Consider the following 72,089-nt stretch of genomic DNA (forward strand, 5'->3'; position numbering starts at 1 on the left):
ACCTATGAGAAAATTTTAAATTTCCAGACCCAGGCCCCACAGCGGCATCAGTAAACCATATATTGCCTGAATGACACAGCCTGGAGTTGGCTGATGCACGAGTACACACCAGGTATTCACAATCCCCCCCCGAAAAACAACACAATTTTAGAAATTTTTGTAAAATATTTTGGATAGCGGCTGCTACCTATGAGAAAATTTGAAAATACCAGACCCAGGCCCAGCAGCGTCATCATTTTTTGGGGGAAAATTAAAACAAACTGTGAGTGTCCCGGACCCCATTGTGTGGGTGCGAAGGACCAAATCCAACAAGCCCCCACAGCAACATCAGTAAAGCATATATTGCCTGAATGACACAGCCTGGAGTTGGCTGATTCACGAGTCCACAGCAGGGCTTCACAATTCCCCCCAAAAAACACAACAATTTTAGAAATTTTTGAAAAAGATTTTGGATAGCAGGTGCTACCTATGAGAAAATTTGAAATTCCCAGACCCCACAGAGGCATCAGTAACCCATATATTGCCTGAATGACACAGCCTGGAGTTGGCTGATGCATGAGGAGACCATTGAAATGTCTGATTCTTTTATTTGAAATTTAAATCAAACTTTGAGTGTCCCGGACCCCAGCGTGTGGGTACGAAGGACCAAATCTCACAAGCCCCCACAGCGGCATCAGTAAACCATATATTGCCTGAATGACACAGCCTGGAGTTGGCTGATGCACGAGTACACAGCAGGGCTTCACAATTCCCCCCCAAAAAACAACAATTTTAGAAATTTTTGAAAAACATTTTGGATAGTGGGAGCTACCTATGAGAAAATTTGAAATTCCAAGACCCAGGCCATGCAGCGCCATCATTTTTTGATTTGAAATTTAAAACAACCTTTGAGTTTCACGGACCCCAGCGTGTGGGTACGAAGGACCAAATCCAACAAGCCCCCACAGAGCTCATCTGGCCATGAGATGTAGGCGCAACATCTCCATTGACCTGACCCGCCATTGTTTCCAAGACTTTTCGCCAAGGCAAACCATGTGAAGAACAATGTGACACCGCCGTGACCTGCACACATGGTATGCTGAAGGGCCACTGAGACTTGTCCGGGCAGTGGAGGCTTAAGACACAGTGGAGGATGTGGAGGCGGAGTAGCACACTGTCTACAGGACCAACGGGCTGACAGAGTGTAGCAGGAAGCAGCATTGAGTACACACCAGGATCCCAAAGAAAAAACAACCATTTAAAAAAAAAAGTAAGAATATTTAGCGGGTGCTATCTATATATTGCATGAATGACACACCCTGGAGTTGGCTGATGCATGAGTACGCACCAAAGCTTCACAATCCCTAATAAAAAAGACAAACATTTTTGATGAAAAATTTTAACCAAAATTTAGGACAGTGAGTGCTCTCTATATATTACCAGAATGACGCAGCCCGGAGTTGGCTGCAGCATGAAGAGACCATTGAAATGTGTGATTTTTTAAATTTAAATAAAAATTTGTGTCCCGGACCCCGCCGTGTGGGTACAAAGGACCTAATCTCACAAGCACCCACAGGGCTCATGTTGCCATAGGATGTAGGCGCAACGTCTCCATAGCCCTGACAGGACATTTTTGGTTTTTGTACCTTTGTTTAAGAACAAGCGCATATCCAAGAGTCCAGAAGACTTTATAATGCAGGACGGTGGACCACCAAAAGACATTCTTTTATAAAATAATTTTTTATGAAATAAAGAAGCAGAGTTCATCCCTCTCCGTATTTTTTTTTGAAAATTTTACTTAAAAAATCACACGCAACAAGCGTTCAATGGTGTAATGGTTATTATTCTGGAAAATTCAAGTTTATTACTGTGATAATTATCAGACAATTTTAAGAAAACACTACCCAAGAATGTTTAATAACCCCATACATTGCACCATAAATGTTGAAATTTAAATTAAGCATGTATGTATGTATTCCAAAAATACTAAAATTAAAGGCCGAAACCCAGAAACATCATGAAGTCATGTAGTTCCAGAAAGACACAGGAGCAGTCAGGAGTAGGCATCAGCAGTGCCCAAGAGGCTTCCCCTTACGATCAATTGCGAGATCTAGCAGATGTCCTGGGCTGCACGCGCAAAACACTGAACGGACCAGCGTGTGTCTATCTTTCACCGACAGGTGCGGGTAACCCGCTGAACACCGTTCGCGATAGGGATCAGGGATTGAAATTATTTGCCAGGAAAGAAGAATCACAACTAAGTGGGGGTCATAAGTTCGGGTTCATTAAGTCCCTGCCCTTTGTACACACCGCATGCCTCTACTGCCGATTGGATGGTTTAGTGAGGTCCTCGGATTGGTCCCTGTGGGGTAGGAGAATGCCCTGGCAGAGCGCCGAGAATTTAAAGATCATTGTTGAAATTTGCATTCAGCATGTACTAGTTACTGCTAAACTTCCAAAAATTAAAGGCCCAAGGCCTTAAGCGTCAGTGAGGCAAGTAGTTCCTGAAAGACACAGGATGAGTCAGGAGCAGTCATTTGCAGTACCCAAGAGGGTTTCATAACCCCTTACATTTAAAGATCAATGTTGAAATTTGCATTAACCATGTACTTAGCTACTGCTAAACATCCAAAAATTGAAGGCCCAAGGCCTGAGGCATCAGGGAGGCAAGTAGTTCCTGAAAGACACAGAATGAGTCAGGAGCAGTCAGGAGCAGTACCCAAGAGGGTTTCATAACCAACCCCTTACATTTAAAAATCAATGTTGAAATTTGCATTAAGCATGTATTTAGCTACTGCTAAACATCCAAAAATTGAGGCATAAGGGAGGCAAGTAGTTCCTGAAAGACACAAAATGAGTCAGGAACAGTCATTCACAGTACCCAAGAGGGTTTCATATCCCCTACATTTAAAGATCAATATTGAAATTTGCATTAAGCATGTATTTAGCTACTGCTAAAAATCCCCAAATTTAAGGCCCAAGGCCAGAAGTGTCAGTGAGGCAAGTAGTTCCCGAAAGACACAGGATGAGTCAGGAGCAGGCATTCGCAGTACCCAAGAGGGTTTCATAACCCTTACATTGAAAGATCAATGTTGACATTTGCATTAAGCATGTATTTAGCTACTGCCAAACTTCCAAAAAATAAAGGCCCAAGGCCAGAAGCATCAGTGAGGCAAGTAGTTCCTGAAAGACACAGGATGAGCCAGGAGCAGGCAATGGCAGTACCAAAGAGGGTTTCATAACCCTAACTGATAACCCAAGAGGGTTTCATAACCAACCATAATTGGGAAATGTTGGTGTAGCAGCATGGTCAATCTACTCTGGCATTGGTGGCTGGAAATCCTGGCTGATCCCTCCCTGATTCACCTTGACAAACGTCAGTCTCTCCACATTTTTAGTGGACAGACAAGTTCGCCTTGGGGTGACTATAGCCCCGGCCGCACTGAACACTCGCTCTGATGGCACACTACTGGCCGGGCAGGACAGCTTTTCCAGGGCAAACTCTGCTAGTTGCGGCCATAAATCAAGTTTGGCTGCCCAGAAGTCCAGCGGATCTTCAATGGTTGTTGGCATGGTCATGTCAAGGTATGCCACCACCTGCTGGTTCAGGTCCTGCTCCATGTCTACCTGCTGCTGATGAGTTGCTTCACTATGCGGGTGAAGAAAGCTACTCATCAACGACTGTAGACTCAGGCTGCTGCTGATTGAGCCGGTACTGCTCCTGCCACCCCTCCCCTCCCCAGCAGCCATGGCAGTGAAAGGTGAGAGCAGAGGGCCCCCCCGAGTGGATGGACCATGTGGCCGATAGGCATCGGCCAACTGACTTCGTAGAATCTCTCTGTAGTAGGTCAGTTTGTCCTCCCTCTCAGTGGGTGTAAAAAAGGCCCCCATTCTGGGATGGTAGCAAGGGTCTAATAAGGTGGAGATCCAGAAGTCATCCCTCTGATGAATTTTGACAATTCGGGGGTCACTACACAAGCAACTGAGCATGCATCGTGCCATTTGCTCCAGGGACTACCCGCCTCCATCTCCACTGCATACTGCCACGGTGTGTCTGGGTCCTCTGTCTCGCCTTCCTCATAACCCTCCAGCTCCTCTGGCTTCTCCTGCTCCTCCTCTCCTGTCCAATGACTAGAAACACCGGCCATCTCATCCAACCTAAACTGTGCTCGCTCTGCCCCTCATCATCCTCCTCCTCCAGTTCAGCCCCCACAGGGCTGATGAAGCCTTGAGATGTAGGCGCAACGTCTTCATTGCCGTGACCAGCCATGGTTTCAATAATTTGTTGTAGGAAATGTAGGAGTGAAATTACGTCGTTCATGGCGTAATCCAAGCGACTTACAAATAATGTGGCTTCCTCAAAGGGCCTCAGCAAACGGCAGGTGTCACGTATGAGCTGCCACTGGTTCACATTGAGGTTACACAGGGGAGTACTCCTATCTGCTTGGATCATCAAGAAATTGGTGATGGCTTTTCTTTGTTCGTATAGTCTGTCCAACATATGGAGGGTGGAATTCCAACATGTGGCAACATCACAAATAAGACTATGTTGTGGGATAACGTACTGACACTGCAACTCAAGGAATGTGTGCTTGGCGGTGTACGAGTGGCTGAAGTGCATGCACAGTTTCCTTGCCATTTTCAGAATGTTTTGCAAATGGGGGAAGACTTAACCCCTTAAGGACGCAGGACGTAAATGTACGTCCTGGTGCGGTGGTACTTAACGCACCAGGACGTACATTTACGTCCTAAGCATAACCGCGGGCATCGGAGCGATGCCCGTGTCATGCGCGGCTGATCCCGGCTGCTAATCGCATCCAGGGACCTGCCGGCAATGGCCGACGCCCGCGATCTCGCGGGTGTCCGCCATTAACCCCTCAGGTGCCGGGATCAATACAGATCCCGGCATCTGCGGCAGTGCACGATTTGAATGAATGATCGGATCGCCCGCAGCGCTGCTGCGGGGATCCGATCATTCATAACGCCGCACGGAGGTCCCCTCACCTTCCTCCGTGCGGCTCCCGGCGTCTCCTGCTCTGGTCTGTGATCGAGCAGACCAGAGCAGGAGATGACCGATAATACTGATCTGTTCTATGTCCTATACATAGAACAGATCAGTATTAGCAATCATGGTATTGCTATGAATAATCCCCTATGGGGACTATTCAAGTGTAAAAAAAAAGTAAAAAAATGTAAAAGTAAAAAAAAGTGAAAAATCCCCTCCCCCAATGAAAAAGTAAAACGTCCGTTTTTTCCTATTTTACCCCCAAAAACCGCAAAAAATTTTTTTATAGACATATTTGGTATCGCCGCGTGCGTAAATGTCCGAACTATTAAAATAAGATGTTAATGATCCCGTACGGTTAACGGCGTGAACGAAAAAAAAAAAGTCCAAAATTCCTACTTTTTTAATACATTTTATTAAAAAAAAAAAATATAAAAAATGTATTAAAAGTTTTTTATATGCAAATGTGGTATCAAAAAAAAGTACAGATCATGGCGCAAAAAATGAGCCCCCATACCGCCGCATATACGGAAAAATAAAAAAGTTATAGGTCATCAAAATAAAGGGATTATAAACATACTAATTTGGTTAAAAAGTTTGTGATTTTTTTTAAGCGCAACAATAATATAAAAGTATGTAATAATGGGTATCATTTTAATCGTATTGACCCTCAGAATAAATAACACACGTCATTTTTACCATAAATTGTACGGCGTGAAAACGAAACCTTCCAAAATTAGCAAAATTGCGTTTTTCGTTTTAATTTCCCCACAAAAATAGTGTTTTTTGGTTGCGCCATACATTTTATGATATAATGAGTTATGTCATTACAAAAGACAACTGGTCGCGCAAAAAACAAGCCCTCATACTAGTCTGTGGATGAAAATATAAAAGAGTTATGATTTTTAGAAGGCGAGGAGGAAAAAATGAAAACGTAAAAATTAAGTCCTTAAGGCCAAAATGGGCTGAGTCCTTAAGGGGTTAAAGAAGTGCTTAACAACCAGATTCAACACGTGTGCCATGCAGGGCGCATGTTTCACACTTCCTTGTCGCAGCGCAGACACAATGGTCTTCCCATTGCCGGTCACCATGGTTCCCATTTCCAGATTTCGTGGAGTAAGCCATACTCGGATTTCTTTACGAATGAACTTTAGCAGTTCCTCCCCCGCGTGACTCCGTCCGCCAAGGCAAACCATGTGAAGAACAGCTTGACACCGCTGTGCCCTACACACATGGTAGGATGAATGGCCACCGAGATTTGGACGTGCAGTGGAGGCCGAGGACACGGCGGAGGATGAGGAGGCGGCGTCGCACACTGTAACAGGACCAATTGCCTGGGAGCAAGAGCGCGGAGGAGCAAGCGGTGTGACCTGTCCAAGTTGCTGTTGTGGCTGTGCAGGAACCACATTTACCCAGTGGGCCGTAAAAGACAAGTATTGTCCCTGCCCGTAGGTACAGCTCCACACGTTGGCGCTGCCGTGCACTTTTGAACACACCGACAGGCTCAAGGACTGGCCCACCTTCTCTTGTACAAACTTATGCAGGGCTGGTATTGCCTTCTTCACAAAGAAATGACGGCTTGGGACTCTCCACCTCGGCTCGGCACAAGCCATCAATTCTCTGAAAGGTGCAGAGTCCACCACTTGAAAAGGGAGGGACTGCAACACCAGCAACTTGGACAGGAGCACATTCAACTTCTGCACCGTTGGATAAGTGGCCGCATACTGTTGTCTCTTGGACATGGCTTCGCCGATGGATTGTTGGCGGAATGGCTGACTAAAAGCGGGAGAAGCAGGAGCGACAGAAGGATGGTTTGACACACAGCTTGCTTCGGTTGAGGTGGTGGAGCCGTGGCTGGATGAAGGAGGGAGCGGATGGCCACTGGGTGATGCAGCAGGCTGGACCACTACATCGGAGCCACGGTTCTCCCAGGCCGCTTTATGGTGGCGAAGCATGTGTTGACGCAGGGCCGTGATGCCGACATTGGGACCCTGGCCACGCTTCACCTTCTGCCGACAGATCTTGCATGTGGCTACGTGAACCTCCTCCGGATGCCTTATGAAAAACTTCCACACCGCTGAGTAGCTGATTTTCCCACCCGCAGTCTGCACTAATTGACTGCTACTGGCGCCGCCTCCAGGAACCCCTGTTCCACTACCTCCCCGAAAGGTAGGCTGTCGCGAAACAGATGGTCTCCCCCTGGGCACGTTTGGCTCCTGAATTTTCACTCCTGCCACCACGCTGACTTCCAACCGTGCTACCGCCTTTCTGCCTCAAGGGCAACCTGCAACTCTCTTCTCCTGATGATGATGAAGCCCCTTCTGCACCCGGCTCCCAATTGCGATCGGCTTCATCATCATCAAAAGATGTGTGCACGTCACTGATGTCCTCCTCAGGTTCCCCAACAGTGTCTGCTTCAGGACCCTGAACACTTGCAACACCGCCTCCCACGTCACTCTCCGCATCACTACTTGGTCACCTAGCGGAGCAAGCGGCGCATGTCTCCTCCCCTTCTTGGCTGTCCAGTAGCTGCTGACTGTCCTCTATTAGATCGTCCTCAGTAAATAGTGGAGCTGAACCCACAGCACAAGATACTTCTTTAGGAGAGGGAACAGCATAGGACAAAGGCAATGGGAGGACAGGGACTGCTCCCGGGCCATGCCAACTGAGAGTTGTGTCTGAGGAACCCACCGACTGTTGACTGGGGGTGTCGGATGTCACTTGTGATTATGTTGATGAGCGTGTTAACCAATCGACGATGGCAGATGGGTTGCTGGTGGAGACATGACCGCTGACTGATAACGGGAGCTCAGGCCTCTCGCTGCAACTCCTGCTGCCACTCGCCCCAAGTCTGCTGCTAACCCTTCCTTAAGTATTTAGGCCTCTGCCACTCCTCTGTGCACGTCCTGGCACTTCTCTGCCTGACATACTTAGTGCGTTTATGAGGGTATTACTACACGCTACACTACTCTTTAAACAGTATTTGTCTAGAACAGCAGCAGGTGATTACTTACGGCTGTCCTTTCACAGTATGTAGGCCCTTGACAGATTAACAGGTGAATAATTTGTTTGTACTTTGACAGTATGGAGCACCTTGACAGCATAACAGGTACTATATGGTACAATACTTGGATGTACGTATGCGGTATGCACTGATGAGGGCAGTAATATGCGCAACTATAGGCAGAAAAAAACTCTGCATATTTTGAAAATACCAGCCGGTGCATAGTATTGTTTGGAATTGCACAGTATGTAGCCACTTGGCAGATTAACAGGTACAAAATGGTAAAAATGCACTACAGTCCACTGAACAATCACGTATTTCTGAACAGCAGCAGGACCCAACAGTGCAGCACCACGAAAAACAAAAATCCAAAGATTAAACCCTAAATTGCACTGAATATTGAATTGCGCTAAAAAATGAGGAGATAAGATGGTTGATAAAGTTGAGGCAGCTTGGAGATGTGTATGAGGCAGCTGACAGCTATCTGCCCCTCTCTGCTGCAATGCTCAATAACGTGAATAGGAGGTTTAGCAATCAATGATCCTTCTCAGAGTAACAGCACAGCACTCTGCACTCCTGCCTTTCCCTAATGCTGATGTGAGTAGCAGTTGCAGTGTAACGCTGTGGTATGAGCTATTCACACACACACAGTCCCGTCCTCTCCATCTGACTGCATAGATGAAATGAAGAGAGGCAAGATGGCCGCCGATTATATAGGGGCTGTGACATCACAGGGGTCAGTGAATACTGATAGTCTGGCTGCATCTCACATGTGGTTCAGGGTCAGACCGCCTACCTTAATTCCCGCCACTGTTTCCCGCCCTCCCATAATCCCCTGCCCCATGTACTCACCTTTTGATCCGCCATTTTAGGTCTCCAATAGCCTGGAACGTTGTAAAATGTAGTTTAATCAAGCGATTCACGCGATAGAATGGCGGCGATATTCGTATTCGTTGCAAATCAAATTTTTCATGAAATTCGTAACGAATTCGGGTTCAGCTTCGGTTCGCTCATCTCTAGTCATGATAGCTGTTACGCCGAGCGCTCCGGGTCCCTGCTCCTCCCCGGAGCGCTCGCGGCGTTCTCCTCTCTGCAGCACCCCGGTCAGACCCGCTGACCAGGAGCGCTGCACTGACATTCACGATGGGGATGCGATTCGCATAGCTGGACGCGCCCGCTCGCGAATCGCATCCCGAGTCACTTACCCGTCCCGGTCCCCGGCTGTCATGTTCTGGCGCGCGTGGCTCCGCTCTCTAAGATTTAAAGGGCCAGTGCACCAGTGATTGGTGCCTGGCCCAATCAGTCTAATTAGCTTCCACCTGCTCCCTGTCCATATAACCTCACTTCCCCTGTACTTCCTTCCTGGATCTTGTTGCCTTGTGCCAGAGGAACCGTTAGTGTTGTCCAAAGCCTGTGTTCCAGATCTTCTGCTATCCTCATTGACTACGAACCTTACCGCCTGCCTCGACCTTCTGCTACGAACCTTACCTTGCCTCTGTCTAGTCCTTCAGTACCACGCCTATCTCAGCAGTCAGCGAGGTTGAGCCGTTGCCGGTGAATACGACCTGGTTGCTACCGCCGCAGCAAGACCACCCCGCTTTGCGGCAGGCTCTGTTGAAAACCAGTAGCAACCCTAGAACCGGTCCACCCACACGGTCCACGCCAATCCCTCGCTGACACAGTGGATCCACATCCAGCTAGCCGAATCATAACAGTAGATCCAGCCATGGATCCCGCTGAGGTGCCACTGCCAAGTCTCGCTGACCTACCCACGGTGGTCGCCCAGCAATCGCAGCAAATTGCCCAACAAGGACAGCAGCTGTCGCAGTTGACCGCCACGTTACAGCAACTTCTGCCACTGCTACAGCAGCAACCATCTCCTCCGCCAGCTCCTGCACCTCCTCCGCAGCGAGTGGCCGCTCCTAGCCTTCGCTTGTCCCTGCCGGACAAATTTGATGGGGACTCTAGACTCTGCCGTGGCGTCCTGTCTCAATGTTCCCTACATATGGAGATGTTGTCGGACCAATTTCCTACAGAACGGTCTAAGGTGGCGTTCGTAGTGAGTCTTCTGTCTGGAAAGGCCTTGTCTTGGGCCACACCGCTCTGGGACCGCAATGATCCTGCCACAGCCACAGTCCAGTCCTTCTTCGTTGAAGTCCGTAGTGTCTTCGAGGAACCAGCCCGAGCTTCTTCTGCCGAGACTGCCCTGCTGAACCTGGTCCAGGGTAATTCTTCAGTAGGCGAGTACGCCATCCAATTTCGTACTCTCGCCTCCGAATTATCTTGGAATAACGAGGCCCTCTGCGCGACCTTTAAAAAAGGCCTACCCAGTAACATCAAGGATGTGCTGGCCGCACGAGAGATTCCTGCCAACCTGCAAGAACTTATCCATTTGGCCACCCGCATTGACATGCGTTTTTCTGAAAGACATCAGGAGCTCCGCCAGGAAAAAGACCTTGATCTCTGGGCACCTCTCTCACAGTATCCTTTGCAATCTACCCCTGTGCCTCCCGCCGAGGAGGCTAAGCAAGTGGATCGGTCTCGCCTGACCCATGAAGAGAGGACTCGCCGTAGGGATAAAAATTTATGTCTGTACTGCGCTAGTACCGAACATTTCTTGGTGGATTGCCCTATTCGTCCTCCACGTCTGGGAAACGCACGCACCCAGCTCACGTGGGTGTGGCGTCTCTTGGTACGAAGTCGGCTTCTCCACGTCTCACTGTGCCCGTGCGGATTTCTCCTTCTGCCAACTCCTCCTTCTCAGCCGTGGCCTTCTTGGACTCTGGTTCTTCTGGAAATTTTATTCTGGCCTCTTTGGTGAACAGCTTCTGCATCCCGGTGACCCGTCTCATCAAGCCGCTCTACATTTATTCGGTCAACGGAGTGAAGTTGGACTGCATTGTGCGTTACCGCACAGAGCCCTTGCTTATGAGCATTGGACTGCATCACGAGAAAATTGAATTTTTCGTCCTGCCCAATTGCACCTCTGAAGTCCTCCTCGGTCTGCCATGGCTCCAGCATCATTCTCCCACCCTTCACTGGACCACCGGGGAGATCAAGAATTGGGGTCCTGCTTGCCGCAAGAAATGCCTCACGTCTGCTCCCAGTCCCGTCTGTCGGGGCTCAGTGTCTCCTCCTGTGCCTGGTCTCCCCAAGGCCTATCAGGACTGTGCTGTGCCTCCTCATAGCCCCCGTCCTGGTGAAACTCTGCCCTGTGACATGCTTAACCCTCTGCCCCCCCTCCCCATTCCCATTCCTTCTGAACTACCTGCCGCTGGTGTAGCTACCCAGGACTCCTTTTTGTTCCAGAAGGAGACTCAAGAGGCGTCCCCTATGTTCTTGTCTCTTTTGAAGGGACAAGGAGACAAAAAGAGGGGGAGACCTAAGGGGGGGGTACTGTTACGCCGAGCGCTCCGGGTCCCTGCTCCTCCCCGGAGCGCTCGCGGCGTTCTCCTCTCTCTGTGCCCCGGTCAGACCCGCTGACCGGGAGCGCTGCACTGACATTCACGATGGGGATGCGATTTGCATAGCGGGACGCGCCCGCTCGCGAATCGCATCCCAAGTCACTTACCCGTCCCGGTCCCCGGCTGTCATGTTCTGGCGAGCGCGGCTCCGCTCTCTAGAGCGCGCGTGCGCCAGCTCTCTAAGATTTAAAGGGCCAGTGCACCAGTGATTGGTGCCTGGCCCAATCAGTCTAATTAGCTTCCACCTGCTCCCTGTCCATATAACCTCACTTCCCCTGCACTTCCTTGCCGGATCTTGTTGCCTTGTGCCAGAGGAAGCGTTAGTGTTGTCCAAAGCCTGTGTTCCAGATCTTCTGCTATCCTCATTGACTACGAACCTTGCCGCCTGCCCCGACCTTCTGCTACGTCTGACCTTGCCTCTGTCTAGTCCTTCAGTCCCACGCCTATCTCAGCAGTAATCGAGTTTGAGCCGTTGCCGGTGGATACGACCTGGTTGCTACCGCCGCAGCAAGACCATCCCGCTTTGCGTCGGGCTCTGGTGAAAACCAGTAGCAACCCTAGAACCGGTCCACCGACACGGTCCACGCCAATCCCTCGCTGACACAGTGGATCCACATCCAGCTAGCCGAATCATAACAATAGCCGTCACGCCCCCACCCGTAGACTTGCATTGGGGGCCTGGCCTACCCCAAAGAGCGAAAACAGTGTTTAGAACATTTAGTTCCACGCTGCCCAGTGGAGTACCCCTTTAACATCTTTCAAATGACTGTTTACCAAAATTTCACGTCAATTCGGTCCTATTTTGTACATAATACTTGATCTGTAGTTTATCATATTATCATATTAGATAAATCAGTATCAGATTGCAAGATATGCCAGTGGGATGCCTAGAAGAGTACCCCTTTAAACCACCTAGCCAGACCTGGTTACCTACACCCCCCATCAGAATCTTTCCCATGTGGTCAATACTCCACCTAAAAGGGTCTACTGAAGACCAAGAATTTCACTAAGGCCCCTTTCACACTGCCATTGTGTCCTGTCGAAAAACGTCCGTCAGGCACTTTTCTTGGTGAAAAATGTAAAAAAAAATTATGAAAAATTAGAACATTTTGATTTTTTTTTTACTTTGAAACTCTCTACTTATAAAGAAAATGGACATCCCAAATAAATTATACATTGATTCACATATACAGTATGTCTACTTTATGTTTCCATCATAAAGTTGACATGTTTTTACTTTTGGAAGACATCAGAGGGCTTCAAAGTTCAGCAGCAATTGTCCACAAAATTTACAAAATCAGAAAATTTTAAGGGACCAGTCCAGTTTTGAAGTGAATTTGAAGGGCCTTCATATTAGAAGTACCCCACAAATGACCCCATTTTAAAAACTGCACCCCCCCCCTCAAAGTATTCAGTAAGTCTATTAACCCTTTAGGTGTTTCACAGGAATAGCAGAAAGTGAAGGCGAAAATTCAAGATCAATTTTTTTTTTACACTGGCATGTTCTTGTAGACCCAGTTTTTTTTTTTTTTTTACCTTTTAAGGGATAAAAGGAGAGAAATCACCATAGAATTTGTAACCCAATTTCCCTTGAGTAAGGAAATACCTCATATGTGTATGTCAAATGTTCGGCGGGCGCAGTAGAGGCCTCAGAAGGAAGGAGCGACAATGGGATTTTGGAGAGTGAGTTTTTCTGAAATGGTTTTTGGGGGGCATGTCACATTTAGGAAGCCCCTATGGTGCCAGAACAGCAAAAAAAAAAAAAACACATGGCATACAATTTTGGAAACTACACCCCTCAAGGAACGCAACAAGGGGTCCAGTGAGCCTTAACACCCCACAGGTGTTTGACAAATTTTCTTTAAATTTGGATATGTTAATGAAAAAAATACACATATTTTTTCACAAAAATGCAGTTTTTTCCCCAAATTTTACATTTTTACAAGGGGTAATAGGAGAAAATGCCCCCCAAAATTTGTAACCACATTTCTTCCGAGTATGTTAATACCCCATGTGTGGACGTCAAGTGCTCTACAATGCTCAGAAGAGGAGGAGCGCCATTGAGCTTTTGGAGAGAGAATTTGGTTGGAATAGAAGTCGGGGGCCTTGTGCGTTTCCAAAGCCCCCCGTGGTACCAGAACAGTGGACCCCCCTCCCACACATGTGACCCCATTCTGGAAACTACACCGCTCACAGAATTTAATAAGGGGTGCAGTTAGTATTTACACCCCACTGGCGTTTGAAAGATCTTTGGAACAGTGGGCTGTGCAAATGAAAAATTACATTTTTCATTTTCACGGACCACTGTTCCAAAAATCTGACAGACACCTGTGGGCGTAAATGCTCACTGTACCCCTTATTACAATACGTGAGGGGTGTAGTTTCCAAAATGGTGTCAATTGTGGGGGGGTCCACTCTTATGGCACCACAGGGGCTTTGTAAACACACGTGGCCTTCAATTCCAGGTACATTCTCTCTCCAAAATCCCAATGGCGCTCCCTCTCTTCTGAGCATTGTAGTTCGCCCACAGAGCACTTTACATCCACATATCGGGTATGTTCTTACTCAGAGGAAGTGGGGTTACAAATTTTGGGGGGCTTTTTTTCCTATTTTCCCTTGCGAAAATGAAAAATTTAGGGTAACACCAGCATTTTAGTTAAATTGTTATGATTTTTTTTTCGTTTTTCCATCCAACAAAAATTTGTCAAACACCTGTGAGGAGTTAAGGCTCACTATAACCCTTGTTACGTTCCGTGAGGGGTGTAGTTTCCAAAATAGGGGTCACACGTTGGTATTTATTTTTTTGTGTTTATGTCAGAACCGCTGTAAAATCAGCCACCCCTGTGCAAATCACCAATTTAGGCCTCAAATGTACATGATGTGCTCTCACTCCTGAGCCTTGTTGTGCGCCTGCAGAGCATTTTACATCCACATATGGGGTACTTCCGTACTCAGGAGAAATGGCGTTACAAATTTTTGAGGTCTTTTTTTCCTTTTACCTCTTGTGAAAATAAAAAGTATGGGGCAACACCAGCTGTTTTTTTTTTCTTTTTTCTTTCTTTCTTTCTTTCTTTCTTTCTTTTCTTTTTTTTTTTTTTATATTTTATTATGTTCTCATTCTTAAAAAATTTTTACATAAAAACGGACCAGGAAACATAATCATCCAACAAATCAATTTACATAATTAAATTCTTACCTAGCTATGTATATCAAAATTACTGAGGGAGAAAAAAAAAAGGAGGGAAGAAAGGGAGGGGGAGCGAAAGAAAAGCTCCAAAAGTCCACCCCAACCTCTATTCATCCAATTCTTCCAAATTAAATCAAATTTATCTACTAGACCCCTTTTAAAATATATTGCTTTTTCCCAAGCAACTATCTTCTCCATCTTCTTGATAACATGTATCTTAGTTGGGGGATTCAAATCTTTCCAAAATTGAACTATTAGTTTTCTCACATTATATAATAATCTGCAAGCATGTTAGTGTAAAATGTATTTATTTTTTTACACTAACATGCTGGTGTAGACCCCAACTTTTCCTTTCCATAAGGGGTAAAAGGAGAAAAAGCCCCCCAAAATTTGTAACACAATTTCTCCCGAGTACGTAAATACCCCATATGTGGCGCTAAACTGTTTCCTTGCAATACGACAGGGCTCTGAAGTGAGAGAGCGCCATGCGCATTTGAGGACAAAATTAGGGATTGCATAGGGGTGGACATAGGGGTATTCTATGCCAGTGATTCCCATACAGGGTGCCTCCAGCTGTTGCTAAACTCCCAGCATGCCTGGACAGTCAATGGCTGTCCAGAAATGCTGGGAGTTGTTTGGAGTTTGGAAACATTTCATTTTTATTGGGGGGGGGGGGGGCAGTGTAAGGGGGTGCATATGTAGTGTTTTACCCTTTATTATGTGTAAGTGTAGTGTAGTGTTTTTAGGGTACATTCACACTGACGTGTTACGGTGAGTTTCACGCTAGGAGTATGCGCTGTGAAAATTTGCCGCAGCTCAAACTTGAAGCAGGAAACTTACTGTAAACCTGCCCGTGTGAATGTACCCTGTACGTTCACATGGGGGAGCAAACCTCCAGCTGTTTCAAAACTACAACTCCCAGCATGTACTGACAGACCGTGCATGCTGGGAGTTGTACTTTTGCAACAGCTGGAGGCACACTGGTTGGAAAACCTTCAGTTAGGGTCTGTTACCTAACTCAGTATTTTCCAACCAGTGTGCCTCCAGCTGTTGCAAAACTACAATTCCCAGCATGTACTGATCACCGAAAGGCATGCTGGGATATGTAGTTATGCAACAGCTGGAGGTATGCAACTACAACTCCCAGCATGGCGAGAAAGCTGTTTGCTGTTCATGCATGCTGGGAGTTGTAGTTTTGCAAGATCTAGAGGGCTACAGTTTAGAGACCACTGCACAGTGATCTTCAAACTGTAGCCCTCCAGCTGTTGCAAAACTACAAATCCCAGCATGCCCAAACAGAAAACAGCTGTCTGGGTATGCTGAGAGTTGTAGTTTTGCAACATCTGGAGGGCTACAGTTTAGAGACCACTGTACAGTGGTCTCAAACTGTAGCCCTCCAGATGTTGCTAGGCAACTCACCGACTTCAGTAGTCTGCACCAGGGAGCCAGCCACTAGTCATCGCCACCCGCCGCCGATCGTCGCCTCCACGGCCGCTGATGGTAAGTGGACCTCCGGTGCCGGTCACCGTCAGTTCCCCCTGTTCTGCCCGGACTAATGTGGGTGGGCAGAACGGGGGATCTAAACTAGGGATCGACTGATTATCGGTTTGGCCGATATTATCGGCTGATATTCACGATTTTGGACGTTATCGGTATCGACAATTACCTTGCCGATAATCCGATAATGCCCCACCCCTAGCACCGCCCCCACCGCACCGCGCAGCACCGCACCCCCCACCACCGCACCACATCACCACCACCACACCGCACCGCACCCCCCACCGCATCGCCCATGCTGCTGCCCCATTGCATCCCCGATTCCGGGTTTTATAATCACCTGTTCCAGGGGGGGCCTGTGCTATTTCTGGCTCCTGCGCCATCCTGGGTTACGCTGAGCGCTGCGTAGCGCAATGACGAGTGACATCCTCAACGCGACATCACCATCAATGCGACAGCTCAGGAGGACAGCGTCGGGGCCCGAAGTAGAGTGGACCCCGGGAACAGGTAATTATAGAACCGGGAATGGGGGAGGCAATGGGGCAGCGGCGGGGCGGTCTCTGGCCGGGGTGGTGCGGTGGGGGGGGGGGGGGGGGCGGCAGTTGTTGGACTCAGGACCCCAGGACAGGCAGGGGGAGAGAAGCGGGTGGCGGCGGCGGTCTCTGGCACCGCAAAAGCCGCTGCAGTTCATTGATTTAAATTAATGAGGGGGGTCAGGGGGGTTTAAATTGCCGATATCTTATACCGGAATATCGGTATAAGTTATCGGCTATCGGCCCTAACCTTCACAGAGTATCGGTATCGGACCTAAAAAAAAATGTTCCAGCATCACGTCCAAACGGCTAAAGATATTACCATTACACTTGGTCACATGTTACTTATATGTCAACAACAAACATAGGAAAGGTGATTTAACCCTTTCTCCCCCCCATTTGCCAGGGGCGGGGTTTATGTTTAAAGTCCCATACAAGTCTATGGGGAATATATGTTACTGCATAACTTCCAAACGGCTGGAGATATTTCCATAATACTTGGTCACACACACACAGACACACAAACACAGACACACACACACACAGACACACAGACACACAAACACACAGACACACACACATACACACACATTGACACACAGAGACACACACACACACACAAACACACAGACACACACACATACACACAAACACACAGACACACATACACACACAAACACACAGACACACACAGGCACACACATACACACAGACACACACAGACACACACACAGACATAGACACACACACAGACATAGACACACACACACAGACACACACACACAGACACACAGACACACATACATACACACACACAGACACACACATACACACAGACACACACACAGACACACACACAGACACAGACACACGCACAAACACAGACACACACAGACACACACAGACACACACACACACAGACACACACACACAGACACACACACAGACAGACACACACAGACACACACACACAGACACATACACACAGAAACACAGGCACACACACAGACACACACACACACATACACACACAGACACACAGACACACGCAGGCACACACCTACACACACACAGACACACACACATACACACACACACAGACACACACACAGACATAGACACACACAGACATAGACACACACACAGACACACACATTGACACACACATAGACACACACACAGACACACACAGACACACACACATACACACAGACACACACATACAAACAGACACACACACAGACACACAGACACAGACACACACAGACACAGACACATGCATACACACAGACACACCCACAGACAGACACACACATACACACACAGACACACAGACATAGACACACAAACGGACACACACACACAGACACACAGACACACACACACAGACATAGACACACACACAGACATAGACACACACACACACACAGACACACACATTGACACACACACAGACACACACATTGACACACACATAGACACACAGAGACACACACACAGACAGACACACACACAAACACATACACACAGACATACACACAGACACACAGACAGACACACACACACAGACAGACACACACACAAACACATACACACAGACACACACACAGGCACACACACAGACACACACACAGACACACACACGGACACACACATTGACACACACATAGACACACAGAGACACACACACAGACAGACACACACACAAACACATACACACAGACACACACACACACAGACACACAGACACAGACACACACACAGACACACACACGGACACACACATTGACACACACACAGACACACACACGGACACACACATTGACACACACATAGACACACAGAGACACACACACAGACAGACACACACACAAACACATACACACAGACACACACACACAGACACACAGACACACACACAGACACACAGACACACACACGGACACACACATGGACACACACACATGGACACACACACACACACACACACACATATATATATATATATATATATATATATATATATATTTAATTTGATAGTGGATCCTGCATGTCACCCAGCCAGAGGCTTTATGAGTGGAATGAGCAATAAGCTCTTAGTGTATGAATCATACGTTGTAAATCTCCTGTAAATATTTACTTTTAACTGTACCCAGGTGACTTACAATATATAAACCGTACACCAAGAGCGTTATTGTGGACTATGACTACATTGTGTGTGGGTGAGACAGAAAAAAAAGTCAGGAGGAAAGTGAAACCAACAGGGATTCCTGGAAATGAGCGGAATGAGAATAACAGAGGGGGTGGGTGGGGGGGGGGGAGGGGACTCAGCGAAGGGAAATCCCATCACAGCATAGATGAGTTTGATGAGTTTGTCAGCAGGAATGGGTTGGCTCTTTAAGAGCCCTGGACATCGTAAATACTCTACAAATAGTCTATTACTCCTGATTATGACAGGATGAGCATAATCCGAATAAGGGAAATGGAGCTTCCTTTTTGCCCATCCTGGTCTCCGGCCCAGTCCATACCTATAATGGAATGAAACGTTATGTCATGTCCCCACAGGTCTGGGATTTTGGGTTTTGGTCTTTGTGGGATTTAGTGCTCAACAGGGAGCTGACACATTCTGTAATATTCTTCTTTGTCATTGACACCATGTATATATCACGTATATCTGTTAGAGGATCAGTTCCATATAGAGGACTTCCCCCAGTTCCCGGTTCCCACATAATGACAGTGCAGTGGAGAGGTAGACATACAGCAGTGCCGATAGATAACATCAGGAGGTGCCACACATGAAGTGGTTGTTACGCCGAGCGCTCCGGGTCCCTGCTCCTCCCCGGAGCGCTCGCGGCGTTCTCCTGCCTGCAGCGCCCCGGTCAGACCCGCTGACCGGGAGCGCTGCATTGTCACTGCTGGCGGGGATGCGATCCGCGTAGCGGGACGCGCCCGCCCGCGGGTCGCATCCCAATCCACTCACCTGTTCCGTTCCCCGGCTGTCTCGTCCCGGAGCACACGGCCCCGCTCTCTAGGGCGCGCGCGTGCCGGCTCTCTGAAATTTAAAGGGCCAGTGCACCACTAATTGGTGGCTGGCCCAATCAGTTGTTAATCGCTTCCCATTTCTATATAAACCCACTTCCCCTTCCTGTCCTCGCCGGATCTTGTTTCCCTAGTGCCCTGAGAAAGCGTTTTGTGTATCCCAAGCCTGTGTATCCAGACCCTTATCGTTGCCCCTGACTACGACCCTTTGCTGCCTGCCCTGACCTTCTGCTACGTCCGACCTTGCTCTTGCCTTGTCCCTGTGTACCGCGCCTGTCTCAGCTGTCATTGGGGTTGAGTCGCTATAGGGTGGAATGACCTAGGGGTTACCTGCCGCTGCAAGTCCATCCTGCTTTGCAGCAGGCTCTGGTGAAAACCAGTAACCCCTTAGATTCCGTTCCCCTGGTACGGCCCATGCCATCACCTCACTGACACAGAGGATCAACCTCCAGTGCCCTCACTGCTTACCAGTTCGGATCCTGACAGTAGATCCGGCCATGGATCCCGCTGAGGTCCCGCTGCCTAGTGTCGCTGACCTAACCACCGTGGTCGCTCAGCAATCACAGCAGATCGCGCAACAAGGACAGCAGCTGACTCAACTGACCGTTATGCTGCAACAGCTTCTGCCGCAACTACAGCAATCATCTCCTCCGCCAGCTCCTGCATCTCCTCCGCAGCGAGTGGCTGCTCCCAGCTTCCACCTGTCTCTACCGGACAAGTTTGATGGGGACTCTAAACAGTACCGTGGATTCCTGTCCCAGTGTTCCCTACACCTGGAGATGATGTCGGACCAATTCCCTACTGAACGGTCTAAGGTGGCTTTCGTGGTCAGTCTCCTGTCTGGAAAGGCCTTGTCATGGGCCACACCGCTTTGGGATCGCAACAATCCCGCCACCGCTACTATCCAGTCCTTCTTCTCTGAAGTACGTAGTGTTTTTGAGGAGCTAGCCCGGGCTTCCTCAGCCGAGACTGCTTTGCTGAACCTTGTCCAAGGGAGTTCTTCTGTGGGTGAATACGCCATCCAGTTCCGCACCCTCGCCTCAGAGCTGTCCTGGAATAATGAGGCCCTCTGCGTGACCTTCAAGAAAGGCTTATCCACGAGAAATTCCTGATAATCTGTCAGAACTCATCCATTTGGCCACCCGCATCGACAAGCGTTTCTCGGAAAGACGCCAGGAACTTCGACAGGAAAAGGATCTTGTTCGCACCAGGCGGTTTTTCTCCCCGGCTCCTCTCTTCCAACGTCCTTTGCAATCTGTTCCTGTGCCTTCCGCCGAGGAGTCTATGCAAGTGGATCAGTCCCGCCTGACCCTACAAGAGAGGACTCGCCGCCAAAATGAGAATTTGTGCCTGTACTGTGCTAGTACCGAACATTTCCTAAAGGACTGTCCTATCCGCCCTCCGCGTCAGGAGAAATGCACGCACCTTCTTCACAAGGGTGAAACGACACTTCGTGTGAATTCAGCCTCTCCACGTCTGACTGTACCTGTGCGGATTTCTCCTTCCGCCAACTCCTCCTTCTCAGCAGTGGCCTTTTTGGACTCAGGTTCTGCAGGAAACTTCATCTTGGCCTCTTTCGTTAATAGGTTCAGTATTCCAGTAACCCGTCTCGTCAAGCCGCTCTTTATCTCTTCAGTAAACAGAGAGAAATTGGTCTGCACTGTGCGCTACCGCACTGAACCCCTGCTTATGAGCATTGGACTTCACCATGAAAAAATATAATTTTTCGTTCAGCCTAACTGCACCTCTGAAGTTCTTCTCGGCCTGCCGTGGCTCCAGCGTCATGCTCCTACCCTCGACTGGACCACCGGGGAGATCAAAAGTTGGGGTCCTTCTTGTCGCAAGCGATGTCTCACATCTGCTCCCACTTGTCAAACCCCTGAGGCTTCATCTTTACCTGGCCTTCCCAAGGCTTACCAGCACTTTTCTGATGTATTTTGCAAAAAGCAAGCAGAGATCTTACCTCCTCATAGACCTTATGATTGTCCCATTGACCTCCTTCTTGGTATCACTCCGCCCCGTGGCAGGATTTACCCTCTGTCAGCCCCAGAGACTCAAGCCATGTCTGAGTATATCCAGGAGAACTTAAAGAGAGGTTTTGTTCGGAAGTCCTCATCCCCTGCTGGAGCGGGGTTCTTCTTTGTTTCTAAAAAGGATGGATCCTTACGTCCATGTATTGACTACCGCGGTTTAAATAAGATTACCATCAAAAACCGCTATTCCCTGCCTTTGATCTCCGAACTCTTTGACCATCTACGCGGAGCAAGTATCTTCACCAAACTGGACTTAAGGGGCGCGTATAATCTTATTCGCATCCATAAAGATGATGAGTGGAAAACCGCTTTCAATACCAGAGATGGACATTTTGAATATCTAGTTATGCCCTTTGGGCTCTGCAACGCCCCCTCAGTCTTCCAGGACTTTGTTAATGAGATCTTTCGGGACTTATTGTATACCTGTGTTGTGGTCTACTTGGATGACATCTGGATTTTTTCCTCTAACTTAGAGGAACACCTTTGTCATGTCCGTCAAGTGCTCCAAAGACTCGGTGAAAACCACCTGTACGCTAAATTTGAAAAATGTCTCTTTGAATGCAACAGTCTTCCTTTTCTAGGTTACCTAGTCTCTGGCCAAGGGCTTCAAATGGATCCAGATAAACTGCCGGCGGTTTTGGATTGGCCACGCCCTTCTGGACTCGATGCTATCCAACGCTTCCTGGGATTCGCCAACTATTATCGACAGTTTATTCCCCACTTCTCCACCATAGTGGCCCCTATTGTGGCTCTGACCAGGATGAATGCTAATCCTAAGTTGTGGCCTCCACAAGCGGATGAGGCCTTCAATCGTCTCAAAGCATCCTTCGCCTCTGCACCAGTTTTGTCCAGACCTGATCCGTTGAAACCCTTCTTCCTGGAAGTAGACGCTTCTTCAGTCCGAGCCAGAACCATACTTCTGAAAAAAAAACGCTACCGGACGTAACATTACTTGTGTTTTTTTCTCAAAAACGTTCTCTCCGGCAGAAAAGAACTACTCTATTGGAGATCGTGAACTATTGGCCATCAAGTTAGCACTTGAGGAGTGGAGAAATCTATTGGAGGGTTCCAAACACCCCATTGTCATTTACACTGACCACAAGAATTTGTCGTACCTCCAGTCCGCTCAGCATCTGAATCCTCGCCAGGCTAGATGGTCGTTGTTTTTTGCCCGCTTCGACTTCGAGATGCACTTTCGTCCCGCTGACAAGAATGTCAGAGCTGACGCCCTTTCTCGTTCCTCTGATGCCTCTGAGTCTGAAGCCCCTCTGCAGCATATTATATCACCTGAGTGCCTGGGCTCCTCTGCTCCAGCCTCACTGGGGCCAACCCCCCCTGGAAAGACTTTTGTTCCTCCACGCCTTCGCCTCAAGATCCTCGAATGGGGGCATTCCTCTCACCTGGCTGGTCATGCTGGCATTAAAAAGTCCATTCAGCTCATTTCCCGTCTGTATTGGTGGCCTACACTAGAGGGTGACGTTACTGATTTTGTTTGGGCCTGTACTGTTTGTGCCCGGGATAAAACCCCTCACCAGAAGCCTGCTGGACTCCTCCTTCCTTTGCCCGTCCCTGAGCAACCATGGTCCCAAATTGCCATGGATTTCATTACTGATCTTCCCGTATCCCATGGCAATACCGTCATCTGGGTGGTCGTTGATCGTTTTTCCAAAATGGCTCACTTCATTCCGCTTCCAGGCCTTACTTCTGCGCCACAGTTGGTGAAGCAATTTTCTCGTCCTCCTATCACCCCCAATCCAATGGACAAGTGGAAAGAGTAAACCAGATTATTGGTGACTACTTGCGACATTTTGTCTCCTCCAACCAAGATGATTGTGTCGACCTTCTGCCCTGGGCTGAATTCTCGTACAATTTAAAAAATTTGGAATCCTCTGCGTAATCCCCATTCTTTGTGGTGTACGTCCGTCACCCTCTGCCCCCCCTCCCCATTCCCACTTCTTCTGGAGTTCCTGCCGTGGATGAAGTAACCCGGGACTTCTCCGTTATCTGGAAGGAGACTCAAAAGTCGCTCCTACTGGCCTTGTCTCGAATGAAGAGACATGCAGATAAAAAGAGAAGAACTCCTCCTGTCTTCGCTTCTGGAGACAAAGTGTGGCTCTCTGCCAAATATATCCGGTTTCGTGTTCCTAGCTACAAGCTGGGTCCACGTTACCTTGGACCATTTAAAGTCAAGAGTCAAATCAACTCTGTCTCCTACAAGCTTCCTCCTTCTCTTCGTATTCCTAACTCCTTTCATGTTTCCCTTCTCAAACCTCTCGTTCTTAACTGCTTTTCCCCCAAGGTCACCGTTCCTGCTCCTGTCTCTGGCTCCTCTGATGTCTTCGTGGTAAAAGAAATCCTCGCCTCCAAGGTTGTCAGAGGTAAAAAAAAAATTCTTGTTGACTGGGAGAATTGTGGCCCCGAAGAGAGGTCTTGGGAGCCCGAGGACAATATCCTCGACAAGGAGCTCATCCATAGGTTCCTGGGCTCCAAAAAGAGGGGGAGACCTAAGGGGGGGTACTGTTATGCCGAGAGCTCCGGGTCCCTGCTCCTCCCCAGAGCACTCGCGGCGTTCTCCTGCCTGCAGCGCCCCGGTCAGACCCGCTGACCGGGAGCGCTGCATTGTCACTGCCGGCGGGGATGAGATCCGCGTAGCGGGACGCGCCCGCCCGCGGGTCGCATCCCAACCAACTCACCTGTCTCCCCGGCTGTCTCGTCCCCGGGCGCGCGCGTGCCGGCTCTCTGAAATTTAAAGGGCCAGTGCTCCACTAATTGGTGCCTGGTCCAATCAGTTGTTAATCACTTCCCATTCCTATATAAACCCACTTCCCCTTCCTGTCCTCGCCGGATCTTGTTGCCCTAGTGCCCTGAGAAAGCGTTTTGTGTATCCCAAGCCTGTGTATCCAGACCCTTGCCGTTGCCCCTGACTACGACCCTTTGCTGCCTGCCCTGACCTTCTGCTACGTCCGACCTTGCTCTTGCCTTGTCCCTGTGTACCGCGCCTGTCTCAACTGTCAGTGGGGTTGAGTCGCTATCGGGTGGAACGACCTGGGGGTTACCTGCCGCTGCAAGTCCATCCCGCTTTGTGGCGGGCTCTGGTGAAAACCAGTAACCCCTTCGTTTCCGTTCCCCTGGTAAGGCCCACGCCATCACCTCACTGACACAGAGGATCCACCTCCAGTGTCCTCGCTGCATACCAGTCCGGATCCTGACAGTGGTCTGGAGGTTCTCGGTGCTTAAGGGAGAGCTCTGGTGAGATTTCTCTATACTATCAGCCCCAAGGTCTGACCCCAGTGCAGGACAACAAGAAGTGATGTGGTTTACCCCCATATAATCTTAGGATCAACCACTCTTGTGTGGTTCAGGCCCTCAACACAACTCAACAAATAGAACACAGTGAGTTTTGTGTTTCCATCAGAGGTATCCATTGGCATCCCTTCATGTATGGGATTCCAGCGTGTACCATGGTGGTCATCAGGAGGTGCCATTCATTTCAATGACCCATGTGGTTTCACCTCACAGGATGATCTGCTGCCTGCAATCACATCAAGGGCAGCAAATCCGAACCCCTGCACCACCAATGACATGATGAAAGGCTGTTTAATGCCTCAGTCATCGGCATCTAAATGGTTAATAGCTGCTACTAGAGATCGCTCTGCCCTGGCTATTAGCTGCGCCCCACAGGTCCTCAAAGAAGCCATATATTGCTGGATATGGAGCAGTATTGAGCCTTAAGCCACCTCCATACATCCTTAAAGGGGTACTCGGCCCCCAAACATGTTATCACCTATCCAAGGGATGAGATGTCTGACCTCCAGTGCGGCACCTCAGTCATCCGGTGCATGGAGCGAACTCCACTCTGTGACTGATGATGGGTGACCCCAGCTATCATGCCCCCTATTCATGTCTATGGGGGGAGGAATAATGGATACTAGCAGTCACCCCCCTCCCTTAGACTTGAAAGGAGGGGGCGTGGTGTGATGTCATGTTCTGATGTTCAGAACGCTGCCAGTGCTGGCCTGGAGATCAGGGGGGTCCTAGAGCCGGACCCACGCAAACAGATCCTATCCTCTTTCCTTTGGATATGGGATAAGACGTCTAGGGGCAGAGTACCCCTTTAAGGGCCCCATGTTCTGTTCTGTCACTACAATATCTGTTATAATTGGAAGCTAAATGTTTACACTAATTGTGAAGAAACTGTGTTGAGGTTTTTTCTGTCACTTCACAATATTTTCTAGGACTTCCCTTAATAAATTAGGACCGTCTTAGCAGATGTGGGACAGTTATAGCAGCTTTGTCTTTTTATGTATTTCTTGATGTCATTCTTATCTCTGAACCCACAAGAAGTCTCACCTAGGGATTCTAAGGGATTTATTGCTGGTTTTACCTTATTTTTCTCCATTGTTTTCTGGTAATGGACACTTTTTATTTATTTTCTACAATTCTTCTGGATTCCAGCAGGTCCCCATTAGTGATTAGAGGGGAGCGGATCTGCCATTGCTCTAAGGTATCAGCCACTTGGAAACAAATATACGACTCTGTGACTGATCCCCGCTTCTTTTCTCCTCCTGATTTATTATTCAGAGCTTTTCTGATGATTTTCTCCTCTTTCTGGTGTCTCTGTATAAATTCCTGATTGTTGCCTCAGGTTCTTGTTCTATTTTTAACGTCACATGAAAAGCGAAACCAAGAAGGATTCCTGGAAATGATGTGAAGAATAATGGGTTGGTCACACATAGGGAATGCAGCAGGGTGAGATACAGGTTCAGACCAGATGAGTTTGTCTGCAGGGTTTGGGGTCCTGGACTTGGGACCAGCTCTGACAATGATTGGCTAGGAGTCTTCATGTGATTAAATCCCTATTCAGCTGTACAAGATGATTAACCCTCTGCATGCTGTGGATCTCAGTGTAGAAATATGAATTGAGGTGCAAGACAGAAAATACGCTAAAGGCAGAATATTCACTAAATTCATAAAATACTTTACATGACCGTATAATACTGGAGAGACGTGCGATGCATTCTGTAAACCTTCCATATCTCAGCCCCCGGACTCTTCGTACGGGAAGCGGCTGTGAACCTTTAGTCACCATCTTATGTTGTGTCTTATAACTCCAGTGTATTATTAATGTGATTAGACAAGTAATGGTGGATGAGTTACCAAAACAGTCACCGTATTATTGTAGTGTTATATGGTGGATAAAAATATGGGGATTATAGTCATCGTCTTATTGTAGTGTTATATGGTGGATAGTAATATGGGGATTATAGTCATCGTCTTATTGTAGTGTTATATGGTGTATAGTAATATGGGGATTATAGTCATCGTCTTATTGTAGTGTTATATGGTGTATAGTAATATGGGGATTATAGTCATCGTATTATTGTAGTGTTATATGGTGTATAGTAATATGGGGATTATAGTCACCGTATTATTGTAGTGTTATATGGTGGATAGTAATATGGGGATTATAGCTATCGTATTATTGTAGTGTTATATGGTGTATAGTAATATGGGGATTATAGTTATCGTATTATTGTAGTGTTATATGGTGTATAGTAATATGGGGATTATAGTCATCGTATTATTGTAGTGTTATATGGTGTATAGTAATATGGGGATTATAGTCATCGTATTATTGTAGTGTTATATGGTGTATAGTAATATGGGGATCATGGTCATCGTATTATTGTAGTGTTATATGGTGTATAGTAATATGGGGATTATAGTCATCGTATTATTGTAGTGGTATATGGTGTATAGTAATATGGGGATTATAGTCATCGTATTATTGTAGTGTTATATGGTGTATAGTAATATGGGGATCATAGTCATCGTATTATTGTAGTGTTATATGGTGTATAGTAATATGGGGATTATAGTCATCGTATTATTGTAGTGTTATATAGTGTATAGTAATATGGGGATTATAGTCATCGTATTATTGTAGTGTTATATGGTGGATAGTAATATGGGGATTATAGTCATCGTATTATTGTAGTGTTATATGGTGTATAGTAATATGGGGATTATAGTCATCGTCTTATTGTAGTGTTATATGGTGTATAGTAATATGGGGATTATAGTCATCGTATTATTGTAGTGTTATATGGTGTATAGTAATATGGGGATTATAGTCATCGTATTATTGTAGTGTTATATGGTGTATAGTAATATGGGGGTTATAGTCATCGTATTATTGTAGTGTTATATGGTGTATAGTAATATGGGGATTATAGTCATCGTATTATTGTAGTGTTATATGGTGGATAGTAATATGGGGATTATAGTCATCGTCTTATTGTAGTGTTATATGGTGTATAGTAATATGGGGATTATAGTCATCGTCTTATTGTAGTGTTATATGGTGTATAGTAATATGGGGATTATAGTCATCGTATTATTGTAGTGTTATATGGTGTATAGTAATATGGGGATTATAGTCATCGTATTATTGTAGTGTTATATGGTGTATAGTAATATGGGGATTATAGTCATCGTATTATTGTAGTGTTATATGGTGTATAGTAATATGGGGATTATAGTCATCGTATTATTGTAGTGTTATATGGTGTATAGTAATATGGGGATTATAGTCATCGTATTATTGTAGTGTTATATGGTGTATAGTAATATGGGGATTATAGTCATCGTATTATTGTAGTGTTATATGGTGTATAGTAATATGGGGATTATAGTCATCGTATTATTGTAGTGTTATATGGTGGATAGTAATATGGGGATTATAGTCATCTGAAGAGCAAATGTATTTTACTTCCCTAAAATTTAGAGTTTCATGAATTGCTAAATGTTTCTAGCTCGGATGATCCTGATTGGTGGGAGTTGCTGCCCGTATTCTGCGGTTGTCAGGGTGTTGGGAAATTCTTATTTCTGTTTAAAAAAATAAAAATAAAATTACTTTCACTTTCATCTATCTGCATAAATAAGTCTTCACTGTACTCAGAACTCATCACTGCACAACAAGCTCCTCTATATACAGAACCAGCTCCTCTATATACAGAACCAGCTCCTCTATATACAGAACCAGCTCCTCTATATACAGAACCAGCTCCTCTATATACAGAACCAGCTCCTCCTATATACAGAACCAGCTCCCCTATATACAGAACCAGCTCCTCTATATACAGAACCAGCTCCTCTATATACAGAACCAGCTCCTCTATATACAGAACCAGCTCCTCTATATACAGAACCAGCTCCTCTATATACAGAACCAGCTCCTCTATATACAGAACCAGCTCCTCTATATTCAGAACCAGCTCCTCTGTATACAGAACCAGCTCCTCTATATACAGAACCAGCTCCTCTATATACAGAACCAGCTCCTCTATATACAGAACCAGCTCCTCTATATACAGAACCAGCTCCTCTATATACAGAACCAGCTCCTCTATATACAGTTCCTGCCCCCCTATATACAGAAGCTATGGATTCTCAGGCCATGATAGATTATATCAGGAGTTTCAGGCTGGATTCCTGTCGCCATGGTAATCAGGGATACTCCCGGGTTCTCCTCCAGCTCTTCGGTTACACCGGTCATGGGAAATCGTCCTTCATCAACTCCTGTAAGTACGTGATGGATGACGGTCCATACAAGGTCTATGCTAAGGTGGCCAGGTCAGATGATAAACCTGAGACCATGATAAGAAATACGTATGAGCTGACCGATACCGTCACCATGGTGGACAACCGAGGATGTGTGAAGATGAATAAGGACGAGACCGGGGAGATCTACGCTCAGCTGGGTGAGTGCAGGAGATGATTTCTATCATGATACAAAGTGGGTGATAAATCATTTGCATTTCTTTTCTTAAAATTCTACATTGGATCTTTATGTTATTTATACCTAATGTAGTAGTCGCCCTTCTTTCAGTAAACGGGTTAACTACTGTTGGAAAGCTTTACTGAATGTTCTATTGATGCAGGTCTATTAAAGAAAAGGGTCCCAGTAATAGGACCCCTAAGATGTCCAAGATAAGGGGCAACAAGAACAGATCATATTCTTATTACAGTGGGCAATAGAGATGAGCGAATCAAATCTAACTAATCAGAATTCGTTAGGAATTTCCTGAAAAATTTGATTTGTAATAAATCCAAATATCGCTGTGATTTGATAAAAGGAATCACTGAATTAAACTCCATTTACTGCAGTCCAGGGCATCTAAAATGGTGGCTACACATGTAAGGACATGGGGCAAGGAATTCTAGGAAGGTGTGTAGGAGGGATGACCCTAAATCACATGGTGGCATGCAGCCTATCAGCAGCCAGCCACCCCTGTGATATCACAGCCCTATATAAATGCCAATAGACATTTGTGGGATTCCTAACACAGAGAGCAGACTGTGTGTTCCAGAGGAAAAAAAGCTTTACAGCAGCGAATTGATTCATCTCAAGCCCAAATAACAGTGACAGGCAGGGACAGTAGAGAGAGAGAAAGTACACTTTTTTCTGTTGCTGTACTGGGGTATACTACAGTCTGTACTGCTGTACTGGGGTGTACTACTCTAAAGCTAATAGGGGATAGTTAGTGCGAGCACTAAAATTGCTAGTCACCTGCTTTTAACGCCTAATTGAGGATTAACAGTACTGGGGCGTATTGTCCTCACATAGGTGTGACCTATACGTACACGCAGCTGGTGTTTTTTTTCCTGTTAAACGTATAAGGGCCATTTATTGTTAAAGGCCAGCAACACCTACACACCTGCTTTTAACTCCTAATTCAGGTGTAAGTGTGCTGGGGCATATTTTTCCTCTAAGAAGTGCAACATATCAGCTGGTGTATAAGTATGTCAGGCAGAGAAGTGCCAGGACGTGCACAGAGGAGTGGCAGAGGCCTAAATTCATCAGGCAGAGGTTGCAGCAGACTAGGGGAGAGTGGCAGCAGGAGTCGCAGTGAGAGGCCTGAGCTCCCAGCATCCGCTAGCAGTCGTGTCTCGACCAGCAACCCATCTGCTGTCATTACTTGGTTAACACGGTCAACCACTTCATCACAAGTGACATCTGACACCCCCAGTCAACAGTCGGTGGGTTCCTCAGACACAACCCTCAGTTGGCATGGCCCGGGAGCAGTCCCTGTCCTTAAAGGGGTAGTCCAGTGGTGAAAAACTAAGGATAGGGGATAAATTTGAGATTGCGGGGGGTCCGACCGCTGGGGCCCCCTGCGATCTCTCTGTACGGGGCCCCGGCTCTCCGGCCAGATAGCGGGTGTCGACCCCCGCACGAAGCGGCGGCCGACACGCCCCCTCAATACATCTCAATGGCAGAGCCGGAGATTGCCGAAGGCAGCGCTTCGGCTCTGCCATAGAGTTGTGTTGAGGGGGCATGTCGGCCGCCGCTTCGTGCAGAGGTCGACACGCCCCCTTCCCGCGGGCTGTCGGGGCTCCGTACAGGAGATCTCGGGGGGCCCCAGCAGTCGGACCCCCCCGCGATCTGCAGCTTATCCCCTATCCTTAGGATAGGGGATAAGTTGTTCACCACTGAGTCACCACTGGACTACTCCTTTAAATTGCTTCTGTTCTATGCGGTTCCCTCCCCAAAAGAAGTATCTTATGCTGTGGGTTCAGCTCCGCTATTTACTGAGGACGATCTAATAGAGGACAGTCAGCAGCTACTGGCCAGCCAAGAAGGGGAGGAGACATCCGCCACTTCCTCTGCTAGGCGGGCAAGTATTGATGAGGAGAGTGACGTGGGAGGTGGTGTTGCGAGCGTTCAGGCTCCTGAAACAGACACCGTTGTGACATCGGTGACGTGCAGACACAACTCAATGATGATAAAGCCGATCGCATTTGGGAGCAGGGTGCAGAAGGGGCTTCATCATCATCAGGAGAAGAGGGTTGCAGGTTGATGTGAGGCAGCAGTTGAGCTAGCAAGGTGGTAGCATGGTTGGGAGTCATGGAAAGCAGTGGGAAGTCTGGAGCCAAACGTGCCCGGGTTAGACCACCTGCTTTGCGGCTGTCTACCTGCACAGGAGGTAGTGGTACAGGGGTCCTTGGTGTCGGCAACAGCAGTAGCAGTCAATCAGTGCGGACTCTTGGTGGCAAAAAATAAGCTACTCGGCAGTGTGGCAGTTTTTCATCAAGCATCCTGAGGATGTAAACATGGCCACATGCAAGATGTGTCAGCAAAAGTTGAAGCATGGCCAGGGTCCCAATGTTGGCACCACGGCCCTGTGTCAACGTCACCATAAAGCAGCCTCGGAGAACTGTGGCTAGGATGTGGGGGTCCAGCCTGCAGCATCACCCAGTGGCACGCCGCTTCCTGTTTCAGCCAGCCAAGGCTCCACCACCTCAGCCAAAGGAAGCTGTCTGTCATTGCCAACTTCTGTCGCTCCAGATGCTCCTGCTCCTCCTACTTCGAGTCAGTCATTCTGTCAACAATCCCTGGGCGAAGCCATGTGCAAGAGACAACAGTATGCCCCAACTCATCCAACACCCCAAAAGCTGAATGTGCTCCAATCCAAGTTGCTGGTGCTGTAGTCCCTCCATTTTCAAGTGGTGGACTCCGCACCTTTCAGAGAATTGATGGCTTGTGCCGAGCCGAGGTGGAGTCATTTCTTTGCGAAGAAGGCAGTACCAGCCATGCATAATTTGGTGGAACAGAAGGTGGGCCAGTCCTTGAGCCTGTCCGTGTGTTCAAAAGTGCATGGCAGCGCCGACGTGTGGAGCTGTAACTTCGGGCAGGGACAATACTTGTCTTTTACGACCCACTGGGTGACTGTGGTTCCTGCACAGCAACAACACCAACTTGGCCAAATCACACCGCTTCCTCCTCCATGCTCTCGTTCTCATGCCGTTGGTCCTGCGACAATGTCCAACTCCGCCTCCTCATCCTCCACCGTGTCTTCCGCTTCCACTGCACGAACAAGTCTCAGTGCCCCTTCATCATACCATGTGTGTAGGGCACGGCGGTGTCACCCTGTTCTTCACCTGGTTTAACTTGGCAAATGGAGTCACACAGGGGAGGAACTGCTGAAATTCATTCATCAAGAAATCGAATCATGGCTTACTCCACGAAAACTGGAAATGGGAACCATGGTGACCGGCAACGGGAAGAACATCGTGTCTGCGCCGAGACAAGGAAGCCTGAGCCATGCTCCCTGCATTTCACATGTGTTCGATCTGGTTGTCAAGCGGTTCCTGAAGTGTTCCCTATCATGAATATCGCAAAGTCACGAATATTGTGAATATATTCGCTATATATTCAAAATTGTGAATATTCATTTTTCTGCATATTTGCATATTCCTTCTTTTCACTTGTGGGCCAATTAGAATGATGCAAATACACTTGTCAGAGGTTATCAACAACATCCCTAGCAACCAATATTAAAGTTGTCCACCCCCTCACTGTTTTCTTCCTTGAATATGCGAATATAATGAATACGTGAAATTCGCGAATATTCGTCCATATATTCACGAAATATCGCAAATTTGAATATGGCCAATGCCGCTCATCACTAGTGCTCCCCCCATTTGCAAGACATTCTAACAATGGGAAGGAAACTGTGCATGCACTTCAGCCATTCGTACACCGTGTCAGAACGGTATGCCCCAACATAGTCTTTTTGACGTTGCCACACATTGGAATTCCATCCTCCATATGTTGATGATCCAAGTGGATAGGAGTACTCCCCTGTGTAACTTCAATGTGAACCAGTGGCAGCTCATACGTGACACCTGCCGTTTGCTGAGGCCCTTTGAGGAAGCCACATTATAGGTAGTCACCAGGATTATGGGATGAACAACATTTCACTGCTTCATTTACTACAACACATGTTGGAAACGGTGGCTGGTCAGGGCACTGGAGACGTTGCGCCTACATCTCACGGCTACATGAGCCCTGTGTGGGCTGAACTGGAAGAGGAGGAGAGGGACAGTGAAGCACAGAAAATGTGTAGCAAAATGGGTGGTTTTTATATTCATCTGACAGGAGAGGAGGAGCAGGAGCAGCCAGAGGAGCTGGAGGACCGAGACACACCGTGGTAGTATGCAGTAGAGATGGAGGCAGGTAGTCCCTCCGAGTCACTTGCACAAATGGCACGATGCATGCTCAGTTGTTTGTGTAGTGACCCCTGAATTGTCAGCATTTGTCAGCTGGATGACTTCTGTCTCTCCACCTTATTGGACCTTCGCTACTGGAACAAAGTAGGGGCCTTTTTTAGACCCACTGAGAGGGATGACATACTGACCTACTACAGAGACATTTTATGTAGTAAGTTGGTCGATGCCTATCGGCACCATCGTCAATCCTCTCGCAGGTCTGACTCGGGGGGCCCTCTGCCCTCACCTTCCACTGCCATGGCTGCTGGGGAGGGGAGGGGTGGCAGGAGCAGTACCAGCTCAATCAGCAGCAGCCTGAGTCTACAGTCGCTGATGAGTACCTTTCTTCACCCGCATAGTGAAGCAACTCATCAGCAGTAGTGTTGAGCGGCATAGGCCATATTCGAATTCGCGATATTTCGCGAATATATGGACGATTATTCGTCATATATTCGCAAAATTTGCATATTCGTAATATTTGCGTTTTATTTTCGCATATGCGAAAATTTGTGTATGCGAAAATTTGCATATACAAAATTAGCATACGTGAAAATTCGCATATGCGAACATTAACATATGCAATTTGCGGCCGGGGCCATAGTAACCTCAAGGAGAACACCAAAAATGTGGAGAGACTGACCTTTGTGAAGATGAATCAGGGATGGATCAGCCAGGATTTCCACCCACCAATGCCTGATGCGTCAGAGTAGATTGACCATGGTTCCACACCAACACTTCACAAATATGGATAGTGCCAAACAGATTTAAGGTGCTTCTCCCCAGTTACAGAAATTCCTCCGCTTCAGACCACAAGTAAGTACTGACAATATGCATTAAAGGGGTTCTCCGGTGCTTACACATCTTATCCCCTATCCAAAGGATAGGGGATAAGATGCCTGATCGCGGGAGTCCGCCGCTGCGGACCCCCGGGATCTTGCACGCGGCACCCCGTTTGTAATCAGTCCCCGGAGCCAAGAAGGGAATTAATAATGTGAGAGTAGGGCCTTACATGGGAAGTTTTTGCCCCCACCTGTTACAATGGACCATAAGTTGTTCCCTTCCACCTTTTAGAGTTTTTTTTCCATCCCATCAATACTTGGTGTGTAGGTGGCACATAGTGTTTTTTGCACACATTTGCCACCTACCACCCCACTCTGTCACCGAGTCACTTTCAGGACTTCTGATGCTGCTGATGCTACCTCCAGGCTGTGTCATTCTGCCACTATATGGTCTCCTCATGCTGCCGCCACCTCCAGGCTGTGTCATTCTGTCACGATATGTTCTCCTTATGCTGATGCTACCTCCAGGCTATGTCATTCTGCAACCATATGTTCTCTTCATGCTGATGCCACCTCTGGGCTGTGTCTTTCTGCCACCATATGTTCTCCTCATGCTAATGCCACCTCCATGCTGTGTCATTCTGCTACTATATGGTCTCCTCATACTACCACCATCTCCAGGCTGTATAATTCTGTCACTATATGGTCTCCTCATGCTGCCGCTACCTCAAGGCTGTGTCATTCTGCAACCATATGTTCTCCTCATGCTTCCACCACCTCCAGGCTATTTTATTCTGCCACTGTGTTGTCTCTTCATGTTGCTGCCACCTTCAGGCTGTGACATTCGGCCACTATATGGTCTCCTCATGCTGCCGCCACCTCCAGGCTGCGTCATTCTGTCACGATATGTTCTCCTTATGCTGATGCCACCTCCAGGCTGTGTTATTCTGCCACCATTTTTTTCTCCTCATGCTGATGCCACCTCTGGGCTGTGTCATTCTGCAACCATATGTTCTCCTTATGCTGATGCTATCTCCAGGCTGTGACATTCTGCCACTATATGGTCTCCTCATGCTGCCGCCACCTCCAGGCTGTGTCATTCTGTCACGATAGGTTCTCCTTATGCTGATGCGATCTCCAGACTGTGTCATTCTGCCACCATATGTTCTCCTCATGCTGATGCCACCTCCGGGCTGTGTCTTTCTGCCACCATATGTTCTCCTCATGCTAATGCCACCTCCAGGTTGTGTCATTCTGCAACCATGTTCGCTTCATGCTGATGCCACCTCTGGGCTGTGTCTTTCTGCCACCATATGTTCTCCTCATGCTAATGCCACCTCCATGCTGTGTCATTCTGCCACTATATGGTCTCCTCATACTGCCACCACCTCCAGGATGTATAATTCTGCCACTATATGGTCTCCTCATGCTGCCGCCACCTCCAGGCTGTGTCATTCTGTCACGATATGTTCTCCTTATGCTGATGCGACCTCCAGGCTGTGTCATTTTGCCACCATATGTTCTCCTCATGCTGATGCCACCTCCGGGCTGTGTCTTTCTGCCACCATATGTTCTCCTCATGCTAATGCCACCTCCAGGCTTTGTCATTCTGCCACCATATGATCTCCTCATGCTGCCACCACCTTCAGGCTGTGTCATTCTGCAACCATATCTTCTCATTATGCTGATGCCACCTCCAGGCTGTGTCACTTTGCCACCATATTTTCTCCTCATGCTTCCACCACCTCCAGGCTGTGTCATTCTGCCACCATATGATCTCCTCATGCTGCCACCACCTTCAGGCTGTGTCATTCTGCAACCATATCTTCTCCTCATGCTGATGCCACCTCCGGGCTGTGTCTTTCTGCCACCATATGTTCTCCTCATGCTAATGCCACCTCCAGGCTGTGTCATTCTGCCACCATATGTTCTCTTCATGCTGATGCCACCTCTGGGCTGTGTCTTTCTGCCACCATATGTTCTCCTCATGCTAATGCCACCTCCATGCTGTGTCATTCTGCCACTATATGGTCTCCTCATACTGCCACCACCTCCAGGCTGTATAATTCTGTCAGTATATGGTCTCCTCATGCTGCCGCTACCTCCAGGCTGTGTCATTCTGCAACCATATAATCTCCTCATGCTGCCACCACCTCCAGGCTGTGTCATTCTGCAACCATATGTTCTCCTTATGCTGATGCTACCTCCAGGCTGTGTCATTCTGCCACTATATGGTCTCCTCATGCTGTCGCCACCTCCAGGCTGTGTCATTCTGTCACGATATGTTCTCCTTATGCTGATGCGATCTCCAGGCTGTGTCATTCTGCCACCATATGTTCTCCTCATGCTGATGCCACCTCCGGGCTGTGTCTTTCTGCCACCATATGTTCTCCTCATGCTAATGCCACCTCCAGGTTGTGTCATTCTGCAACCATGTTCGCTTCATGCTGATGCCACCTCTGGGCTGTGTCTTTCTGCCACCATATGTTCTCCTCATGCTAATGCCACCTCCATGCTGTGTCATTCTTGTCACGATGCCGGCTGGCAGGTAGTGGATCCTCTGTGCCAGAGAGGGATTGGCGTGGACCGTGCTAGTGGACCGGTTCTAAGTCACTACTGGTTTTCACCAGAGCCCGCCGCAAAGCGGGATGGTCTTGCTGCGGCGGTAGTGACCAGGTCGTATCCACTAGCAACGGCTCAACCTCTCTGACTGCTGAAGATAGGCGTGGTACAAGGGAGTAGACAGAAGCAAGGTCGGACGTAGCAGAAGGTCGGGGGCAGGCGGCAAGGTTCGTAGTCATGGGCAACGGCAGGAGGTCTGGAACACGGGCTAGGAACAAACAAGGGAACGCTTTCACTAGGCACAAGGGCAACAAAATCCGGCAAGGGAGTGCACAGGTGGAAACTAATCAAGGTAATAGGAAGATTGGACCAGGCACCATCATTGGTGCACTGGCCCTTTAAATCGCAGAGACCCGGCGCGCGCGCGCCCTAGGGAGCGGGGCCGCGCACGCCAGGACAGGACCGACGGAGAGCGAGTCAGGTACGGGAGCCGGGGTGCGCATCGCGAGCGGGCGCCACCCGCATCGCGAATCGCATCCCGGCTGGAGGCGGTACCGCAGCGCACCCGGTCAGGAGATCTGACCGGGGCGCTGCAGCAACGAGGATGAGGCGAGCGCTCCGGGGAGGAACAGGGACCCGGAGCGCTCGGCGTAACAGTACCCCCCCCCTTGGGTCTCCCCCTCTTCTTGGGTCCAAAGAACCTGAGGAACAAAAACTCAATTCTTTCGTGATGAGGTCCGATGCACATTAGGAGGGGCTCCGCACGGCACAGTCCAAACTTTCATTGTTAACAGAATTGATGTAGAGGGGTCTGGCGAGACTGGTCACAGGGATGTTGAACCTGTTGATAAGAGAGGCCAAAAAAATTTTTCCTGCAGATCCGGAATCCAAGAAGGCCATAGTAGAGAAGGAGAAGGTAGAGGCAGATATCCGCACCGGCACAGTAAGGCGTGGAGAAGCAGAGTTGACATCAAGAACTGTGTCACCTTTGTGCGGAGTCAGCGTACGTCTTTCCAGGCGGGGAGGACGGATAGGACAATCCTTCAGGAAGTGTTCGGTACCGGCATAGTACAGGCAAAGATTCTCCATGCGGCGTCGTGTCCTCTCTTGAGGTGTCAAGCGAGACCGGTCAACTTGCATAGCCTCCACGGCGGGAGGCACAGGAACGGATTGCAGAGGACCAGAGGAGAGAGGAGCCGGGGAGAAAAAACGCCTCGTGCGAACAAAGTCCATATCCAGGCGGAGCTCCAGACGCCATCCGGAAAAACGCATGTCAATGCGAGTGGCAAGATGAATGAGTTCATGTAGGTTAGCAGGAGTCTCTCGTGCGGCCAGAACATCTGTAATGTTGCTGGATAGGCCTTTTTTAAAGGTCGCGCAGAGAGCCTCACTATTCCAGGACAACTCGGAAGCAAGAGCACGGAACTGAATGGCGTACTCGCCAACGGAAGAAACACCCTGGGCCAGGTTCAGCAGGGCAGTCTTGGCAGAAGAAGCTCGGGCAGGCTCCTCGAAGACACCACGGACCTCAGCGAAGAAGGACTGGACTGTGGCTGTGGCAGGATCATTGCGGTCCCAGAGTGGTGTGGCCCCAGACAAGGCCTTTCCAGAAAGGAGACCACGGCAGAGTCTAGAGTCCTCATCAAATTTGTCCGGCAGGGACAAGCAGGGGTTAGGAGCGGCCGGTTGCTGCGGAGGAGTTGCAGGAGCCGGCGGAGGAGATGGTTGTTGCAGCTGCTGTGTCTGTGACTGAAGTTGCAGTGTCACGGTGGTCAAGTATGCCAGCTGGTGTTTTCGTTGGGCAATCTGTTGGGCTTGCTGGGCAATCTGTTGGGCTTGCTGGGCAATCTGTTGGGCTTGCTGGGCAATCTGTCGGGCTTGCTGGGCGACCACCGTGGTGAGGTCGGCGACAACTGGCAGAGGAACTTCAGCGGGATCCATGGCCGGATCTACTGTCACGATGCCGGCTGGCAGGTAGTGGATCCTCTGTGCCAGAGAGGGATTGGCGTGGACCGTGCTAGTGGACCGGTTCTAAGTCACTACTGGTTTTCACCAGAGCCCGCCGCAAAGCGGGATGGTCTTGCTGCGGCGGTAGTGACCAGGTCGTATCCACTAGCAACGGCTCAACCTCTCTGACTGCTGAAGATAGGCGTGGTACAAGGGAGTAGACAGAAGCAAGGTCGGACGTAGCAGAAGGTCGGGGGCAGGCGGCAAGGTTCGTAGTCATGGGCAACGGCAGGAGGTCTGGAACACGGGCTAGGAACAAACAAGGGAACGCTTTCACTAGGCACAAGGGCAACAAGATCCGGCAAGGGAGTGCACAGGTGGAAACTAATCAAGGTATTAGGAAGATTGGACCAGGCACCATCATTGGTGCACTGGCCCTTTAAATCGCAGAGACCCGGCGCGCGCGCGCCCTAGGGAGCGGGGCCGCGCACGCCAGGACAGGACCGACGGAGAGCGAGTCAGGAACGGGAGCCGGGGTGCGCATCGCGAGCGGGCGCCACCCGCATCGCGAATCGCATCCCGGCTGGAGGCGGTACCGCAGCGCACCCGGTCAGGAGATCTGACCGGGGCGCTGCAGCAACGAGGATGAGGCGAGCGCTCCGGGGAGGAACGGGGACCCGGAGCGCTCGGCGTAACAATTCTGCCACTATATGGTCTCCTCATACTGCCACCACCTCCAGGCTTTATAATTCTGCCACTATATGGTCCTTATGCTGATGCGACCTCCAGGCTGTGTCATTTTGCCACCATATGTTCTCCTCATGCTGATGCCACCTCCGGGCTGTGTCTTTCTGCCACCATATGTTCTCCTCATGCTAATGCCACCTCCAGGCTGTGTCATTCTGCCACCATATGATCTCCTCATGCTGCCACCACCTTCAGGCTGTGTCATTCTGCAACCGTATCTTCTCATTATGCTGATGCCACCTCCAGGCTGTGTCACTTTGCCACCATATGTTCTCCTCATGCTTCCACCAACTCCAGGCTATGTCATTCTGCCACTATGTTGTCTCTTCATATTGCTGCCTGTTACGCCGAGCGCCCCGGGTCCCCGTTCCTCCCCGGAGCGCTCGCCTCATCTTCGTTGTTGCAGCGCCCCGGTCAGATCCACTGACCGGGTGCGCTGCGGTCCCGCCTTCAGCCGGGGTGCGATTCGCGATGCGGATAGCGCCCGCTCGCGATGCGCACCCCGGCCCCCGTACCTGACTCGCTCTCCCTCGGTCCTGTCCCGGCGCGCGCGGCCCCGCTCCCTAGGGTGCGCGCGCGCCGGGTCTCTGCGATTTAAAGGGCCAGTGCACCAATGATGGTGCCTGGCCCAATCTTCCCAATTAGCTTAATTGGCTCCCACCTGTGCACTTCCCTATATCTAGTCTCCTCCCTTGCACTCCCTTGCCGGATCTTGTTGCCATCGTGCCTTGTGAAAGCGTTTTGTGTGTTTAAAAGCCAGTGTACCAGAACTCCTGCTATCTCCCCTGACTACGAATCTTGCCGCCTGCCCCCGACCTTCTGCTACGTCCGACCTTGCTTCTGCCTACTCCCTTGTACCTCGCCTATCTTCAGCATCTTCAGCAGCCAGAGAGGTAAGCCGTTGCTAGTGGATACGACCTGGTCACTACCGCCGCAGCAAGACCATCCCGCTTTGCGGCGGGCTCTGGTGAAAACCTGTAGTGGCTTAGAACCGGTCCACTAGTGCGGTCCTCTCCATCCCTCTCTGGCACAGAGGATCCACTACCTTCCAGCCGGCATCGTGACAGTAGATCCGGCCATAGATCCCGCTGAAATTCCTCTGTCAGTTGTCGCTGACCTAACCACGGTGGCCGCCCAGCAAGCCCGACAGATCGCCCTTCTAACCCGTCAGCTGTCGGAAATGTCCACCATTTCGCACCAACTTCAGTCGCAACTTCTCCAGCAATCTTCTCCTCCGCCAGCTCCTGCACCTCCTCCGCAGCGAGTGGCCACTCCTAGCCTCTGCCTGTCCTTGCCGGACAAATTTGATGGGGACTCTAAGTATTGCCGTGGCTTTCTTTCGCAATGTTCCCAGCACTTGGAGATGATGTCGGACCAGTTTTCTACTGAAAGGTCTAAGGTGGCTTTCGTGTTCTGCCTTCTGTCTGGAAAAGCCCTGTCATGGGCCGCACCGCTCTGGGACCGCAATGACCCCGTCACTGCCTCTGTACACTCCTTCTTCTCGGAAATTCGAAGTGTCTTTGAGGAACCTGCCCGAGCTTCTTCAGCCGAGATTGCCCTGCTGAACCTGGCCCAGGGTGTTTCTTCCGTTGGCGAGTACGCCATTCAGTTCCGTGCTCTTGCTTACGAGTTGTCCTGGAATAGTGAGGTTCTCTGCGCGACCTTTAAAAAAGGCCTATCCAGCAACATTAAAGATGTTCTGGCCGCACGAGAGACTCCTGCTGACCTACATGAACTCATTCATCTTGCCACTCGCATTGACATGCGTTCTTCCGGATGGCGTCTGGAGCTCCGCCTGGATATGGACTTTGTTCGCACAAAGCGTTTTTTCTCCCCGGCTCCTCTCTCCTCTGGTCCTCTGCAGTCTGTTCCTGTGCTTCCCGCCGCGGAGGCTATGCAAGTTGACCGGTCTCGCTTGACACCTCAAGAGAGGACACGACGCCGCATGGAGAATCTTTGCCTGTACTGTGCCAGTACCGAACACTTCCTGAAGGATTGTCCTATCCGTCCTCCCCGCCTGGAAAGACGTACGCTGACTCCGCACAAAGGTGACACAGTTCTTGATGTCAACTCTGCTTCTCCACGCCTTACTGTGCCTGTGCGGATATCTGCCTCTACCTTCTCCTTCTCTACTATGCTCTTCTTGGATTCCGGATCTGCAGGAAAATTTTTTTTGGCCTCTCTCATCAACAGGTTCTACGTTCCTGTGACCAGTCTCGCCAGACCCCTCTACATCTATTGTTTTTACAATAAAAGATTGGACTGTCTCGTACGTTTCCACACAGAACCCCTCCTAATTTGCATCGGACCTCATCACGGAAAAACTGAGTTTTTCCTCAGGTTCTTTGGCCCCAAGAAGAGGGGGAGACCCAAGGGGGGGGGTACTGTTACGCCGAGCGCCCCGGGTCCCCGTTCCTCCCCGGAGCGCTCGCCTCATCTTCGTTGTTGCAGCGCCCCGGTCAGATCCACTGACCGGGTGCGCTGCGGTCCCGCCTTCAGCCGGGGTGCGATTCGCGATGCGGATAGCGCCCGCTCGCGATGCGCACCCCGGCCCCCGTACCTGACTCGCTCTCCCTCGGTCCTGTCCCGGCGCGCGCGGCCCCGCTCCCTAGGGCGCGCGCGCGCCGGGTCTCTGCGATTTAAAGGGCCAGTGCACCAATGATGGTGCCTGGCCCAATCTTCCCAATTAGCTTAATTGGCTCCCACCTGTGCACTTCCCTATATCTAGTCTCCTCCCTTGCACTCCCTTGCCGGATCTTGTTGCCATCGTGCCTTGTGAAAGCGTTTTGTGTGTTTAAAAGCCAGTGTACCAGAACTCCTGCTATCTCCCCTGACTACGAATCTTGCCGCCTGCCCCCGACCTTCTGCTACGTCCGACCTTGCTTCTGCCTACTCCCTTGTACCTCGCCTATCTTCAGCATCTTCAGCAGCCAGAGAGGTAAGCCGTTGCTAGTGGATACGACCTGGTCACTACCGCCGCAGCAAGACCATCCCGCTTTGCGGCGGGCTCTGGTGAAAACCTGTAGTGGCTTAGAACCGGTCCACTAGTGCGGTCCTCTCCATCCCTCTCTGGCACAGAGGATCCACTACCTTCCAGCCGGCATCGTGACACTGCCACCTTCAGGCTGTGTCATTCTGCCGCTATATGCCCATTCTGCCACTATATGGTCTCCTCATGCTGATGCCACCACCTCCAGGCTGTATTATTCTGCCACCATATGTTCTCCTGATGCTGATGCCACCTCCACTCTTTGTCATTCTGCCACCATATGTTCTCCTCATGCTGTTGCCACCTCCAACCTGTGTCAATGTGCCGCTTTGTGATTTCCTAGTTATATTTCTGTGGTTGTTTTGGGCAACAGGGACACACAATGAGCATCAATGGGGGGGGGCATAGATAGGCCAGGTGTTGGGACATGCGGTAGCTCGCCACACAGCGGACTGCCAGCTCGGTTTTTGCATACTACTAGGAGTTTTCCACTGTAGCAACTTATACACTGCAGCAATTATATACTATTGGAGCTGTAATTACTGCGGCTGATGGCCCCTGACTTGCCCTCCAATGTGTCCTCGAAAAAGGATTTAAAGGGGTACTCCAGTGAAAAACTTTATTTTTTAAATCAACTGGTGCCAGAAGGTTAAACAGATTTGTAAATTACTTCTATTAAAAAATCTTAATCCTTCCTGTACTTATTAGCTGCTGAATACTACAGTGGAAATTATTTTCCGTTTGAACACAGAGCTCTCTGCTGACATCTCTGTCCATTTTAGGAACTGTCCAGGGTAAAAGGAAATCCCCATAGCAAACATATGCTGTTCTGGACAGTTCATAAAATGAACAGGATGTCAGCAGAGAGCACTGTGCTCGTGTTTCAAAAAGAAAATAATTTCTGCTGTAGTATTCAGCAGCTAATAAGTACAGGAAGGATTAAGATTTTTTAATAGAAGTAATTTACACATCTGTTTAACTTTCTGGCACCAGTTGATTTAAAAAAAAAAAAGTTTTTCACCGGAGTACCCCTTTATAGTTTGCTCATTCCAATTATCAGGCTCTGTCATTGTGCCACCATGTGATCTCCTCATGATGCTGGCCCATAAAACTTGTGAATCTTTTCAAAATCTTCAATTTCAATAATAAAAATATATATATCAATATATATATATCAATATATATATATATATATATATATATATATATGTAAACTTTTCAGCTGTGAGGCCCTATGGTCGTCGTCATATTTTATGTCTGGAATTACCTCAACAATCCAATGAAACATGTTAGAGCCATAAAAATGAACCACAACTGGGGGGGTGGGCTGGGGATACTGAGAGGCAGAGGCTGAAACAGGTGGTAGCTCGCCTCACGGCAGACCACCAGCACGATGCTCAACTGAATGGGTCCTCAAAAAAGGGAATTTTGAAAACTTAAATTAAAATTACATTAAATTATATAAAAATTCAATTAACCCCTTAAGGACTCAGCCCATTTTGGCCTTAAGGACTCAGACAATTTAATTTTTACGTTTTCATTTTTTCCTCCTCGCCTTCTAAAAATCATAACTCTTTTATATTTTCATCCACAGACTAGTATGAGGGCTTGTTTTTTGCACGACCAGTTGTCCTTTGTAATGACATAACTCATTATATCATAAAATGTATGGCGCAACCAAAAAACACTTTTTTTGTGGGGAAATTAAAACCAAAAAAACGCAATTTTGCTAATTTTGGAAGGTTTTGTTTTCACGCCGTACAATTTATGGTAAAAATGATGTGTGTTCTTTATTCTGAGGGTCAATACGATTAAAATGATAACCATTATTACATACTTTTCTATTATTGTTGTGCTTAAAAAAAATCACAAACTTTTTAACCAAATCAGTACGTTTATAATCCCTTTATTTTGTTGACCTCTAACTTTTTTATTTTTCCGTATAAGCGGCGGTATGAGGGCTCATTTTTTGCGCCATGATCTGTACTTTTTTTTGATCCCACATTTGCATATAAAAAACTTTAAATACATTTTTTATAATTTTTTTTAATAAAATGTATTAAAAAAGTAGCAATTTTGTACTTTTTTTTTTCGTTCACGCAGTTCACCGTACGGAATCATTTACATTTTATTTTAATAGTTCGGACATTTACGCACGCGCGATACCAAATATGTCTATAAAATTTATTTTTTACGCTTTTTGGGGGTAAAATAGGAAAAAACGGACGTTTTACTTTTTTATTGGGGGAGGGGATTTTTCGCTTTTTTTTTACTTTTACTTTTACATTTTTTTTTACACTTGAATAGTCCCCATAGGGGACTATTCATAGCAACACCATGATTGCTAATACTGATCTGTTCTATGTATAGGACATAGAACAGATCAGTGTTTTTGGTGATCTTCTGCTCTGGTCTGCTCGATCACAGACCAGAGCAGGAGACGCTGGGAGCCGGACGGAGGCAGGAGAGGGGACCTCCGTGCGGCGTTCTGAATGATCGGATCCCCGCAGCAGCGCTGCGGGCGATCCGATCATTCATTCAAATCGCGCACTGCCGCAGATGCCGGGATCTGTATTGATCCCGGCACCTGAGGGGTTAATGGCAGACGCCCGCGAGATCGTGGGCGTCGGCCATTGCCGGCGGGTCCCTGGCTGCGATCAGCAGCCGGGATCAGCCGCGCATGACACGGGCATCGCTCCGATGCCCGCGGTTATGCACAGGACGTAAATGTACGTCCTGGTGCGTTAAGTACCACCGCACCAGGACATACATTTACGTCCTGCGTCCTTAAGGGGTTAAAAAAGTCTCTTTTATGTCTTTAATTGTGATGCCCTGTGGTTATTGTCACATATTACCTCTGAAATTACCACAAGAATCCAATTAAACAGGTTAGAGTGATGAAAATGAAACATAACTGATTAAATGAAACATTTGCACTTTCACATACAGTAAAACAATCCGGGGCGGGGGGCGCTGAGAAGCAAGGGCTGGAACAGGTGGTAGCTCGCCTTGCGGTGGACCACCAGGTCGATGCTCGAGTCACCAGAATGAGTCCTCAAAAACTGGATTTAAAAAAATTTAAATAAATTAAAGTTACATAAAATTATATAAAAATTGATTGCAAATTTAAACAATTTTACATGTTTTCCATTAAATTATAATAATATTACATTAAATTTAAATTATATTATATTAAATGGAATCTGGTCTTTTTTCAACCTTATGAACTATGTTACTATGTAAAATTGTTTAACAATTATATAAAAAAATGTTCTATACTTCTATTGCGGCTCTCTGTAGCCTGGAAATAGCCATTTTTAATAGCGATTCATGGCAAATTAATTCAGATTGAAACAAATTTTGGGGGAAAATTTGGCGAATTGGCCAAATCGAATTTTTCAAAAATTCGCTCATCTCTAGTGGGCACAGTACAAATTGGAATTCCTTACACTGGAATGAAGTCTTATAGATGGGGCAATATTAAATTTACATGACAGGTTTTATCTCTCTTTTTATACACCATCATAACTTACTTGTTTTTCAGCTGCTTCCTGACATTGGGCACCGATATTTAGCTTATTATACGCTGTATACCCAGGTCCTTGGTTCTGTTTATTCCCCTTATGCTGTTATAACCTAGGGCTGTATTACACAGACCAATGGTTACCCGACATGACCTCTCCATTCTCCTAGGTCACTGATTGTTTAACAAATGTATTATATGGCTCGGTATTGGGCAGGTTAGGCCGCACAGATGATAGTTCGTCCGCCCCTCCCTGCAACCAGTGTCACATCCCCTATCACACAGAGTCTAAATGACCCAATCAGCTGATGAAGGATCATTTGTCAGTGTTAGTCAGCTGATCGCTGGCCAATTACTCAGGAAGTTACCAACCTGTCCCAGCTGATAGTCGACCAAGCGTATTGCAGCCTTTAGCTACTCCTTAGACCAGTGTTTCTTAAACGCGGTCCTCAAGTCCCCCCAACAGGTCCTGTTTTCTGGAATTCTCTCACAGATGATATAATTATGGTCGGTGACTCAGACATCACCACAGTTATATCACCTGTGAAAGACTAACAAAATCCTTAAAACAGGACCTGTTTGGGGGACTTGAGGACCGCACTTGGGAAAAACTGTCTTAGACTGAGCTAGAAAAAGGAAATTCCCTCAGAAGCAGAATTGGCTGATACAGGAAGGTAACGAAGCGCACGGTGAGAGAAGGGAAAGCTTTGACATTGGACGTAGTTTCACAGATTTCTCTTTTTCGATGATCCAGGTAACTTTCTCCCTCTGGACTGTGAGGTGAAATGGCACTCCGGGTTTAAGGACATGAACCAGATCCTGCTGTCTGCGGACTTAATGGACCAATCTGCAGACTTCATAGTTCCTGTGCTGGTCTACAGGTAAGAACGGTAGATACAGGAGAAATAATTGAGATAAATAGGAAGACGTTTCAAATACCCCCATTCCAGATGGAAACATGATACGAGACGGGGAAGATCCCAACATCAGTCTCATCATTCTCATTTATCTCCTAGTGCACAGAAACAGATCGCTCCCGCAGAAGAAGGCGAGCTGAGAGAACTTGTCAAAAAGGTCAAAAACATCACAGGTACAACAAAATGCAGACAAAGGGGGAAGGTCCAGCATGGATATGTGCCAAAAATCTTCACTTTATTGTTTAAAAGCCAACATAAAACAAGAACAGCAGTGACTCGTGCCAGTATGTACTCTTCATCATACATAGAGTTAATGATGAGCACACCACTCATGTGACCTTTACATCATAAAACTCAGAAGGACATAGTGTCAGGTACTAAGACAATAAAAACAGTGTAATAAAATAATACGATAGTATCAAAAGATTCCAAATGAAAAATATATACATGCAACATAAATAAAAATAATGGCAACGTTAAATACGTATAAGAGAGGAGACATATTGGCCCTTATTTATCAATCAGCCTGAAACCCTACTTGACTGGTTTTTCTCACAGCAACCAATCACAGCTCAACTTTCACGTTACCAGAGCTTGTTAAGATATGAACGTTGAGCTGTGATTGGTTGCTGTGAGGAAAACCAGACAAGTAGGGTTTCAGGCTGATTGATAAATCTCCCCGATTTTATGTATGCAACAAAAGCACCACCTCAATATTTAAAAACATATGGAAAGTGCAAAGATGTAAAAAATAACCAACATAAAAAAGAGGGTAAATATATTCACTGCTCAAAAACTAAGGGAACACTTAAACAACACAATGTAACTCCAAGTCACTGACACTTGTGTGAAATCCCACTGTCCACTCAGGAAGAACACTGATTGACAATCAATTTCACATGGAACAGACAACATGTGCAAATTATAGGCAATTAGCAAGACAACTCAATAAAGGAGTAGTTCTGCAGGTGATGACCACAGACAACTCCTTAGTTCCTATGCTTCCTTGCTGATGTTTTGGTCACTTTTGAATGCTGGCGGTGCTTTCACTCTAGTGGTAGCATGAGACTGAGTCTACAACCCACACAAGTGGCTCAGGTAGTGAAGCTCATTCAGGATGGCACATCAATGCGAGCTGTGGCAAGAAGGATTGCTGTGTCTGTCAGCGTAGTGTCCAGAGCATGGAGGCGCTACCAGGAGACAGGCCAGTACATCAGGAGACATGGAGGAGGCCGTAGGAGGGCAACAACCCACCAGCAGGACTGCTACCTCTGCCTTTGTGCACGGATGAATCAGTAATGGTGTGGAATGGCATTTCTTTGGGGGGCCGCACAGTACTCAATGTGCTTGCCTGAGGCAGCCTGACCGATGTGAGATCCTCAGACCCCTTGTGAGACCATATGCTGGTGCGGTTGGCCCTGGGTTCCTCCTAATGTAAGATAATGCTAGACCTCATGTGGCTGGAGTGTGTCAGCAGTTCCTACAAGAGGAAGGCATTGATGCTATGGACTGGCCGCCCGTTCCCCTAAATCCGATTGAGCACATCTGGGACTTCTCACTCCATCCACCACAGACTGTCCAGGAGTTGGCGGATGCTTTAGTCCAGGTCTGGGAGGAGATCCCTCAGAAGACCATCCTCCACCTCATCAAGCGCATGCCCAGGCATTGTGGGAGGTCATACGGGCACGTGGAGGCCACACACACTACTGAGCCTCATTGGGACTTGTATTAAGGACATTACATAAAGTTGGATCAGCCTGTAGTGGGGTTTTCCTCTGTGATTTTGAGTGTGACTCCATATCCAGACCTCCATGGGTTGATACATTGGATTTCCATTGATAATTTTTGTGTGATTTTGTTGTCATCACATTCAACTATGTAAAGACAAAAGTTTTAATATGATTAGTTTATTTATTAAGATCCAGGATGTGTTATCTTAGTGTTCCCTTTATTTTTTTGTGCAGTGTATGAGTAAATGATATATGAGAGAAGAGAAAACATAGCAGACCTAAATCTAATAATGCAGTATGACATCCTGACATCTGTTTTATCCCAATGGTACCCGTGTGGCGAATCTGATAATCCAGAATACCTCTCTATTCAAAAGCTTTTGTCTATAATTACCACCTGGAGCAGGTAAGCTTACCCTCTAGACAGGGCCGGACTGACCTACAAGGATACTGGCGTCCCTGTGTTCCAGTAGTGGCTGGAGAAGTCCTGACATATACATCAGTCACTATATCAGACGGTCCGGACTCAGAACCTGTGCACCGCAGCATCATACACAGGTCCTGAGACTGACAGGCTGACACAGTGAGCGGAGGCTACAGAGTATGCACTACAAGGTGTACAGATAGGAAACCCACCCTGCCATCCTCTCCTCCGCCTCACTGCTCTTCTTGCTCCTCCCACTGACAGCACACAGAAGGAGGTGCTGCTTCGGGAAAGATGTGCTGCACTGCGTGAGAGGGAAAAACCTATGAAGAAGAAAAGTTCACCAGTTGCCCATAGCAACCAATCAGAACTTTTCCTCTGCACAGGTTTTGATAAATGTCCCCTTTGTATGTAGTCCCTCACAGACTCACTGCACCCTTTTATTATTATTAAGGGTGCTTTCACACTGCTGTTGGCATCCATACTGTTCAGGGTCCATTCGTCACTTTTTTCTTGTACTGAAACTGCCGGGTCCCGGGCGAACAACATCAACAACAACTAAAATGGGATCTGTCGGGGATCCAGTAGTTTAGTGGAATTTAGCGGAAACAAAAAATATTACTTGCAATATTTTTCTCCCCGCTAAACTCCTGTCATTCAGAGTCCGGCGGCAGTGTGAAGGTGGCTGAGTCTGTGGTGTTGCACATTTGAGACTCTGCCCTTTGACTCAATGTATGAGATAGAGGGAACAGCATGAAGCACGAAGCCTGCAACATGGAGACAGAACATAGTAACATGTGAATTCAGGTAGAAGACAGACATGGTCGCACATCTACAGTCTTGCACAATGATCTAATTGCTTCTCAGCATAATTTCAAAAACTAACAGGTTGTTAGTATATACGTTTTGATCAAAAAGTACAAAGCCCACTCGCCACGTCAAGGCCGCCTATTTAGAGTGGGTCCCTAACGTCCCTAGCATAAAATGGTGTAGCACTGGGCGGCGACCACCGTCGCGACACCAGTGCCCACAGGGGGGAACGACCCACTGGCCGAGCGGCCCCAATGCCAGAACATAGTAACATAGTTCATAAGGTTGAAAAAAGACCAGAATCCATCACGTTCAACCTATATCCCTAATGAGTCCCTATTGAGTTGAGTTGAAGCCAAATGAAATGCTTCCCTTCTGGAACTTGTGTAAAGGAAGTCTAGAATTTCATTTACCAGGTTTCCCTCTTCTATGGTGTAGCTGCGTACTCTGACTTCAGGGGGCAGCCGCAGCAAATATTTTCAGGGCTGGATTATATCCCCAGTCCGGTGCTGCCTCTCGATGGATGTAAGTTTGATAGTAGAGGAATCCCCAGCTTGTTGTTCTGTGCAATGTTATAACACAGCTGAATCTTTTCTAGAATTGAAATGACCAATATCAGAAAAATGCTTAGATAGTTAGGTGTACAACCTACATATTGTACCTTACATGCCTCACATGACAGGAGATACACATATGTTGTATTGCAGTTAATATATTGTTTAATAGTATGTTTCTCCAGGGGTAGACACAGACAGAAGAGGGTCCCTCTGCAAAGAGTGTGCCCCCCCCCCCTATTCATAATTTCTTCAGGAACCCCCTCCTTCATATGTCACTTACTCAGGTGGACCCCCATATGTCACATGCTCAGGTGGGCCCCCACCCAAATCAGTTGCTCAGGAGGACCCACCCAATGTCATTTGTTATTTATTTATTATAAATTTATAAACCCCCTATATGCTGTAAGCTCATTCGGGCCCGTCGCATTAGGTAGCATAGTTTCCCCACATTAGGTAACATAGTTCCCCACATTAGGTAGCATATATTCCCCACATTAGGTAGCAGTTTCCCAACATTAAGTAGCATTGTTTCCCCACATTAGGTAGCATAGATTTTCCACATTAGATAGCATAGATTCCCCACATTAGGTAGCAGTTTTTAGGTAGCATAGATTCCCCACATTAGGTAGCAGTTTTCCCACATTAGGTAGCAGTTATCCCACATTACATAATATAGTTTCCTCACATTAGGTAGCATAGTTTCCCCACATTAAGTAGCATTGTTTCCCCACATTAGGTAGCATAGATTCCCCACATTATTTAGCATAGTTTCCCCACATTAGGTAGCATACATTCCCTACATTAGATAGCAGTTTTTAGGTAGCATAGATTTCCCACATTAGTCAGCATAGTTTCCCCACATTAGCCAATTGTCCTGCACAGTGTTGGGCTGTAAGCACAACCCCCATCTTTTGACATCGGGCCCTCATACCACCCTCATGGAGTCTGTTTCTGACCGTTTGAGTGGACACATGCATAGATTCCCCACATTATTTAGCATAGTTTCCCCACATTAGGTAGCATAGATTCCCCAGATTAGGTAGCATAGATTCCCTCCATTAAATAGCCAAGATTCCCCACATTAGATAGCATAGTTTCCCCACATTAGGCATCACATATTTCCCACATTAGATAGCATATATTCCCCACATTAGGTAGCATAGATTCCCCACATTAGGTAGCATAGATTCCCTACATTAGGTAGCAGTTCTTAGGTAGCATATATTCCCCACATTAGGTAGTATAGTTTCCCAACATTAGGTAGCATAGATTTCCCACATTATGCAGCATAGTTTCCCAACATTAGGCAGCACATATTTCCCACATTAGATAACATAGATTCCCCACATTATTTAGCATAGTTTCCCCACATTAGTTAGCATATATTTCCCACATTAGGTAGCATAGATTTCCCAAATTAGGTAGTATAAATTTCCCAAATTAGGTAGCAGTTTTAGGTAGCATAGATTCCCCACATTAGGTAGCAGTTTCCCCACATTAGGCAGCATAGTTTCCCCACATTAGGCAGCAAAGTTTCCCCACATTAGGCAGCATAGATTCCCCACATTAGGCAGTATAGTTTCCCCACATTAGGTAGCATAGATTCCCCACATTAGGCAGTATAGATTCCCCACATTAGGCAGTATAGTTTCCCCACATTAGGCAGCAAAGTTTCCCCACATTAGGCAGTATAGTTTCCCCACATTAGGCAGCATAGTTTCCCCACATTAGGCAGCATAGATTCACCACAATAGGTAGCAAAGTTTCCCCACATTAGGCAGCATAGTTTCCCCACATTAGGCAGCAGTTTCCACACATTAGGCATCAGTTTCCAAACATTAGGCAGCATAGTTTCCCCACATTAGGCAGCAGTTTCCACACATTAGGCAGCAGTTTCCCCCCATTAGGTAGCATAGATTCCCCACATTAGGTAGCATAGTTTCCCCACATTAGGCAGCATAGTTTCCCCACATTAGGAAGCATAGATTACCCACATTAGGTAGCATAGATTCCCCACATTAGGCAGCATAGTTTCCCCACATAAGGTAGCATTGCTTCCCCCCCATTAGATAGCATAGATTCCCCACATTAGGTAGCACAGTTTCCTCCCATTAGGTAGGATAGATTCCCCACATTAGGTAGCATAGATTCCCTACATTAGGCAGCATAGTTTCCCCACATTAGGTAGCATAATTTCCCCACATTAGGTAGCATATATTCCCCACATTAGTTAGCATATATTCCTCACATTAGATAGCAGTTTCCCCCACATTAGGCAGCATAGTTTCCCCACATAAGGCAGCATAGTTTCCCCCCATTAGGTAGCATAGATTCCCCACATTAGATAGCAGTTTCCCCGCATTAGGCAGCATAGTTTCCCCACATAAGGCAGCACATTTTCCCCACATAAGGCAGCATAGTTTCCCCACATTAGGCAGCATAGTTTCCCCACATTAGGTAGCATAGTTTCCCCACATTAGGTAGCAAAGTAACGCCACATGAGGCAGCATAGTTTCCCCACATTAGGAAGCATAGATACCCCACATTAGGTAGCATAGTTTCCCCACATTAGGTAGCAAAATGTCGCCACATTAGGCAGCATAGTTTCCCCACATTAGGAAGCATAGATTACCCACATTAGGTAGCACAGATTACCCACATTAGGCAGCATAGTTTCCCCACATTAGGAAGCATAGATTACCCACATTAGGTAGCATAGATTCCCCACATTAGGCAGCATAGTTTCCCCACATAAGGTAGCATTGTTTCCCCCCATTAGATAGCATAGATTCCCCACATTAGGTAGCACAGTTTCCTCCCATTAGGTAGGATAGATTCCCCACATTAGGTAGCATAGATTCCCTACATTAGGTAGCACACTTTCCTCCCATTAGGTAGGATAGATTCCTCACACTAGGTAACAGTTTTCCCACATTAAGTTGCATAGCCCCCCCCCCCCCTCAAACACACAGACACAGACACACACACATACACTCAAACAGAGACACACAGAGACACACACAAAGACACATACACAGCGCTTCTCCTCTCTGGTGGCGGCCTGACAAGTGACATCACTGATGTCCTCCTTCTCAGGTCTGCGGAGGGATGTCACTTGCGCAATGTCCCTCATCAGACCTTGGTCTGCCCACTGTGCTATTATGCACTGCGGCCGCTTTAGAACAGTTAGCAGCAACGCTGCTCACGTGTGTGTCATGTGGGGGGGGGGGGGCTTTCCGCTGTGTGTCGTGTGGGGGGGGGCTTGCGACGGCCCCCTCAAATACTGGGCCCCTGTGCAGCTGAATCGGCAGCATATGTCTGCCCCTGTGTGTCTCTCCCGTCTCATACAACATGAAAGTAGTAGTAGGGGACATGACTGGATAACACTAACAAAAATCCCTGAGGATTTATGGGCAAATCGTCTGAACAACACCTTTAGGGGTGACCTCCCCAAAGGGGGGTCACCCCTAAAGTTATTGTTCATGTCTGGATAACAGACGCATCGGCCATGGCTACACATAGAGCTACCTAAGTGTCTCAACCATGTTGGAGATGAGGGGGCTGGCAAATTGAATAAAGACATTGAAATGATCCTGTAGTGTGGGCCTGTCTGGCCACATATTTAATAGCTCCTGATTCTACTTTACTCAACTGGGGATCCGTGCTTATTATTGGCATATACTTTTTTATAATCTCACATACATGTGAAAAATCTGCACTGTAGTTGGTGCAAAAAAACATTGGTTTGGAACCTGATGCATAATGTATTGAATTAGTGTGAGATTTGGGAGTCAGGTGGTCATTCCTGTTTTTGGATAAAGAAATGCATCTCACACGATTCTGAGACCATTCAGAATAACCCCTTTATTTAAGCCTTCTGGTTAAATTGTTCATCTTCCCTATATAAGAGCGGTGTACTCATCATTTACTCTAGGTATGATGAAGAGCGCACACTGGCACTTGAAACACATCACTGCTGTTCTTGTTTTATGTTGGCATTGGAACAATAAAGTAAAGATTTTTTGCACATATATGTGCTGGACCATATACGGGTCCGGGTCACAGATAGGATCACACGGAGAGCTGTATGGGATTTTTCTATGTACAATAAAAGTATCACACAAGAGACAATACAAGTGAGGAGGTAGGAGTTATTAAATCATTACTGTCAATTATATATACTTTTGTCATGTTGTCCAGACACACCAGGTCTCCATCCTGAGAGATAGGTAGATGCACCTAGTTGGTAGATAACCCCCCATTAGGTAGATGCCCCTAGTAGGTTGATAGTCAACCCATTAGGTAGCTAGTCTCCTCATTAGTAGTGTTGCTCGCGAATATTCGCAATTTGAATTTTATTCGTGAATATCGCATATTCGCGAATTTGCGAATATTCGCGAATATAGCGCTATATATTCGTAATTACGAATATTCGTTTTTTGTTTTTTTTTTCACAGTACACATCACAGTGATCATCCCTCTCTGCTTCCAGCTTATGTGGTGTAAGAAGGCTCTAATACTACTGTGTGAGATCGGTGTGCGAATGTTCGCATATGCGAAAATTTGAATATGCAAATTTTCGCATATGCAAACTTTCGTTTATGTTAATTTTCGCACACGCGATTATTCGCATATACGAAAATAAAATGAGAATATTATGAATATGCGAATATTCGCGAATATGACGAATATTCGTCCATATATTCGCGAATATTCGCGAATTTGAATATGGCCTATGCCGCTCAACACTACTCATTAGGTAGATGCCCTCAATAGGTAGCTAATCTCCTGGTTAGGTACATGCCCCTAGTATGGAGATGGAATCAGAAAAGGATGACCGTAGAGTAAGGAGTTAGTTCGGCGCAGAAAGGAACCACCAGGAGGCAGGATAAAATCAAGGGATTTATTGAATGCAGCGCGTTTCTCTGTGCTTGTGCAGCTTCTTCAGGCATGACAAAAGAAAACTGGTAGCTGGTATATATACCCCCAGCAGTTAACCATTTATATAATATGTAAATATAAATAAATAGAAACATTTAGGAAACTTATAAATGACATGGATACAGAATACAATGAAAAAATAATATACAAGAAATGATGAAAAAGCAATAAATTCACACTGAATATATGAGTAACACATGCGGTGTGTGCACCGCATATGTCCCACATAAGTCCCAAGATAGAAAAAAATAGAATGCAAAGAATGGTATAAAAGCAATAAATTCACAATGAGCCTATGGATACCGCATGCGGTGTGAATATGCACCACATATGTCCCACAAGATCACACGCATAAGAGGGAATTATTTCTCCGAAGCGTGCAATCTAAAAAGGGGCCAAAAGAGGGCGTAAGAAATAATATGTATATATCATATGTGCACGATCTGAGCAGGGACCGAAGGATTCAAAATAACTTGAATAACAAGGGGAGATTATAAGTATAAGGATAAAACAAACCATGAACTAAATTAAGATTCAAATTAATTATTCTTGAAACCATTCCTATTCATTTACCTAACAGATTACAGAGATTAAATAATCGCGAATCATTTTGGATCCATACATTACATCTCCATTGTATTGATACAGTAAAGTAATTTAATTTAATAAACAATAAATTACAATAATAGTCTATATAAAATGATTCTATGCATATATACATATTTTTTCAGTCCTCTATATACAGTTTCTTCGTTCCCTCTCTGCTGTTCATCCTGGAGCGTTCTTAATTTAGTTCATGGTTTGTCTTATCCTTTTGTTATAGAAATAGATCTTAATGTATGCCTCATGTTGTTGTGTTTACTCACTTTGAGTTGTCTGTTATTTATGCTGTTCCATGTATCCTTTGTGAGGAGTATCCACTTGCTGCGTTTTTGACAGCCGTGGTATTTATTGCCGCAGCTCTCCTCTTCTGCTTCCCATTTGGATCCTCCCCACAGTCAATGGATTGTTTCCTCTGTTGTCCATGGGGCAATGAAGTCCCTACTTATAATCTCCCCTTGTTATTCAAGTTATTTTGATTCCTATCCTTCGGTCCCTGCTCAGATCGTGCACATATGATATATACATATTTCTTCTTACGCCCTATTTTGGCCCCTTCTTAGATTGCACGCTTCGGAGAAATAATTCCCTCTTATGCGTGTGATCTTGTGGGACATATGTGGTGCATATTCACACCGCATGCGGTATCCATAGGCTCATTGTGAATTTATTGCTTTTATACCATTCTTTGCATTCTATTTTTTTCTATCTTGGGACTTATGTGGGACATATGCGGTGCACACACCGCATGTGTTACTCATATGTTCAGTGTGAATTTATTGCTTTTTCATCATTTCTTGTATATTTTTTCATTATATTCTGTATCCATGTCATTTGTATGTTTCCTACATTTTTCTATTTATTTATATTTACATGTGTATTATTGTATGATAATATTTAAAAGTATATAAATGGTTAACTGCTGGTGGTATATATACCAGCTACCAACTTTCTTTTGTCATGCCTGAAGAAGCTGCGCAAGCGCAGCAAAACGCAATGCATTCAATAAATCCCTTGATTTTATCCTGCCTCCTGAGGGTTCCTTTCTGCGCCGGACTAACTCCTTACTCTACGGTCATCCTTTTCTGGTTCCATTTCTACTAAGGAGGGCTGCAGTGGACCGAATCATCTATTTCATGCTTGACCTTGTTGTGTGTGGGCGCACAACCAGCTTTGGTAAGCGGCTTGGAAATACCTTCCCCTCCCCCCACTAACAAGATCTGCTGATCCCGCACATGAGGCGCCTTCTCTCCTCTCCCTAGTATGGAGATAACACCCTCATTTTGTAGATACCCCAGTAGACAGGTAATCCCCACATTAGGTAGGTGACCACAGTATTTATATAATCCCCATTAGGTAGATGTCCCCAGTAGGTAGATAACACTCCCATTAAGTAAATACCACCAGTATGTAGATAATCCCCCATTAGATAGATACTGCCAGTAAATAGGTAATCCCTTTATTAGATTACAGTATGTAGATAATCCTCCAGTAGGAAGATGTCTAATCCCATAACCAGTGAGGCAGGACACCTAGTGCAGGCTGAGCCAGATGAAATGACATCATCATGTGTGGCCTTCAGCCACATCCTGCACCACTATGCAATGCAGGAACAAGCAGTCCTGGCATTGATAGGTGTCCCTGCTACTGTACGTACATTACATAAAGCCCTCAACCATAGGTGGAGCACTCTGCGGAATATATGTGCAGGAGCAGTAACTCCCCCTTTCATACTCGCTCCCGTGCAGCTACTATTATGGTTGCTTCCCCTCCCCCGCTGTCGTCTTTTATCTTTTGTCTGCTCAACCAATCACTGGATGAGGAGGACATCACTGAGGTCAGTGATTGGCTGAGAGGGTAGATCCTCCTCCAATCTCAGTGGGGAGTAAGCATTGCATATAATATACGGAGGGCTCTATGTCTTGTCCTGTAGGTCTCTTCCCCACCGTGGTCATCACCCATAAGCTGAGTGAACATCTACGAGACACTGAGGAGAAGTTCAGGATGACGGGAGCGGAGAACATGTTCCCTGTGGAGAATTATACAGAACAAGATCATCTGAAAACCCGGGGGAAACACGAGGGGCTCCTGAAGTGTCTGTACGAGATCATCAGAGATGTGGAGTTCAGGATGAGAGAGAGAAGAGATCCCCTCAAAGAGAAGATCGAGAGGAAGAGAATCCTATATGAATTTGCCCATAACAGAGAAATGGAGAAAGTGCAGGAAATAGCGAACAGCGAGCGCGCCAGGAGGGAAGAGTTGGAGAGAAAGATTGGGGAGGCAAGAAAACACCCATATTTTCATTATTTATGTACTTATTTTAATTAAAGATTTGTAAAGTGTGATCCAGTCTGTCACATGTCTTATAAAGAGGAACTGCCTCATATAAGACACAGTACATCAACTCACAGAGTATATACATCCCAATGCAATAGATGTGCTTGACATAAATCATTACAAAAATGACGTCACTCTTTCATAAATGGTGAGGGTGCCGTAAGTAGGAGTCCCAATCCTTTTCATCACAGTTGAATATAAACTAGGCACACCAAGATTAACGATGCAATCAAAATAATTTTATTAAGCAATCCACATGTACTTTGTTGTTACGTTTCGGTCATAAACAGACCTTCATCAGACCTATGGATTTTGAACAAATAAACAGAAATAAGAAAAAGGATATCTAGATCCATAGTCAAGGAGGATATACAGAAGGTCACGCAAATAAAGAAGCAAAAACCACAATGTCTAAATAGGATAACTTGAGTCAATTGTTATATAGAATAACAGCATATGCAATAATATACATATATATATATATATATATATATATATATATATATATATATATATATATTGTCCGTAGTTCAACATACATTTCTCAACTAATATCAGGATTACAGCTATCTGTACATTAGGTGCATGTCATCTGTACATAGATGTGTTGCCAATAATCATAATGCTGGGGGGGGGGATAATGCATAAGCATACACATAACATGGTGTAGGTCATAATATATCCTGTCAGAGGCCGTTATTATAGGTAAGTCAACAGAATACAATTCAGGGCAAACAGACTATAACATCTCGCTGAGAGGATATGTGTTTGAAGATATGCTGGATAAATAGAGGACTCACCGGATTGCTGCGGGGCTGGGGAGAAGCAGATAATCGGCCAGCAAGGCCATGCTAAGTAGAATTGTGTTATGTGACTTATAGACGCTGTGGTATCTCTACCCAGTGTGTGGCGGGACTTACCATATTTTTCGTCCTATAGGACGCACCGGCGTATAAGACGCACCCAATTTTTAGGGGCAAAATCTAAAAAAAATAAAGATTTTGAACCCAATAGTGGTCTTCAACCTGCGGACCTCCAGATGTTGCAAAACTACAACTTCCAGCATGCCCGGGCATGCTGGGAGTTGTAGTTTTGCAACATCTGGAAGTCCGCAGATTGAAGACCACTGCATAGGAGGTAATACTCACGTGTCCTCGCCGGTCCGGACCCGTCACCGCTGCCCTGGATGTCGCTCCATCGCTGTCGTCGTGTCCCCGTCGCTCCGGAACTTCTCTGCTGCCGGCCGGGTATCCTCGCTCTCCGTCGCCGTCATCACGTCGTTACGCACGCCGACGCACGTACGCGATGACGTGATGATGAGGAAGGAGAGCGCCTGCATACAGGGGATCCCTGAATGGAGAAGACACCGAGGAGGCAGGTAAGGTCCCCCCCCCCCCGGTGTCCTGTAAGCACTAACCCGGCTATTCAGTCGGACTGTTCAGGACCGCCGCGGTGAAATCGCGGCGGTCCCGAACAGCCCGACTGAACAGCCGGGTTAGTGTCACTTTCCCTTCAGACGCGGCGGTCAGCTTTGATCGCTGCGTCTGAAGGGTTAATACAGGGCATCACCGCGATCGGTAATGTCCTGTATTAGCCGCGGGTCCCGGCCGTTGATGGCCGCAGGGACCGCCGCGATAGGGGTGTATTCGCCGTATAAGACGCACCGACTTTTTCCCCCCAGTTTTGGGGAAGAAAAAGTGTGTCTTATACGGCGAAAAATACGGTAAGTACCAGGTAGCGCCTAACATCACTTCCGGTGAAGACCGAAACCGGAAGTGGCAAGGAAACTCTATGTAGAAGTGTAAAAGCAGTAGAGAGGGATGGGAAGGAATCCCCGTGAGGAGATATAAAGTAGTAAGGTGATAGGGAAGGTGGGCAATTTCCTGCTGGTAGCTCGTGTTGAGTGTGGGCTCATTCCGGCCGTGGGATCGCGGAACCGGAAATGACATGGATCGCTGTGGAGCGCAATATGCGTTCCACAATGTATGTGTATGTCTGGAGACCAGAAGTAAGGACATATTGGAATGCAATGTGCGTTCCACAGCGCAATGAATGATGTGCACTGATAACATGGAAACAGACCATAAAATTGGTGATTGTGATGGTAAATAGGTCTGAATAAGCAAAGATGAGTCAGTATCATATTCTGTCTATAGAGTACGTGTGAAATAAATGTGTATGGAACATATATAAAGGTTGAACAGTAAATTCTATATAAAATACTGAAGAAATAAATGCAGAAGAAGGGAGAAAAGAATCTATAGAGAAGTAGAGAAAAGGAGAATGTAGATATAGGACGAAATTAGAACTAGATAGGGGAAAATAGGAAAAGGAGTTTATAGGAATAAAGTATAGTGCATAGAGAGATTATAAATCCAATGCATGAGTGAAAAGGGATACAGTGGTGATATAGAAAAAGGAGGGGAAGAAAAGAAAAGAAAAGGGGGGTGGAGCCTAGCCACGGACTGGAATGGAAGTGTGAGTGCAGAGCTCTCCTCCTTGGCATGCTCCTTGTACCTATAATTCCCTTTTTACTAGCTTCACAATGGGCAAGATTGGTCGCGGAACCTACTGTGACCCCACTGAGCCGCCTGGGTGAAATCTGGCTGACATGGCGAAATTCTTGTAGAAGAAGGGCGCTGCGTCTCCCGCCAGACAACCCAAGATGGCGCAGGGGACAACGTGAGTTCTGAGGGAGAAGGGGATGACTTTGCTCCCGCTGTTGTCACACAGCACTTTCTAAAGACTTTCCTGAGAAAAGCGTTATTTGAAGCCCTTAAACCAGTCATCGCCAACCTCGCGGAGAGGCACTGGAGTCTGTTTGCTCCTGGCTGGGAGACAGCATCGCCTAGAAGGCCACGTCAATTAAGCCCTATCACTCATTGAGGACCAAGAAAACAGAAGCAGACAAAATAATATTCACTTCAAAGGTCTCTCAGAAACCTGGGCGCCTGATGGGCTGCGCAAGGGTCCGGAAAGAGCCGCGAGTGTGGCCATTGAAAGGATTCACCGGGCATTGCACCCAAAGCCTAAACCCTCTGATCCACAGAGGAATGTGATTTGTGGTCTCCTCTCTGTGGACACTTCAGCCATCCTACAAGCTGCGAGGGAGCACCGTCCACTGCGGTATGGAGACGAAGAATTAGCCTTGTTCCAGGACTTATCACTGACAACATTGGTGAAATGCAGGCTTCTTAAACCGATTCTGGAGTACCTGAGGGGTAAGGGCATAAACTACACCCCCCAAGGGCCTTTTTGTGGTAGCCCTTGGGGGGTGTATGATAGTGGTGGTATGGTATAAGTATATAAGGGGTTAATATTAACCCTAGAGTTAGTGACACCAGGCTGAGGGCTGGTATGCTGAATAAATGTTCCAGCCTATCACCCCCCTTCCCAGTAACGATAGGTGCATAAAATAACTGAAGGTCCACAAGGAGATTTGAACTTGAACTTGAATAACTTTTACTGAAGTGCTTGCAATAACCACGGCACAGTAACAGTCTCATACAAACAGTCTTTAGGTTGCTTAGTGACTGGCAGTAGTTGCGGACTTTGAGCTAGACATACAGTCTCTGAATTTAGGAAGAGATTTGCAGTCTGGAGATCCGTCCGGATTTAGGGGAGTTATTAGGTTCGGAGATGCTGCAGAGTGTTTGGAAAGTGATACACTCTATAATTAGATTGTTCAGCCGTCGCCGCAAGGCTCGGGCCTAATTCGCTGCGATAATTGCTGCGCAGGTCTTGCTTGCTTGCTTGCCCAGGAACAAGAGAGGTGTTGTTAGCTCAGCAACCCAGGAACAAGAGAGAGAGAAGATGGCCGCCGCTCCCTTATATGGGCGGGGGGCGGGGTGAATCTGATTGGTCCGAACATCTGCCATTCAACATTACATGGTGTAATGGGATTGCTTATGTCACAGGGCCTCCAAAGGTCCTTAAGCCTAATACCATAGAGTTCACCTAGTCACATGACCCGCAGGTCCTGCAACGCTAATGGAAACAAGTAATTAACCGTTTATTTACACATATCATTCTATTTACATGAACCTATGAATAAATTACTGATTTTAAACTAGAATAGAGGCGACTAGGGGTAGACTGGATGACAGGGATCCCTACGTCCTAGGGACTCTGGCTATGGGGACCCATTCATAAATAAGTACCTTATAAAATGCGGTACTGGGACACCACATTAACTATAATGGACGTCAGCTGACAGTCAGATACACAGAGGACCTCGAGATGGTTTGGAATGCCCTTGAAATATCCCTCCTGGCTACTGGTGATGGACTTACCCGCACTGCCTCCCCTTCCTAGGCAGAAGGACTGGAAATTAGTCTCCAGACAGAAGGCTAACAAGCAGAAGAAAACTCCTGTGACTCTGCACAGGTTTTGATAAATCTCCCCCTTTGAGTTTAGAGGTTTATGCTTGCACTGCATGTTTTTTTTTTAGATATAGCAGACTGATGTTCTCATGAATGGCTTTGCGCTGATGTACTAGTGTAAAGTGTAAAATGTTATGTACTGTTTCGTACTTCTAATTCTCATTGCCATTCCCTCCAGCTATGCCTCTCATCTCTGGATATTTCTTTGGATCACTAATGAGGGGTGATTTGCTCCCCACACAGACCCTGGAGGCGCATGTGACTCTGTTAGCTAAAGAGGGTAAGAATTTGGAGGAATGCGGTAGCTACCGCCCAATTTCCCTCCTGAATTTGGATCTAAAGATTTGGGCCAAGTTGCTCTCGCTTGGAATTAAGCTTTACCTTCCTCTGCTGATTGGACATGAGCAATCGGGTTTTGTCTCGGGGAGAGAGGGAAGGACGAACACCATTAGGCTCCTGACAGGTATACATGAGGCACACATTTATAAATGATCCTTAGTTCTTTTAGGGGTAGACGCAGAACAGGCCTTTGACAGGGTCAGTTGGCCCTTCATGAGATCAGTACTTAAGAAATTCAAATTCCCCCTGTCTTTATTAATGCAATATTTTCCTTGTACACTGGCCCTACGGCGTCTTTACTTATTAATGAGACCATCTCACGGCCCTTCAGCATCAATAAGTCAGAGCTGCTCAATGTCACACTTTCCTCCTCACAGATGTCTAGGCTCAGGATTATGTCCCAATTCCCTTGGGCTCAGGCACACGTCACCTATCTGGGTGTCCGCATACCCCCATCCCTACGACATTCCTGCCACTAATATCTGAGGTCAAACAGCTCCTCTCTGAATATGATATCCCCCTCATCTCTTGGCTCAGTAGGAAAAACATTGTGAAATGCTACATAGTCCCCAAGATACTTTATAAAATGAGAATGTTGCCCATAGCTCTCCCTCAATCGCTCTTCCTCCAGTTGCAGAGAATGATCTCCAGTTATGTGTGGAGATCGAGCAGACCTAGGTTAGCACGTAGCTTGTTACTCAGACACCCAAAACTGGGAGGGACTGGGTCTTCCCGATATCAGGGTCCTCTATAAATCCATACAGTTGCAGAGGTGGTTAGACCTAGTGAAACCACTACAAGGAGCTAATGACACTATAGACTCTAGTACTTTACTGAGGGACCTCTGGTTCCCAAAGACAGCGAGATTTAGACCTGAATCGGATAATCTTCTCTACCAGGGCGTGGTGTCCACTTGGGCAGACCTGTCATCCTCTCTTTCTCCTCCTGCCTCCCCTCTTCTTCCTGTAAGCCTCATACCTGCGGCCGTGAGTTATCATTCAAGTGACTTTCAACCCATGTGGGACAAGATGAAAAATATCAGAGTCGCTCGTTTTTTTTAGGGATGGAGTAGCGCCTGCTCTAGACACATTGGGCTTTGTGCTGCATCACTGGAAGCCTTCATTCCTACACGTTAGACACTATGATCATTGCTGCACGCTCGTCAAACAAAAATTCCTCCTTTTAAGAAATCCTACTCAATTTGAACAAGGTATAATGTCTAGCACACATCCCAAACACCGCAATTTGTCCAGATGTCTTCAATGTATTGAGAATACATGTAACCAGTCACCGCCGCACTTTGTGGCCTCCTGGGCAAAGGAATTAGGTAGATCATTCTCTGAGGAAGAGGTGGGGGTGATTTTATGTAATTCACAGGGGTTCTCAAGATGCATTAGACTCCAAGAGTCTCACTACAAAGTGTTACCCCGCTGGTATAGGTCACCGGAATTTCTATTTAACCATAACTTGTCTGACTCAAACCTCTGCTGGAGGTGCGTACAGCATGTGGGGACTCATCTGCACATTTGGTGGACATGCTCTATAATAGCTTCTTACTGGCAAGTAGTTAATTCCAAAATGTATTCTATTGTTCCCAACAAGGTCACATTAACCCCAGAGGCAGTGCTTCTCGGTCTGCCATCTGGTGGTTTCACACCAAATAAGCACTCATTGATTACTCAGTTAGTTGCAGTAGCGAAATCTTTGATTCCACTCCACTGATTGCAAAAAGATCCACCAAGAATGGTCTACAAAGGTCCACCAGGTGTGTAGGTTCGAGAAAATGTCTCACAGATCAATGAGGACTCATGACATCTTCTTTGACATATGACGGCTATGGTTAGCAACCGCTCCTTAGACGCTTGGATTTGTGGGGGTCTGTCACTCTGTGCTTAGGTTATGGAACTATACCTCTCCCCCTCCCCCCACCCCCTCTACCCAATCCTTTTCCTATGCCCCCCCCCCCCCCCTTTCTATTCTTTGGAGATCTGCGACCCTGACTTTGGCTCGTTGCTTATGCTTTTAGATTGTGTACTCTACAAGAACCAGTTATCGTACTATTGTAATTTTCTTTCCACCTTCTTAATGTGTACTTATTTACATGCATTTCTTTTTGTATGAGAATGTTCTTATTTCATTCCACATGGTGCGGGTGTACAGGCTGTTTTGGAGTTTTTACAGAGCACAAACAAGTCAGACACATTCATACAGTTTGTAGCAGATTCACTCCAACTGGTCCTCACCAATAACATTTTCCAATATAATTCTCAATGGTTCAGACCGACCCTCGGTACAGCCATGGGAACTCCAATCTCGTCTGCTTATGATAACATTTTCTTGAGTATCTTTGTAAGGGATTACATTTTTACCACAACAACCCCTTCATAAAACACATTACATTTTTACTCCGCTTGTAGATGATATTTTTTTAGTGTAGGACGGGACCAGTGCAGAATTTAACCAGTTCATTGAATACCTCAATATCAGTAATACTGTTAATATGTTATTTACATCCCAGTATGGAGGCCGTTCTTTAGTGTTCTTAGATGTTCTATTACAGTACACAACAATACCATTGTCACTACAGGACACCGCAAGGTTACATCCAGAAACGCACTGCTCCACTACCAGTCTTCCCACCCTAAACAGTTAAAAGATAGTATCCCTTTTGGGCAAATGATCAGGCTCAAATGCATCAATAATGATCCCAGCGCACGTAATAAACAACTAGATGAATTAAGTTCATGCTTCTTACAGAGAGGGTATCCCCAACATGTCATCACACAAGCCAGAGAACGATTACAAACTATTCCAAGACATACATTGTTCAAACAAAAGAAACTACAAGCGCAACAACCAAGAGGTTTTTTTGCATTCCAAAATTCACCTCTCAACAATCATATAAAACAAGCCATAAATAATAATTGGTATATGATTCAAAGAGATGAAGACCTTAAAACAATAGCAGAACAAAAACCAATAATTACTATAAGAAGAACAGTACTATTTCTGATTTTCTAAAACGCACTCGCAACAAGGTACCAACTGGCTCACCGATACCAGACCTATTGGCAACTTTCGTTGCGGATCTTGTTCTTTTTGCCTGTACAATGATCAAGCCAAAATAGTTACACTAGGAGTGTAGGTGATATACCTGCCCCGACCATGCTTTGCAGACCAGGCATCAGTGGTCAGATGGACCCTTGCCCCTACACTGTGTGCCAGACATGCCACAATTTCCTTTTGCACAATGGAGTAAAGGTTGGAATTGCCTTTTGTGCAAAAAAAATTCAGCCGGGTACCTTCCACTGCGGTGTCCCAATGACTAAAATGTCCACCAGCTTGCATGGTAAAAGCTGGCGGGCTAGCAGTTTTGACAAGCTAGCTGTCAGACTAGGGGGTGACTTTGACACATTGACATTGCGATGACGGCATTCTGGTGGTGGCAACAGCATGTGTTGATTGGCGTCCCATCTGGCTGACCCTGGGTGCCGATGCATGCTGTCTGACTGTGCCACTAGCTCCTTGCGACGACCTCCCCCTGCTTCCAACTCGTCTCCTCCTCCTCTCTGTCTCCCCATCTGAACTTTCCCCCTATTCTTCTCTTCTAGCGGGCACCCACGTGGAATCCATGGACACATCGTCATCATCAACACCTTCACCGCTATCTGGCACCTCAAGAAAGGAAGCAGCAGCGGGTACAACATCATCATCACACCGTACGTCCATGTGTGTAATGCTGCCTGACTGAGACATATCCCTGTTATCTACATCCTCTGGCAATAATGGTTGCGCATCACTCATGTCTTCAAACTGATGTGTAAATAACTCCTCTGACGGATCAAGTAAAGATGCTGCGGTGCTAGTGTTGGTTGTGGCGGCAGGCGGGCAAGTGGTAGCATGAGAGGTGCCCGAAGCTAAGCTAGAGGAGGAGAAGGACGGTGCGTCAAGGTTTCGAGCGGAAGCTGTAGTAGTAGATTGGGTGTCTTGTGATACTAAGGGGACTTGTGTCAACTAAGTCCTCAGAACTTTGGGGGTTCAGGGTACGTGGCCTCTGAACACTGGCCATTCTAGGGCCAAAGGGAATCCCAGCACCACGATGGCCCCTGCGGGATAGCCTTCCTCTGCCTGTCATTTTTTTGGTTAAATTTGCACAAGTGTCACACCAAATGTGATTTGCACTAGGGTGACACAAAGGCAAGAAAAATGGCAACTGACAGTGACGACTGATTTTATTTAACAGCCAAAAAAGGTATTTTTTTTTTAATTTGCCAGCGGAGTTCCCCTTTTATGCAGTGGTACCCAACCAGGGTGCCTCCAGCTGTTGCAAAACACACGGACTGATATATTTCAGCCCTTTTAATACTGTAGTAGTTAGACGCTTGAAGGAACTTAAGTTTGATTCTGGAGTACCCCTTTTAACCAGCGGTTCCCTCCCAACCAGGGTGCCTCCAGCTGTTGCAAGACACATGGACTGATATCTTTCAGCCCTAAAAAGGGCTTTTTTGGGTGCTGTCCTTAAAGCAGATGTTACACTAGTGCTTTAGGAGTAAACTGGACCCTGAATACACCACCTAGCAGCAACCTAGCTATCGCTTTCCCTATACAGCAGGAGCAGCTTCTCTGACCCTCCACCTCCTAAGCCTGCAGCATGCTGAATGAGGGTAAAATGGCGTCCGTGCAAGAGGTAGGAGGGTCTGGAAGGGAGGGACTGCTGCTGATTGGCTGTAATGTGTCTGCTGACTCTGACTCACAGGGTCAAAGTTTACTGCAATGTTAAAGTATAGAGGGCGGATCGAACTTCACATATGTCTGCATTAGGGGATCAGGTAGAATGGGAAAAAATTCAGCAGCGTCGCTGGGATGATGAAAGATGTGATCAGTACCATCAGATGTTTGTATATGGAATACCGTCGGGTACTGTGAACGGAATTTGAGTCCCTTTTTATATAAGAAAGAACAAACCGTCACAAACGCCTTTCTCTTCTTAGTGACTTCTACTGAGTATCGTATATACTCGAGTATAAGCCGACCCGAATATAAGCCGAGGCCCCTAATTTCACCCCAAAAACCCAGGAAAAGTTATTGACTTGACTATAAGCCTAGGGTGGGAAATACACCAACCCCCCTGTCATCATCCAGACCCCCGTCATCATCCAGACCCCCGTCATCATCCAGCCCCCTGTCATCATCCCCCCCCTTCATCACCCCCCCTTCATCATCACCGCCTGTCAATCCCTTCATCAGTGGTCTTCAACCTGCGGACCTCCAGAAGTTGCAAAACTACAACTCCCAGCATGACCGGACAGCCATCGGCTGTCCAGGCATACTGGGAGTAGTAGTTTTGAAACCTCTGGAGGTCCGCTGGTTGAAGACCACTGCAGCCTTTGTCATCATCCAGACCCCCCTTTAGTTTTCTACTCACCTTCCCTCGGCGGGAAGTTAGGGTGAGCTGGTCCGGGCCATCTATGCTGCAGGGACCGTTCGGTGGGGAGGGTTAGTCGTTGCGGGCTGTCCATCTTCACCGGGGGGCCCTCTTCTCCGCACTTCGGGCCCGGCCCTGGACTAGTGACGTTGCCTTGAAGACGACACACAGGGACGTTGCGCATGAACGTCCCTGTGCGTCGTCGTCAAGGCAGCAATGTCACTAGTCCGGGGCAGGCGCCCGAAGCGCGGAGAAGAGGCCCCCCCGGTGAAGATGGACAGCCCGCAACGACTAACCCTCCCCACCGGACGGTCCCTGCAGCATAGATGGCCCGGACCAGCTCACCCTAACTTCCCGCCGAGGGGAGGTGAGTACAAAACAAAAGGGGGGGGGGCTGGATGAAGACGAAGGCTGCAGTGGTCTTCAACCTGCGGACCTCCAGAGGTTTCAAAACTACAACACCCAGCATGCCCGGACAGCCGATGGTTGAAGACCACTGAGAAGTGATTGACAGGCGGAGAGTTCACTCGAGTATAAGCCAAGGGGGGCGGTTTCAGCACGAAAAATCGTGCTGAAAAACTTGGCTTATACCCGAGTGTAGTGTCCCGGTACCGTATTACATACCGTACCTTGGTAGGGGTCCCCAAAGTCAGATTTCCTAGGAACCATGGGGGTCCTCAGGTCTAGTCCTCCCCTAGTCACCCCTTAAATAGTTCATATATTATTCAGGTAAATGTAAATAAATGTATATAAAAAGTGTACTTACCTTGCGCTAGCGTCCCAGGACCTGCGGGTCAGGTGGTGATGTTTTAGTCTCTATGGTAGGTAAAAAGGACCTTTGGAGGTTCATGGGACATGTGATACCCACAATGCCTTGTAAAGCTGATTGACAGATGGGGGCATCCAATCATTAAACGGTCAGCCCCTGCCCATATAAGGGAGCTGCGGCCATGATTCTCTCTCTTGGGTTGCTGTCACTGAATGAGGTAGGACCTCCGCAACTTTCAATGACAATTACTTGGCCAAAGCCTTGCGGCCTCGGCTGAATCAGTTAGTGAGTTCTTTGAAATTTCCCCGCAAATATCGGCAAGGACCCTGTACCTAAACATAACCCTAAATCCAGCGGATCTACACATGCTAAATCCCTACAAGCTAAAGAACTTACTCAAGTCCCAACCAACGGTCAATGTCAGCCAAGCTGTTCATAGACTGTTACAAAGACTGTTCGCATGTTCCAGAAAATCTTCAGTAAAGTTTACACAAGTTTTCAGCAAAGCTCTGGTTGTGGACTATACTTTATCCTGCATCTACTATCGCTCTTGGGAAGGGTGACGATAGGCTAAGCCATACAGCATTTAACCCTCACCCTGGCATCACGACTGACAAGAGTTAATTATAACTGTGATATACCTCACAGCAACACCCCAACTGCTATACACCCCCCCTCCCCCAAGGCACAACAAAGCCTTTTTGGCATCACGAACAGGATACGGATGTGTGCCTGCCGCTGTTGCCACCAGTGAAAGTGTACTCCCCCTATATAAGAGACTGTGTTCATTTCGCGAGCAATATTCGTTGCTCGCGAATATTAGCAATTCAAATTTTAATCGCGAATATCGCTTGTTGCGAATATAGCACTATATATACGTAAGTACGAATATTTGCTTTTTTTTGCACATATGTGAAAATGTGTGCGCATATTCGCGAATATTGAGCCCTCCCTTCTTTAATGGTATAGGGATCTATGACCAGTGCATTAACACTGTGACATTGTGGTCTATGGGGATCTCACGGCATGTAAAACAGTAAGATAAGCAGGACCGTCTTGGCAGTACAGTGTTCAAGTCCCAGGGTGGGACAGAGTGTTACAGGGTTGTGGGCCTATTGGTTTCAATTGGCAAAAAATTGCAGAGATAATGCACTAGTCTTACTTCTCTATATCATTAAAGAAGGGAGGGATCAATATTCACGCATATGCGCATAACTTTTGGGCATTTGGGCAAAAAAAAACGAACATGACGAATATGCGAATTTCGGGAATATATGAGGAATATTGCCTATGCCGCTCATCATTATTAGTAGTTAAGAAAACTTAGAGCTGGACTGACCTGATTTACAGCCTGTGTAAGGGTAAGCCTGAAATCCTTCTCCCCTGTCCCTAAACTTACATACAGATAAAGTATCACTGAGGAGCAGGACTTTGTATGGGCCCCATCGATTAATTAGCACTAACTGAAGGTACCCAGCAGCCGCTGGGGAACAGATTAGGGTGGGCTACAGGTGTTCTTGTGGGAGTGTGAGATTTATGTACACATTGCATTTGGCTGATTTTGTTATATTTTACATGTTATGTTTTACTAAGTAAGTTTCAAAATAACTTAGTGTCAGTTTCATTAATCTTGTAGAGATGTTCCCAATGGGACCCCACATCCATACCCTGAATGCTCCATTGGGTGGAGGCACTGCCACAGATATATACCCCAGCCTAAGGGTACCGGCAAGGCAAAAAATATCCCATAAGTGTGATGCCAATGCACCAGAAAGGGAAAATTCCTTCCGAACTCCAATATGGCATGAGAATTAACCATTGGGTTAGCATTCTGTCCACATAAGTCTAGTACCCATCCAGGCCCCCTTTGTCATCACTACATCATGTGGAGAGAGCATCATAGTCTCACTGCTCTTACAGTAAAGAGTGCTCCATTACTACATCATGTAGAGAGCATCATAGTCTCACTGCTTTTACAGTAAATAATCCTCCATCACTGCATCATGTGGAGAGGGTGCCATAGTGTTACTGCTCTTACAGTAAAGAGTCCTCCATCACTACATCATGTGGAGAGAGCATCATAGTCTCACTGCTCTTACAGTAAAGAGTGCTCCATTACTACATTGTGGAGAGAGCATCATAGTCTCACTGCTTTTACAGTAAAGAATCCTCCATCACTACATCATGTGGAGAGAGCATCATAGTCTCACTGCTTTTACAGTAAAGAATCCTACATCACTACATCATGTGGAGAGGGTGCCATAGTGTAACTGCTCTTACAGTAAAGAGTCCTCCATCACTACATCATGTGGAGAGAGCATCATAGTCTCACTGCTCTTACAGTAAAGAATCCTCCATCACTACATCATGTGGAGAGAGCATCATAGTGTCCCTGCTCATACAGTAACTCAGAAAAACCCAAAAAAGGGAGGGCGGGCAAGCAACATAGTCATGTATATCACACCATACTTTCCACCTTCCCTCTATTCAAGTTAGCCTTATGAACGCCACATCAC

The 72,089-nt window shown here is 47.0% G+C and overlaps 1 protein-coding gene across 1 annotated transcript; it reads left to right on the plus strand.

The window, feature by feature from the left end:
* Positions 1-29,035: 29,035 nt before the first annotated feature.
* LOC130284598 (uncharacterized) lies at positions 29,036-58,660 on the plus strand. The gene is made up of 4 exons (XM_056535076.1): positions 29,036-29,504; positions 47,097-47,223; positions 47,359-47,432; positions 58,255-58,660. The coding sequence occupies exons 1-4, from the start codon at positions 29,186-29,188 to the stop codon at positions 58,647-58,649; spliced, it is 915 nt and encodes a 304-aa protein (XP_056391051.1). The 5' UTR covers positions 29,036-29,185; the 3' UTR covers positions 58,650-58,660.
* The last annotated feature ends 13,429 nt before the right edge of the window (positions 58,661-72,089 follow it).

The sequence above is a fragment of the Hyla sarda genome, chromosome 8, assembly GCF_029499605.1.
Source record: "Hyla sarda isolate aHylSar1 chromosome 8, aHylSar1.hap1, whole genome shotgun sequence".
In the NCBI taxonomy this organism is placed as follows: Eukaryota; Metazoa; Chordata; class Amphibia; order Anura; family Hylidae; genus Hyla; species Hyla sarda.

Bases quoted from the DNA above. Each gene is read 5' to 3' on its own strand.
- LOC130284598 (XM_056535076.1), top strand. From the start codon at position 29,186: ATGGATTCTCAGGCCATGATAGATTATATCAGGAGTTTCAGGCTGGAT. The intron at 29,505-47,096 runs GTGAGTGCAGGA...TCGATGATCCAG, and splicing joins GGAGATCTACGCTCAGCTGG to GTAACTTTCTCCCTCTGGAC. The intron at 47,433-58,254 runs GTACAACAAAAT...CTTGTCCTGTAG, and splicing joins AAAGGTCAAAAACATCACAG to GTCTCTTCCCCACCGTGGTC.